At 33.2% G+C, this 61,696-nt stretch overlaps 7 protein-coding genes and 1 long non-coding RNA gene across 14 annotated transcripts; 5 read left to right on the forward strand and 3 right to left on the reverse strand.

Moving 5' to 3' along the window:
* The first annotated feature begins 1,875 nt into the window (after positions 1–1,875).
* Positions 1,876–5,448, forward strand: LOC105794949 (peroxisome biogenesis protein 22). 2 transcript variants are annotated; one of them, XM_012624358.2, is made up of 9 exons: positions 1,876–2,268; positions 2,926–3,162; positions 3,258–3,305; positions 3,956–4,012; positions 4,093–4,194; positions 4,484–4,549; positions 4,783–4,884; positions 5,067–5,182; positions 5,334–5,448. In XM_012624358.2, exons 1-8 carry the CDS (start codon positions 2,146–2,148, stop codon positions 5,169–5,171), a joined length of 840 nt encoding a protein of 279 aa, XP_012479812.1. In that variant the 5' UTR covers positions 1,876–2,145; the 3' UTR covers positions 5,172–5,182; positions 5,334–5,448. The 2 variants fall into 2 exon arrangements, with proteins under 2 accessions (XP_012479812.1, XP_012479811.1); XM_012624357.2 differs by having other exon boundaries at positions 5,067–5,448.
* Positions 5,449–9,558: 4,110 nt separating this feature from the next.
* On the reverse strand, positions 9,559–14,921 carry LOC105794958 (inactive protein RESTRICTED TEV MOVEMENT 2). 3 transcript variants are annotated; one of them, XM_052628592.1, is made up of 4 exons: positions 14,438–14,921; positions 12,200–13,939; positions 10,402–10,790; positions 9,559–10,315 (listed from the first exon to the last, which is right to left on the reverse strand). In XM_052628592.1, exons 1-2 carry the CDS (start codon positions 14,547–14,549, stop codon positions 12,807–12,809), a joined length of 1,245 nt encoding a protein of 414 aa, XP_052484552.1. In that variant the 5' UTR covers positions 14,550–14,921; the 3' UTR covers positions 9,559–10,315; positions 10,402–10,790; positions 12,200–12,806. The 3 variants fall into 3 exon arrangements, with proteins under 3 accessions (XP_052484552.1, XP_012479824.1, XP_052484553.1); XM_012624370.2 differs by having other exon boundaries at positions 10,402–10,805; XM_052628593.1 differs by having other exon boundaries at positions 10,402–10,860.
* Positions 9,707–10,740, reverse strand: LOC105794960 (L10-interacting MYB domain-containing protein). The gene is made up of 3 exons (XM_052628951.1): positions 10,402–10,740; positions 10,166–10,315; positions 9,707–10,054 (listed from the first exon to the last, which is right to left on the reverse strand). Exons 1-3 carry the CDS (start codon positions 10,738–10,740, stop codon positions 9,707–9,709), a joined length of 837 nt encoding a protein of 278 aa, XP_052484911.1.
* Positions 14,922–15,238: 317 nt separating the features above from the next.
* LOC105794956 (zinc finger CCCH domain-containing protein 40) lies at positions 15,239–21,661 on the reverse strand. Of its 2 annotated transcripts, none has more exons than XM_052628591.1 (12): positions 21,494–21,661; positions 21,077–21,353; positions 19,242–19,352; positions 18,913–18,946; positions 18,302–18,437; positions 18,144–18,200; positions 17,659–17,756; positions 17,485–17,556; positions 17,125–17,336; positions 15,970–16,160; positions 15,679–15,840; positions 15,239–15,536 (listed from the first exon to the last, which is right to left on the reverse strand). In XM_052628591.1, exons 2-12 carry the CDS (start codon positions 21,201–21,203, stop codon positions 15,486–15,488), a joined length of 1,251 nt encoding a protein of 416 aa, XP_052484551.1. In that variant the 5' UTR covers positions 21,204–21,353; positions 21,494–21,661; the 3' UTR covers positions 15,239–15,485. The 2 variants fall into 2 exon arrangements, with proteins under 2 accessions (XP_052484551.1, XP_012479822.2); XM_012624368.2 differs by having other exon boundaries at positions 17,119–17,336.
* A 1,018-nt stretch (positions 21,662–22,679) lies between these two features.
* On the forward strand, positions 22,680–26,138 carry LOC105794953 (uncharacterized). 2 transcript variants are annotated; one of them, XM_052628590.1, is made up of 5 exons: positions 22,680–23,603; positions 24,411–24,557; positions 24,648–24,935; positions 25,078–25,290; positions 25,790–26,138. In XM_052628590.1, the coding sequence occupies exons 1-4, from the start codon at positions 22,791–22,793 to the stop codon at positions 25,186–25,188; spliced, it is 1,359 nt and encodes a 452-aa protein (XP_052484550.1). In that variant the 5' UTR covers positions 22,680–22,790; the 3' UTR covers positions 25,189–25,290; positions 25,790–26,138. The 2 variants fall into 2 exon arrangements, with proteins under 2 accessions (XP_052484550.1, XP_012479817.1); XM_012624363.2 differs by having other exon boundaries at positions 22,681–23,603; positions 24,411–24,935.
* Positions 26,139–26,252: 114 nt separating this feature from the next.
* LOC105794955 (uncharacterized) lies at positions 26,253–28,810 on the forward strand. 2 transcript variants are annotated; one of them, XM_012624365.2, is made up of 3 exons: positions 26,253–27,838; positions 27,947–28,480; positions 28,557–28,810. In XM_012624365.2, the coding sequence occupies exons 1-3, from the start codon at positions 27,056–27,058 to the stop codon at positions 28,668–28,670; spliced, it is 1,431 nt and encodes a 476-aa protein (XP_012479819.1). In that variant the 5' UTR covers positions 26,253–27,055; the 3' UTR covers positions 28,671–28,810. The 2 variants fall into 2 exon arrangements, with proteins under 2 accessions (XP_012479819.1, XP_012479820.1); XM_012624366.2 differs by having other exon boundaries at positions 28,563–28,810.
* Positions 28,811–29,794: 984 nt separating this feature from the next.
* On the forward strand, positions 29,795–41,106 carry LOC105794951 (alanine--tRNA ligase). The gene is made up of 23 exons (XM_012624361.2): positions 29,795–30,131; positions 30,404–30,642; positions 30,857–30,997; positions 31,411–31,557; positions 31,838–31,990; positions 32,537–32,666; positions 33,406–33,502; positions 34,363–34,483; positions 34,795–34,854; positions 35,314–35,364; positions 35,441–35,536; positions 35,794–35,895; positions 36,663–36,785; positions 37,482–37,625; positions 37,734–37,805; positions 37,912–37,987; positions 38,576–38,730; positions 38,822–38,930; positions 39,013–39,200; positions 39,836–39,925; positions 40,167–40,349; positions 40,451–40,630; positions 40,759–41,106. Exons 1-23 carry the CDS (start codon positions 29,813–29,815, stop codon positions 40,828–40,830), a joined length of 3,048 nt encoding a protein of 1,015 aa, XP_012479815.1. The 5' UTR covers positions 29,795–29,812; the 3' UTR covers positions 40,831–41,106.
* An 11,043-nt stretch (positions 41,107–52,149) lies between these two features.
* Positions 52,150–53,017, forward strand: LOC105794965 (uncharacterized). The gene is made up of 2 exons (XR_001134164.2): positions 52,150–52,372; positions 52,699–53,017. It is a non-coding gene; the product is annotated as an uncharacterized LOC105794965 (long non-coding RNA).
* The last annotated feature ends 8,679 nt before the right edge of the window (positions 53,018–61,696 follow it).

A 61,696-nucleotide genomic window follows, 5' to 3' on the forward strand; every position in this document is an offset into this window, starting at 1 on the left:
TCTCTTGTTTTGGTTAAAAGGCATGTACCTAAGCATTAGTTGTTTAAAGTTTACATATGTTCATTCTAAGTCATAATGTTGTAAATTTAATGAAAAGGTTAATGTTTATGCATAAAAAAGTTGTTAATGGTTTAGAATCTTTATGTTGAATATGTTCGTATGTGTAAATGGCTGAATTGGGGTCTTATGACCAACAATTTTTGTACAGGTTGTATGCTTGGGATGTTTGAATAGGTACCAACTGGACATTGTTGGAATTCAGGGGTCATGTTGTGACGATATACTCCCAACGTCGCAACGATGAACAACTCAGGGCTTATGTTGCAACGACGTAGCCTTAAGGTCACGACAACCCAAGTCAGTGAGTTGCGCTGCGACAAGGAAACCCTGAAGTTGCGACATCAACCCATAACTTTGTAACATTTACAATTTGACCATATTTCGACCTCAAGTTAGCAAAAGAACTTTTGTAAGCTTGTAGAAGACCTGGAAATGAGTATATATTGTATTATGGATTGTAATAAATTATCTATATGTTTAAATGATTACATTATGTATTTAATTGATCGTAGTTGCTCTGACAATAGATGTGACATCTCGTATCTCGGACCCGACGATTGAATCGAGTATGAGGTGTTACAAATTATGTTAAAAATTAAAGTATAGAGATTAAATCTTAAATCAAACTAGGCTTAGGCTATAAATCAAACTTATGGTTATATAAAAAAAAGTTATTTGAATATTTGCTACTTCTCTTTTGTTTTGCAGAGCAGCAGTACCAACCTCCCTGTCGGCTACCGCTTGCCTTTATGTGCCTTCTTTCTTTTTAGTTTATAGATCTATTTTGTGGGTATCTTTACCACCTTCACATGCTGTGATGGACAAATGACAGTGCATTTGCAAGTGATTTTAGGAATAGTTTTGTTGTCATTCTCTCCAAATTGGTGGATGCTCAACTTTTTTATTAATTTTTGCTCGTCATTTTGGACCATCCGGGTTGATTTCCTTATGATATTAAATGCTTGCAATCATTCTAAATATACTGTGTTTGAGTTGTAATAAAATTAATTGTCAATATTTCATAATGTTCATTTGATTCTAAGACTAAAACTTTTGTTGTGTTAAAAAATTTATCCTTCAACACTTGTTATGGACGAGTGCTTATTATTATTTTTATAATAATTCAATTTTTTAACACGTTAACATCGTTGAAAGAAGAAAGAAGTAATCTACGGTAGATTGAGCCAGTAATCTACATTTGAAAGACTAAAAGGTGGATGCAAATGTTTCCAATGCAACCCCATCCATTAGTGGTTATAATTAGTCAAAATACACTGCCCACCTAATCTTCTGGTAAATACTTTCTTTTATTTTCTAAACGAAAATTATTTTCCTGAAAATGATAAAATATGTTTCAAGCCCTGAGTTCTTTATTTATTTAAAATTTAATCAATACATTTTTTATTTTAAAATTCAGGTTCAATTCTTAAAAATATTATATTTTTCTACCAAATTGATTAGTGTGATATCTTAAAATAAAAAATTATTTACTCAGTAATCATACAACAAAAGAATAATGTTATAATAAATTTAATTTTAATAAAATAATTTTAACAGTATGTACACTTAAACTTGCATTTCTAAATCCAAAGAGTAAAAGAGATTAAAGTAATGTTATTATTATTTTATTACACATCATCAACCATGTTTAAAAAATATTAAATAATTAAAAATATTAATTGTTAGTTTGATTTTTTTTTCAAAATACAGGGGCTTGAAGATTTTTAACTTCAAAAAGAAAACGCAGCGTTTCGTCCTGAAATAATCCTATAGAATTTTCACTTCAATAGAAAATGGGGAAAACGAACAAAAGGAAAAGGGGAAAAAATAGAATCCCTCCAGTACTAACCTTACCTTTTTACCTTACCAGATATCCATAGTTGACGCCAAAAGAAAAGAAGAAAAAGAGAGAAGAAGGCTTTATTAACAGCGCGAAAGTATGTATTTCCCTTTTTCATTTTGAGTGATTTAATTAAACGGTTGAGGAGCCGAGAATCTGCAAAAGCTTCCTCTCATACGCAACAACAAGGACGCCTTTTTCCACTTGGATCGAACGGCCGTGTCGTTTATTTTAATTGAGTGCTTATGTCGGAGCCATCTTCGTCTTTATCGTCTTCCAAGGACGAGCTGTTTCAGCTCATCAAGCGTCTTGGAACTTATCTCGCCCTCAAGATGTCAAATCTTTTCTCGATCTCTCTCCAAAAACTGGTTCTTTTTTTTTTCCCTTTCTCTCTTGATTTTCTTCTCTCGTCTTTTTTTTGCAGATCCGATGCGGCTTTTTTTTTGTTTAAAAACGGGAATTTATTGTTTTTTTTGTAATTTAGTTGTATGATTTAGGTATTTGTTGTTGATTGTGGTGGAATTTTGATCTGGTGATTGTTTTAGGTAGGAATTTTATATAGTGGAGAAAATTGTGGTATTAGAGAAATTAATCTTATTGCAGCTTTAAATTTTTCGTATTTAAGATAAATTATTAGATTCTTGTGCTGGTTTACTATGTGATGAATTGTTACGGACAAGAAATGGTTTGATTCGTCATTAATGCGACCTTCTTTTTGACGTGATTGATTTTTGAGCTATACTGAGGTGAAAATCATATGAAATCCGTAGAATTGACAGGGCTAATTTCATTTGCGTAGAAGTTCCTTGAAAATGATGGTTGTAAGAAGTAATGCCCCGTTGTCCGTTATTGAATCAAAAAATGAAAGTTTTTTCTTCTTTGGCTAGAGGCATCTTGGCATGTAGAATAACCGCTCATAGTTTTATCTTTCGGTTCCTTTTCAACGAGTATGAAGATGTTATGTTCTTTTGGGCAATGTGTTCGGTGGTGGTGTGTATGTTCTTACCTGTGCTTATTGCCATTAGGATCCGCGATCTGTTGGGGCTATTGCAGGGCTTGCTGTTGCAATTATCTTTACCTATAGGTTGATGAGATCACCTGCAGCACCCCCAAGAAGGCAACCAAAACGTCAAGCTCCAACAACTAGTGGCTCTTCTATCAGTGCCCAATCAAATGCAACATTGATGCCTTCTGGAGCCTGTTCACCTTCAGAGGATTTAAGAGCACAAAATGTTGTTGATGAGTTCTTCCAGCCAGTAAAGGTATGAATTGATCTCTTTCTCCTACGTTTTGATGTGTTTTTTATTCTCTATTGGCTCGTTTGTTTGTAAATTGCATCTCTTTTTCCTTTTTGCAGCCAACATTGGGGCAAATAGTTAGGCAGAAACTGAGTGAAGGTAGAAAGGTAATCTACATATACTCCTTAATACAATAAGCAAACGTTTGGTGCTTATTTTATTTGTGTCCATTGTTTTCTAGAAGAAGGATTCTTTTATATGTTATTAGATTTGGAAGGACAAAGATAGAAATGGGATTCATTCTTTTGCTCATTCAAACTTATTGATTTGCTTTTTTTAGGATATTTTGCTCTGGTAACCATGCTCCTTTGTAATGATTAATAACTGATGCTCGGGGGGGAAAAGAGAAAAAAGGGTGAAAATTCAACTTCTAGAAGTCTTCCTACACCCTGAATGTGCAATCAAGACTTATATGACATGCCTTGGTTAACTGACAGGCATTACATGTTATAGCCATAACAAGCTGCTATATTACTACTGAGGGAGAATCTGTTTAATTGGTTCTGCACAATTACTTTAGTCTTTACATAGGATACATGAGCCATTAAACACTGCTAATTAACTTCTCATATAAGTATTGATAACTTCGACTGAACTTTTCCGGGAGTAGCATAATTTTCTAGTTTAATCCCGAGGTCTTCATGCCTAAGTTGGGGATATGTTGGTATTAATTCTTATGCTGTTTTATCTAGCCACTGGCCGGAGCCTTTCTTAAGTTCTTCCTCTGATTTAATGCTTTGATGATTTATTGGAGTAGGTAACATGCCGTTTGCTTGGAGTAATCCTTGAGGAAAGCAGTCCAGAGGAGCTGCAGGTGGTGATGTTTTTCTGTAAGCTTTATATTTTTAATTTTTATCCGCAAATAATTAATTTGGTTTGTTTAATTCTGGTCAGAAACAAGCAACAGTGAAGTCCTCAGTGTTGGATGTGCTATTGGAGATTACCAAATATTGCGATCTTTATCTCATGGAGAGAGTTATTGATGATGAAAGCGAAGTCAGTACTTCAAACCTTTTTCGGTAGTATTAAGTTATGCTTATTTGTCAATGCATAAACTTCCTTAAATGTATTTCATAACATATTACGTGTTTCAAGATTCTCATGGGCATATTCTTCTGATTACAAGTGAAATTCTCTTCTTTTCCTATTTCTTTTGGCATTGAATGTGTAGTATTTGTATATGTTGCTAAGTATTTTATCACTGTTGTGCTTGTATTAGTCTACTAGCAGATTCTATATCATATGTTTTACCTTGTGACTAACACTGTGAAGTGTTTGTGTGCAGAAAATTGTTCTTCTGGCCTTGGAAAATGCTGGAATTTTCACCTCCGGTGGTTTGGTAAAGGACAAGGTATTTAATTGTGGTTGAATAGTAATTTTGCATATATATAGATATCTCAAATTCATATGATCCTCCAGTCAGGGGCATTATTTCTGGACTGTGAAATCTGGTGCCTTCTATAAAATATTAGAATGTAATCTGGTTGATTATCCTCGCTTTGCTTATTTCAGAAATTTAGTGTTCTATCCTCTTGGTTGTTCAGATATTTAATAATTGTACTTTGCCTGGAAATGAATTTGCAGGTTCTCTTTTGCAGCACAGAAAATGGGCGTACATCTTTTGTTCGGCAACTAGAACCAGATTGGCATATTGACACAAATCCTGAAATAGTTTCTCAGTTAGCTGTATAATTTTCATTACTTGCTACAACCCTTGAGATAATTATTCAAGCAACACCTAGAATATTCTGATATTTGATTCTGAATCATATTCTCAGCCGAGTGCTTATGTTCTGATATTAGATTCTGGAGCCATTTTCACGTCACAATGCTAATGATGATTTTTATTGGGGTGTGTGTGTGTGCAGAGGTTCATCAAATATCAACTTCACGTTTCTCCTACCAGGCCTGAAAGGACTGCGCCTAATGTCTTCAGTTGTCCATCCTTGGAACACTTCTTTGGATGCGTTTGACGCGTGATCCGGTAAAAAGATGCAAATATGTTTAAAAGTTGTTCTTTACTACCCTTTGGTCATTATGTGCGACCCTTTACATTTTCTTTCTTTAGGCACCTTTGTGCTGATATGTCAGTTTTTTAGGATAATGGAGAAGTTATTTGTTTGAAATCTGTGTAGGGTTCACATTTGAACTTTTTTGGAACCGGAGAAACTCCATGCAGCAATTAATGTTTGTAATCTTGATAGTGGAAGGATATGCAATGCAATCATAAAGAATTATTTTGATGCTTCACTTTTTAGTACTGAGTTTGTTGTTGGTTGCTTGCTTTATACTTCAGAAGCTCTCGGTTGGTCTTGATACTTATAAAACCATGTAAATACTAAATTAAACCAGTTAATGCATGAAGTAGCGAACTCGGATGGTTTCATGTTCATGACCAACCACAAAAAATGACCAAGCTTCTGTAACCCTCTTCCGAAAGCAGGTCAGTTTTTATGAGATGGTATGTTGATTTCACTGAAGAAATAACTGCCCCCCTGCCGAAAACAAAAAAAACTGTCCAAATTGGTCTCATCTGTCTCACAAGGTATTAAATGAGTAAAAGTAAAAAAATCCCGGCGATGGATACAATTGAGCTGTAGGATCCGGTCAAGTTAGTGATAATGGTAAGGATGGCAGGTGCCAGTGGATTTAAATACGAAAGTAGAAGCTAGGAAGATACAAGTACTTGATGTTACAGACAACATAGAACCAAGGTGGTCAATGCCTGGCAAATTCAAGGGCACTCACTCGGTTGCAAGCTACAATAGACAGGCCCACGAAAATCTTGGATGAGATACTTCTCATAGCATATTCCGCCAGACCTATCTTTTCGTTGCAGTAAAATCGTTTGTGATGAGTTATGCTCTGGAATCACTTCTGTTTCTATCTCCTCCTTTCGTTGCATGGTGGAGCGAAACGAGATCTCTATTCTAACAACACCCACATTTTTAATTATCGGTTCGGTGGAGTAGGATAACATCTTGGCTCCAATAATCAACTTTTTTTTTCTTCCTTTTTTTATTAGGTTAGTCTTGCTGTCTGTTGTTGAAAAGTATATCTGTTATAAGAATTTGATTTGATGAAATTAATTCTTTTACCATTAAATGAATTAATTAAGCTCATGTACTATTAAAATTTAAAAAATATCAAATTAGAATAGAGTTATCATTTGTTGTTTAATGGAGTTATAATTTTGATGTTTTTATGGCTGTGTAAATAAAATATTTTGTTTGGAATTACACTTCAATTGAAAAGAGAAATTCAAGATATTTTTAAACAGAAAATGTTAATTTTGTTACCATTTAAATTTATTTAATTTTTTAACAATATAAAGACTAAATTAATCTATTTAACAATAGAGAAAATAATTTCATTGATCTCTATAATACATGCTTTTGGTTTAAATAAAAAGTTGATAAGTTTTGATAAATCCTAAGAAGATATTTTTATTTATTATTATTATTATTAAATTTCAGAACCGTACATTTTGTTGAATAAGGATGAAAAGCTATCAGCTGCTGCGTATATACAGAGACTTTAGCAGCCTAACTAATACGTAACAGACTAAGGGCTAGTTCTTCATTGCTTTTGAAAAGTGTTTCAAAAGTGTTGTGGAAAAGTACTTTTCAGAAGTGCTTTTGAGAAGTACTTTTGAAAATTTTGAGTGTTTGGCATTGCTGTTAAAAAGTACTTTTGAAGAATAAAATGTCCATTTTAGACATGATATTATAAAGTAACAAATATGCATTTAAATAATGTTTAAATTAGTTAATATTATGATATTTTAGCAAAAATATCAAAAAATTTATTATAACTTATTGTTAATATTTTAATATATAATATTAATTTTAAATATTTCTAAGTAATTAAAATTATTTATTTATTAAATTTAATTAGAATATATAAACTATATTTAAATATTTAAATATAATAATTAAAAATTTGTAATTAGATATTGACACAATTGTATTATTATAAAATTATTTTTATTTTTAATTAATACTTTTAACACATTTGTATTATTTTATTTTAAAATGTATTTGAATATATAACTCATATTATATGTAAACATAACATAGAAAACATAAACCTAACAAATTAAAATATTACATATATTTGGATTGAAGTTTTAAAAAGGGATAATATTTATATATCAAATATAAATACTAAAAATTTTACAATAGCATTTACAATTTAAAGTGAATTAATTAAACTAGAAGCTATAGCATCTCTTGTTAATTCCATTTCAAAACCACTAAAATTGTTTGATTCACCGTCATCATCACTATCATCGTCGTCGTCGTCGTCATCATCATCACTTTCTCGACCATGCGCATTTTCTGAATCAATATTATTCTCATATGCCGAGTTAATATCTTCGTATTCCATAAAATCTGCATCATTTCGACCGACATGTTTTCGGATAAAATTGTGTATCGTCATTGTAGCAACAACTAGGGGTGTGCATAATTCGGGTAAAACCGAAAAAATTCGGTTAACCGACCGAATTCGGTTAATCGGTCGGTTAACCGAATTTTTTCGGTCGGGGGTCGGTTAATTTTTTTATGATTTTTCGGTTAACGGTTAATTCAGTTCGAAACCGGTCGGTCCGAAAAAATTAATAAATAAAATTATCCAACCCAGCCCAAACTCAATTACCCAACCCAATTACCCAACCCAATAAAACTAAAACTAAAGTTTACCCAATTACCCAATCCAATAAAACTAAAATTAAAAGACAACCCAATTTACTAAAGTCTAAAACCCAATTTACTTTAATAATTTATAAATTTTTTAAATTTTAAAAATAAAAAATAAAAAAAATTCGGGTAATTCGGGTATTTTTCGGTAATTCGGTTAATTCGGGTAATTTTTAATCAAAAATAAAAAATACATAATTTTCGGTTCGGTTAATTTTTTTTAAAAAAAATCGGTTCGGTTAACGGTTAAAATTTTTGGAAGGTCGATTAATTCGGTTATAGTAATTTCGGGTCGGTTAACCGAATGAACACACCTAGCAACAACGATCATCGTTTGCTTTTCAAAACTATAACTTGGCATATCCCTTAAAATGGCCCATTTTTTTTTTCAAAACACCAAAAGTTCGTTCAATCACACTACGTAATGATGAATGTGAATGATTGAATACCTCTTCTTTACCAGATACCGATCTACCTCTACGGAAGTCAGGTAAATGATATCGCTGACCTCTATATGGTCCAAGATAACCTTTCATTTGAGGATACCCAGAATCAGCAAGATAATATTTTCCTACAAGTCATAATATAACAAACAATTAATTCAAGATTTTTTTAATAAAAATTAACAATTAAAGAACTTATACTTTATTATTTAAAAAATCACATATAAGTAAAATATCTAACCATTTGGAGGGTGCGGAAATTTGTATTTTGGATCTCGAATTGCATCAAAAAATATTCTAGTGTCATGTGCCGATCCTTCCCATCCAGCCATGACAAATGTGAAACACATATTAAAATCACATACTGCCATAACATTTTGAGTCGAGATACCTTTTCTTCCAATATAGGGAATTTGTTCATTTGGTGGAAGAATAGCCGCAATGTGAGTACCATCAATTGCACCTATGCAATCCTGAACAAATAATAATATTAATCTCGTGCATATTTTTAGTCGACCAAATATATTAAAATATAATAATATAAAATTAAATTTTAACCTTAAAATGCGGCATATATCTAGAATCATTACGTATTTGTTCGGGTATTGAGTTAAAAAAAGGATCTTCGGGTGCAATTAGATCAGTGGCCATCCTTGAAACTTTCTCAACCACAACTGCAAAGTGTTGACTTATTGTTGATCCAGACCTTTGAAATCTTTCTCGACATTGGGAAACTTTTGCACCGGTGCCCAAGATGTATAAAAAAATTCCCAACATTTCAGTAGAAGATATGTTTCTTGAAGTTTGCAAGTTGTATCTTGTCTCCAAAACTCTCAGCAAACTTGTGAATACCATTTTAGACATCCTAAAAGTAATCATACAAACGTGATTCGTGACCGTCAAGGATCTCTCGGATCCATATCTCACCTGATTGTTTTGAATCCATGCATGGTTGCCTCAATATATACTTCCCGTAATATAATTGCACGGAAGAAGATGCAACAACAAATAATCGGTTAAAACATTCCATGCGTTGTAAAATCTCTTTCTTTTCCCTTTCATCGTCACTTTCATCACCGCTATAATCATCGACTGTACTCATCACCTGTGAAAAAATTTTATATCCAAAATCACATATAAACAACTATTGATAAAACTAATTTAGTAAAAGATAAGTAGAATATAAATTCAATATCTAAAGACCAAACATAAACAACTTTTAATAAAACTAGATTTCACATAAATAAGTAGAACATAAATTCAATATCCAAAAACCAAACATAAATAACTATTGATAAAACTAGTTTAGCATTGTTGTTTAGTCACATAATAGATAGCTTTAAACCCTAAAAGATCAGAAAATTTTCAACTATCCTCCATTTCCGTCTTAAGCCACAAAGCTCTAATCTTGGGATTAATTGATAAAAACATAATTCGCTTGTCCTTATTGAGCAATAATCTAAGTGCGAAAAAGTATAGCGGACTAGCTTCTGGAATTTCTTCCGACATGCTGTCAAGCATTTTGACTGCTTGTGGAATACCAAATGGATCCATAACAGGAGTCAAACTAGATGTGGCTTGACTCATACTGTCAGCTGCATTGCATAATTTTTCTATTTGATTGGACAATCTTGCAGCCCCTCCAATTTGCTTTGAGGATTTCTTTCTTCCAGTTTTAAAATGTGAACTTGACATCTCAGGGTTTTTTCTTTTCTGCCTGTTTCCATCAATTTGAACATCATTTGAAATGTGAACATCATTTAAAATGTGAACATCATTTCTCATATTTTCTTCTTCATTCTCTTTAGGTATTTCGTTGTTAACATCCTCCAAAAAATCAGTAGGGAGTGTACCAGAAGAAGGTGCACATGCTTTATCACCTGTTGCAACTATCCCCATGAACATTTGGTCCAACTTCCCTTCGAATTCAGGATCAATGCCCGATGTTTTAAATTTTTTAGCTTCAGGCACAACCTACATATAAAATGATAGTTTAATAACAGTAATTATCAATAACATCATAAATAAGGAAAAAAAAATATTTAGAATTATTAATGTACCTGGAGCCTACTCTCCCACCATTCATCCGATGCATCAACGGTTCTTTTTATAGGATTCCACCCTAAACCAGTATCTTCGCCTTTAAGTTTTTTCCAAGCTTTCCTTTTTTTTTTTAGGGCATCCCACCTATTTTTAAATTGTCTTTGTGAAAAACCCTTGCCCGTTTCTTTCTCAAAGTTTGTCATTATTTTCAACCATCCATCTCTTGTGAAATGAGTACCAGGCCTATTACCTTTCAATATCTCTTTAATACAAATATCACAAAATATTTCTGTCAATCTCTTATCCCACATTACTTTTCCTTTTCCATCACTAACTTCAACAGCCGAAGTACTCATCTATTGTGTATACGAACAAAATCGTTTCAGCTCTTCTTTTTCTTTCCTTCCTGTAGGATCCAACCCTATATTCATGTTAGTTGAGCTTTTTGATGTACAGACTCTAGAAGCTGGGCCAAACTAGAAAATGTTCTTCTCACATTAGTATCATGTAATCATTTTAAGATCATATGATATGACACAAGAAGGAAAGAGTTGAGAATATAGACTGAAATAATGTTGCTTTCTCTCTTTATTTTTCTTTAAGTATTCGTGTCCAATGCATATGCGGACATAAGTATAGAGATATGAACATAATATCTGTCCTCTATTATATACTTGGATAGTTTTAGCAATCTCTCCCATTTTATGGAAGACCAGTAATCAACTGGAAAAAAATTATGTAATCAATGTCATGAACATAATATCTGTCCTCTATTATATATTACTTATGCTAAAATGTTATTTGAAACTGTTTTAAACTATTCAACTATAAAAATGTTGCATTTTAACTTGTTAGCATGAGCATGTAAATTAATCTGTGCATTGTAAAGATCCTTCACTTGAATTATTAGATTATACGAACCAATCAGTTTTGAAGTATTTTGACGATATGTTTCTTATATTCGGCTTATCAATGGGGTTAAGAATGTCATAAACTCTTAATCTATTACTGAAAATTGCAATAACTGTGATATTGTAAAGTCCTGTTTGGTTGATGAGAAATGTTTGGAAACTGGAAAATTAATTTCCAGTATTATATTCAAAAGTTTTAACTATTTGAAAACTGACCAATTTCAACTATATGTTTCTTCTCTTTGGCTTGTTAGTGGAATTAGAATGCAATAACCTATTGTTGAAAACAAAATCTGTTAAATATAGCTATTATGCTTTTTAAGTGTTTTTTGTGTCACATTGATTTGGACTTTGGTATATTAGAATGACTGAAGTCTAGGCTCTAATTAATTCGTTGACTGGTTTTTGCCTTTTTAGCTTGAACTTTACATTCATTTAAGAAAGGTTTGCTTCCTTAAGTTAGATTAGGAGGATTGAACTTGAAACTGTTTCCTTTGTGAAGGTTTGTGCTTTACCACCTTGATTGGTCTGTTGTTATACATGAACTTAAAGATTGCATCAAGGGATTGCTGTATTTGGTGGGAGTGGTAGAACATCGAATCTGGGTTTTCAGAACAGTTGGATACGGATAGAGAGAGACACAGAGCCAGAGAAATAGGTTTTCTATTTTAACTCAATATTTTTAGTTTTTGTTAGGATGAATGCATGGATTACAACCCCCAAATAAATAAAGCATGCCAAAACAAAGAAAGGGTTAAATTTCGGTTTGGGTTTTGATTCCAGAAACCCTATGCTAACATCACTTGTTTTGTCCATTATCTTAGCAGCCAATATTATCTGTTTCATCATGCATAAAAGTTCAGGCAACAAAACTCATCTTATGAAAAAAAAAAGATAAACTCACTGGTGGTGGAGAAGAGGAACAAAGCACCAGCAGAGGAACAAAAAACTAGCACTAGCACCAGTAGAAGAACAAAGAACCAGCACCAGCAGAGGATCAAAGAAGCAGCAGAGGAACAAAGAACCAGCGAGAGAAGAGATGAGAGCAAAGAAGTAAAAGACCAGCTAAGAAGCAGCAGTAGTTTGTGTGTGGGGCTAAAAAAGTAAAGGACCAGTTAAGAAGCACTTTTTGGCCGGAAAAGCGGAAATTTTCTGCTTTTTCATCTGCCCAAAAGTACTTCAGAAAAGCTAGTGTACTGGCCCCAAATGAAATATGTTCTCTGTTACTTTTCACCCAAAAGCACTTTTGGGTGTAAAAGTGCTTTTCAACCGGATTAAAGAACGGGCCTTAACTCAACAACAGTAGGCTAATAGCTACCAACATTGGCAATTCCATGCAAGAGCGAGCAAGTGCCATTGAAGGAGCTTTGGATTCCATATAAATAAACTTTGAATTGGTATTTAAAAGATTATATTGAAAACATATCTCAAACACATGGATAGTAAAATATAAATCATCATAACACCTTTCAGCCATTATTTAAGCTTTGCCCTTTAAAGTTTAAACACCACTAGTGTTTAGCTTTCCCAGATGATCGATAACTGTATGTAATGTAAGCTCCAATTGCCACTATCACCAAAACCGACACCCCTATATTTATCAGCAACTGCCGATCCTCGTCCTCGTCACTGGTCAGTCTTTTCACACTCTTCATTATTCTGTCCATACCCCTCATCTCCTTGGCTTTCTCCAGCAACCCACCGCCGCCCGCTTGCGGTTTCTTTTCGACGCCAGCCTTCTCCGCAGCCTTCGGAACACTGGCTTCCGACATGGAATCTTTAGTCTTTTGTTCTTTCACTAAATCCTTTAACCCATCTTTAGTTTTGGTTTCACCCTTTTTATCAACAATTCCAGGCGTAGTCGACGTCGTAGGACCACTACCACCAGTACTCTTTTCTTCGGCTTGCTTTGTGCTATTATCTCCGATGGAATAAACTTTCTTTTGAGTTTTTTCTTGTTGCTTTAACGGCGGCAATGCGTCAACTTTCTTCTTCTCTTTAGCCTGTTTTTGCGGAGAAGCTGCAACAGTTTGAGATTGAGGAGCCGCCGTCGTCATTGGTGGTTTAGGCTCAGTTACAGCCTTTGGAGATGACGGTACTTTCTCGTCTCTTTGTTTTTCAATACTGGAGGCTGAAGCTACAGCAGTTTGAGCCTGAGGAACCGCCGTCGCCATTTGTGGTTTAGGCTCAGTTACATCCTTTGGTGGAGGTGACGGTACTTTCTGGTCTCTCTGTTTTTCAACACTGGAGGTTGAAGCGACAGCAGTTTGAGCCTGAGGAGCCGTCGTCGCCATTGGTGGTTTAGGCTCAGATACAGCCTTTGGTGGAGGTGACGGTACTTTTTGGCCTCTTTGTTTTTCAATACCGGAGGCTGAAGCAGCAGCAGTTTGAGCCTGAGCCGTTGGCAATGGTGGAGAAGGGAGGGGCTGCGGCTGCAGCTGAGTAATGGTTCGTTTGGGCATGGTGATGGTGAGAACACCATTTCTGAAAGAACCCTGAATTTTTTGAGTGATACAATTTTCAGGGACAGGGAAAGCTTCACTGAATCGACTGCGTGTGTTCTTCTCCACTGCTCGTTCTGCTTCAACTTTAATGGTGCGTGTGGAATCCACATAGGTTACGTTAATTTGCTCCTTTGGAAAACCTGTTCAAACAAAAATTTAAGGTAAAGAATCCATCACTAAACTTGTTTCTCTGTAATATTTTTTAACAAAATAGCATGCAAAATCATTAAAAAAAAAAAAAGAAAACCTTGAGAACCTTGTCATCTTTTTCCAGAATCTAAATAAGCTATGTACTTTTATTACATTGAACGTGAAAATATTGGAAAATATATTATACTAACAATAATTTGAAAAGAAGTTATCCAAGCATGGATAGTTAACAAATTAATAAAGTGTTCTTTTCTAGTTTAAATATAATTTTCTAGAAATACCGATTAATAAGTCATAATTTAAGTATAACAACTCAATCAAACTCTTAAATAATAGAATAGATAAATATTCTTTTCATCCACTTTTCTTTTTTATATATAATTTCACTTTTTAAGTTAATATTAGATAAATATATCATTAATATTATGGACAAATAGGGTTATAAAGATTTATTTAAGAGAAATTATGTAGTTCAACAAAAAACAAACCTGGAAGATTAATAACAATGACATAAGCTCCTTGTTCATCCTTTCGCTGGATTAGAGGTTGGAAATCCTTGTAGATTGTAGCAGGTACGTTGGTTCTTGATCTTCCTGCCATTGCTTGCTTACTCTTAAGTAATTGGGATGTTTTGAATCGAATGGATGGGTTTGGGCATATGATGTTGAGATATATTTATATGGGAAGGAATTCATAGGATTCCGCCATTTTTGATATTTCTTAGTAGCGACACTATTCTTTAGAAACCGACTTGGTTTAGAGATTGGGGACTTCAATTTGCTTCCATTCCGTGTTTCACAAATAAAGCAGAATGTTCTTTGTTTGCCCTTAAATTAAATGCTACGAATCATGCTCTGCTTTTCCTGCAGGTTTGGTTTTGCTCTCAAAGTTATGTTCTATATTGTAAAATTAAAATAAAATATGGCTGTGAATTCAAATATACATAATAAAATAGATTTCATTTCCAAAGAAAACTGTTTCAACCTGCAAAACCTAGCTTCTTAATTTGGACTTTCAACAATGATACACCCAAAAATAATATAATTATTGATTGAAATGATAAAATCAAATTTTAAAATTTATTATCGTAAATTTAAATTTCATTATAATTCAAATTTTATTGATTTTACATAAGAAAAATAAAAATTTCCGATATTATAGACTTCTCTTATGATATTTTAATAACTTACTAAATTATAAATGACAAAATGACCCACTTCAACCCATGTAAAAAGGTTATATACATTTTGTAAGATGGATGTTATAAATGGAGATAATGTGCATCAAACTTTAAATAAATTAATGATATTTTATTATTTTTAATGCGATTGTAGGACGTACTCAGGACTTACAGAAAATGATAAAAATAACAGCAACCAGCAGCTTTAACATAACCCAAATATATGACTATGGATATAATATTTATAATTTATATACATGAAACTCCAAAATAACTGGTTCCACCAACAATGGACTGAAAACCATGTTCCACAGACCCTACCTACCAAAATAGTATACACTTATCAATTCATACATTCAAATCACGTCCACTCTGTCAACATCTACATTCCGATCATTACCCTCATACTGCACGTCAATGCCACGCCATATCCCGGAAAATAAATAAATAGATCAATGTTCTTGATGAAATTGATAATGAGTATAACTCAGCAAGTCAAATAATCTATAGGGGCAATGTAGGCAAACGCTCAACGAAAGTATAACTAACCTGTGAGTAACCATTTTGGCGGATTGGAGGAGGCGGAGGAAGTAAAAATGGCAAGGCTGAGGCCTCAACCTTCTCTTCAACTTCCAGTATTTCGACATCATCAACTGCATGAGCTGCCATGCTTGTTAATGGCAATGAAAGAGAAGAACGTGCACCCTTTAGCTGCAAAATTGCATTGCAAACAATTGAAATTGTATACAAACATAGGAGGATTAGAGTCAGAGCAAGTGCACCCTTTATTAAAAAACCTTCCATTCACTAATTGTCGGGAAATGGAAAATAAAAGAGTACCTTGTCTGTAGTAGATGTCCTAACTGAAACTTTCTTTCCTTTCCTCGGCTTCTCATTACTTGCCAAGGGCACAGCACCGCTGTTTCCATTTTTCAGTGAACCATTTTCCTTGTCTATATTTGATTGACTAGGGCGTTCACTCCAACGAGACCGCTTTCCCAATCGGACAGTTTCTGCTTGAAGTGCTTTACCTTAGATTAAAACAGCAAAATATACAATAAATCAATCAGCACCATAAACAATAACACAAACATAATATGCCACGAAATTAATTGGAAAGCAAATTGACTTTGAAAAAGCAAGGACTCTATAGCAAAAGATAGAGCAAAACCATCAAGTTCTACATTAGTTTCTAAAATATCCCAGTAGTTTGATCTAGAAAAATAGGAAAGTTTCACTAAGAAAAGTGAAGCAAAGGCATAACTAAGGCTCCTTCCGTAGGTCCAAATAAAATAAAACCCCCTATAAACTAGATTAAAAATTTGGAAAAGGGTCAGCAGGTACAAGGCTGGACCAGCTGGTAATTTGGACTAACCAATTCCATGATCCAATGATACCACAGAATGATAGATAGACTTAAACTATTAAGAGTTAATCAATGCTTTTCTTTGCAGCAGTAAACAAATCAATAGAATTGCACATTCATGCTATATTACTGTATATAGTACCTGTAAACAATGTTATACAGTGTACTATATACAGTACTGTATAATCAGAGGGCAAGACAGGCAAGCAGTATTCTGTAACTCTATTGAGAAAACACTTCAAATTTATTGCTCAAAACAAGTCAAATAATTTCAGCTTTAGAGCAAAATAGTAGTACCAGTGGACTTTTCCTACGATTTATAGGTCACCGCATCATGTCATTTAAAGTTTTACATGCATGCCTTCAAATCTCAAATTTTCCATGAAAAAAATCTTGGTGTCAGTAGTCAGTTCAGAGTAATTTTCAGATAATAATCCTACTTATTTCAAGTAGGACTGAGGGATACAGCCTACAATAGAAGTTACATAACTTGGCATAAATGGAATGATGGAAAAGGTTAATATCAAACAGCATTATATGCAAGGATTAAGAAGCACTCAAATAATTTTGTAGATACTATGTGTTCCACACAACATTATATGAAGAAATATCAAACAAAATACCCTCACAAATGGGCCCTTCAGTGGTGTCCTTATTGGTCCACAGCCTTTTCTTGCTTGGAGAAGAATTACCCCTTGACACTTTGTGTGGATAGGATGTATGTAAGTGATTAGTCTCACCATCACTTACAATGTTGACATTGGAGTTCTCTTCATCACCACTGGTCCCAGAAATATGCAAGACAAGCTGTTCTCCTGACTTCTGCAATCGAGCTTGAGATCTACAAATTTACGTAAATATTAACTAATCAATAAAACCTACCAAAACCTAACAAGCACTAAATTAGATTTCAGAATCAGAAATGAGATAAGATGTATCAAATCCAATTGAGCTAACAAATAAGAAAATAGTATATCATAAAAGTTTACCTCCTCAGTTCATCTTCTATCTGTGAGCACCGGTTGTGTGCTTTGACAAACTTCTTGATTCTTGAAGTGATCCTGAACATTTTAGAAGTCCTGAGAAAATGTCTAACAGATGGACCATCCATCCACAAGGAACCGTTAGGCATATCATGTCTGTATCAGTACAGTTTTGCTTACTTTTTACATTGTTCTTTCTCTCGTTCTAATTGAGTATCAAGCTCCTCAATTTGAGAGGTAAGAGTCTCCGCTTCCTGAACTTTCTCTTCCACAAATGTCTACAAAAAGCAAGCATAGTATACAACTAAAAATCCATTTCAAAAAAGGCAAAGATAAAAGATGATCAATTAGAGGGATGGAATAAAGTCATTAATATCATATCAATAAAAGAAAACATGATTGATCATCCTATGACTTCGTTACAAGGCTAAGCTGTTCGGCTGAAATAATTAACAATCAAGAAGATAAAATACATTGTAGTTGGCTTTTCTTGCTCATGATTCACATGTTTATGAAACACATTGAAAATTAACTTCGATACCAAGAGCGAATATGTATGTGCTCATGTTGATATGTTGAGCTTTATTAAATAGACTTGCTATACAAACATCAGCAGCCATAACTGCAACCAACAAGCAAAAGCAATTAGGTAGATATTAACTGACCTCTAATTCATGTTTGCGGTTAATAAGCAAGTCAATATCCACGCGTACTTCCTTCAACTGAAAAGTCAAACATATGTTTATATATTACTTAAAGGGGAAAAAGGCGAGGGGGTAAAAAGATTAGATGTTATGATAGGAATAAACCAAAATCTTTAAACCTGATCCTCAAGAATGCTTTTGGAAGTAGAAGATGTGTTTCTCCCCTCTATAACTAGATCTTCCATCACATTTGGAATGTTCAAAGTTTCAGGAAAATCACTTTGTCCATCCAAACATTCTTTCTTCTTTCGATTTCTGTAAAAGGAAAATACAGCATTTTTAACTGAATCCATAAAAAAAGAAATAGAGACGTATATGATTTCAAATGACCACATAGTGCTTAGCTTCAGGGACCTTATTTGTAAATTCTTTAATCTGAAAACATCAAACTTCCCTTCCTCTAAACAAGGAGGGGAAAAAAACTATAAATAGGCTTATACCCATCCCCAAATTTAAGATAACATGCATAAAAGGATGTGCAGTAGGCCCTATCTAGTATCTACAGGTACAGTTTGCTGATAGTAATGACCCAACTCTTGATCCAGAAATATATCAGTCCCACCCTCAATATCCCACCTGGCTTCTGGATCAGTTTCCAACAAATTTGCCATGATATAGAAGCAAGGTAAGCAACGCTAATCCTATAAACCAACCAAACATAACAAAAGAAAATTTTCCAAAAAGAGAACTACTAAGGTAGTTTTACCATACAGGGTATGTTCTAAATTACCTCTTTTTGTCAATGGACCTCAAAGGGCTATATCCTGCAATTTTAAATTCCATTAGAGAATGTAAAACTCAACCAGATGGGAAAGTGAAGAATAAAGCAAAAATTGGAAACAGTGATACAGAGAATCAGCAAACCAAACATGATGAGTTAATAGCTACCCTTGAGTAATTTTTCAGAACTAATCAAGCCAATAGTAGGATTTATCACATTCATCTCAACCTCGTAATTTGTAAGCCAACAAATAATAAGTAATTGTGGAGAAGAAAGGGAAAGCAGGGGAGCGACATAGCAATATAGAAATAATAGGTTTTGAGGATAGAATTTCTAACTTTGAGATGTCTGTTGGTCCCTCACATATCTTGCAGGAGAATATCTTCGCTTAGGAGATAGCCTTCTGTCAAGCTTATCCCTCAGGTCACCATCTCGAAAGTTTCTTTTACCTGGAAATGACAAATAAATTAGCATTGGGAACACAAACTACTCAAGATAATTAAACTACTTCAGTTAAAACAACCACAGGCCAAACACAATCAATTTTAAGCTTACCATCAAAAGGAACAATATGAGAAACATTACATAGAACAATAATACTGCCTTCTTGCCAGTTTCAAAGGGAGGGAAAATTAGTGTCCTCAGATTTGAATAGAAAAGGAAAACCTGTATTGTAGCCTATATCATTGAGATTACTGTCGAATAATAGGACTGGAAAAAAGATAGTCACGTCCCATCCCATCTGATTGTTGAGCAATAAGAAATATATGAATTCTGAATCGAATGCTAGGATAGATTTCTCTCCAAACCCATATATAAGACATATAGTAATTTGCCTTATACGCAATATTAATAGGTTTATTCTGAATGTGTCCCAAGAAATTTGCATTCTTTCCCCATGCAAGAAATCCGTTCACAATGTCATTGAAGCGGAAGCAAAGTATTATGTTTTACATCACATACTCCAGCAATATGCAACCTGAGGAAGTTATGACAGATTACAGTTGAGAGTTGCACATCAAATCTGCTTCTCATCTCAATACTTTGTACAAACACATGTTCCGAGAAAACCTAGTACAGAACCTTCCTCAATGCCTGCTTGTTTCATGGATGCATAATGAAAAACCAAGATATAGCTGAGCAGGAAAAAATACCAAAACCAGCTCTAAGATTTACCAACCAGCACAATCCTATCTGAAGAAAGACAATACTAACCCTGTCAGTGGATACTTTATTTAAGCAGAAATAGCCAGGTTGCTGACATAATGGAAAATAAGTCCCCAGAAGATGTGTAATTATAAGTTAAAAAACTGTCAACAACTGGGATTACACTTATGTTTATACGGCAAGTTGATCTGATTTGAAAAAAATCAACTATTTGTTACAGAGAATAGGCACCCAAGCCCATGAGAATTTTAGATGAGAGAGAAACAATGGGCATTAAACATAAGACCAATTAAAAATAATATGACAAACATATATGTCAAGTGTCAACATAGAAAAAAGAAGACAAAAGGAACACAATTTAAGTAGTTCTGCCTTTCCAATATAATAACTTCGAACCTATTATCAACAAAAAATGAGGGTTGCAACAATAACAGTTTCAGTGCACAAGCAAGGAAACACAAACAACATTTTTTTTAGTTCAGAAATAGACAGTAGACACATGATGAATTTGATTTTCATAGAGCTAAAGATAATTGTTCCTATAGAATTTAGAGTATTAACCACAAGGCATTAGCATTCACAAGCAAGCACAAAACTTAAAGTTTAAACATCTCAATCTGTGTAACTACATGCACTCACTGATGGAAAGTGCCTCTACCGCAGAGAGAACAAACTTTTTTAAGTCAGCAGGAAAAACATTACAAAGGTATTTCCTAAAATAAACTAAAATCCAGCAAACACTTGAAACATATTTATTAACATCTAGCTTTGCTATCAACTCTCACTTTCCATTCACATGCTCTCTAAAAAGTCTAAAATCACGTCTATAAACTTGCATAAATTTTGAAGGCATAAAAGAAACTCAGAAAGGCATATGAAGCAAGAACACAAAATCCAAATTCAAAAGCAAATTAAACAATCATCCCAATGAGCATAGTAAAATCAACAACTAAAAGTGATGGAGAGATCAAATTACGGCTCAAAAGTGAGAAAAAAAAACTATTACCGCCATAAGAACCGGAAAACCCCCGGAGGTCAGCATCTCCATGTGCAAAGGAGCAACTCTGGCGCGAACAGTGTCCCCTCTGATACAATACGCACAGCTTCGTTTTGAAAAGCTTCCTTTCCACCATTTTGAATTTGCACCAGATAACCAATGAACAAAAAGCATAAACAGAAGTTCCAATATATTTGAAAAAACCGTGAATCTTTTCAAAAAAAAAAGGGGGGGCGAAAATGCAAACGGTGTGATAAATAAACGCGAACGTCGTGAATCCTTAATCCTGCATATGAAATAAACAATCGTAAGTTGAATTAAAAGGCGTTGCAAAAAAAAATGGAATTAATTCAGTAACAATAGAAACAAACACCGATACTACTACTATTTCTACAACTAACAAAATGAAGAAAAAAATATTCTTACTGTCGTTTCTAGGGCTTTAACATGTAATTGAGAGGCCAAAAATACGATCGATGTGAGGCCGATAGCGAAGCTGTGAGTGAAGAAGAAGATTGAACCCTAGCACGGAGAGAGAGAAGAAAGACTGTGGAGTTGGATGAGTTTTTCGTGGGTAAAACCACAAAGGCTGAATTCAATCATTTATGGGCTAAAGGCCCATTTTCTCGAAACTACAAAAGGATTAGAATGATTCTAGTTCTAGATATGCTATTTCAAAACTGCCCGGCCATGAAATGAATAGCCTCACGAGCTAATTGGAAACCTTTTGAAAGTTTGAGAGCCACACCAGTAAATATATTTTTAGGTTAAAAGCGTATTTGGTCCCTCTATTAAGCAAATTGGTTTCTCCTAAAAAAAATTCAAAGTAATTTAATTCATGTTAATTTTGAAAATGAATAAATTTAGCAATCAAAGTTTATAAATTCTGTTAATTTATTCATTTGACAATTTTAGAAAACTAAATTTGTGATTATTCCAATTAAAATCATGTAATATTGAAGAAAGTGAAGTGTTAATGTCGAGATTAATTTTCCTAAATGGCCACTTTTGAAATTGATATGAATTAAATTACTCTAATTTTCCTAACAAAAATATTCAATATAAAAATTGAGAACGAGGAAAGATGGTTTTACCTATGCTTGGAAACCTGAAATCTAAGTTTTTGTTTTTCTCCAGTTAAATTATGCTATTAATCTCTATACTTTTTAAAATTTATGGATTTAATCTTTATACTTTAATTTAGTCATTTTTAATCTTTGTAGTTTTCAATTTTAAATTCCAGTCATCATTAAATAATAACTGTTAAATTTATTAAGTTAAGTTCTACCATTTCCAAAATCTAATGTGACAAAGATATTAACATATATGTAATTCCATATTAATTTGTTATTTCCACATATCACTCATTAAAATTATAGTTAATGCATTAACGATAGTCATTTGCATTAATACAGAAATTTCAAAATTTAAAAGGTACAACAAAACTAAAATTTTTAAAATTCGAAAAGTGCAGGGATTAAGATTGACCAATTTGAAATGTACAGGGATTGAAATTGATCAAATTCAGGAACATGGACTAAATCACAACTTTCGTAAAGGACATTGACTAATAACAAAATTTAACCTTTTCCTCCCCTTAAACAATCGGCTCTTCGAGGAAAAAGAAAGCATTTCAAAGAAAACTCGCGATCCATATACTGGTACTTTGCAGAAATCAGATCGCCGAGTTCATCCCATTTCTACTAATCTTACAATCCTTTAAATGTTCTTCAAGCGTAGTAAGAAACCCTTAATCAACTCGTCTTCCACTTCCAATCCTTTGCTTTTTTACTTAAACAAAATGCTTAAATTTATCAAGTTAAGTCCCTCTCGGATCAAAGATCTTCTTTTGATAGTTTCCCTTTCCATTTCCCTTTTCCTCGTCTTCCTCCACCCCCAAACCCCTCTCCCACTCGCCGTAACCGCCCCATCCCGTTCCCCCACGCGCCGCCACCACCTCCTGTTCTCCATTGCTTCCTCAGCCGGCTCTTTCCCCCGCCGGAGCTCCTACATTCGCCTTTGGTACACTCCACGCGACACCCGCGCCATTGCTTTCCTCGATCAACGGTTATCTTCTTCAGTCGGCCCTAATCTCCCTCCTGTTGTCGTGTCTGGCGATACTAGGTCGTTCCCTTACACCTTCAAGAGCGGTCTCCGTTCAGCTATACGCGTGGCACGTGTGGTCAAAGAAGCGGTTGACCGTAACGAAAAGGGGATCAGGTGGTTCGTGTTCGGGGACGATGACACCGTTTTCGTGGTCGACAATTTGGTCAAAGTGCTGTCGAAGTACGATCACGACAAGTGGTACTACGTCGGGAGCAATTCGGAGAGTTACGAGCAAAATTTGAAGTACTCTTTCGACATGGCGTTTGGTGGGGGAGGGTTCGCTATCAGTTACTCACTGGGGAAGGTTTTAGCTAGGGTCTTGGACTCTTGCTTGATGAGGTACGCTCACTTGTACGGAAGCGATTCTAGGATTTGGTCTTGTTTGGTTGAGCTTGGCGTAGGTTTGACTCATGAACCTGGCTTCCATCAGGTAAATTTAAAGATTTTAAAGATGCTGATCTTAGGATTTAGGGCTTAGTATATGGAGTTTTATGATTGGATTGTAACATTAGTTGGTGTATTAATTGAAAGTTTTAGCGTACGTGATCAAAGAGAGTGACTGTTGGATAGATAGAAGAGTTTTTTTTTTTTTTTGAGGGTATTATAGAAGAGTTTTGTTTGCTTGAAAAAGGGTGTGTTTTCTTTCCCTTTTTTTAGAAGTTATAAAATTTTCTTTTGCAATTACCGCAGGATAATCTCTGTTGTTCATTGCAAAATTGCTATCTGAATTTCTCTGAGAAAATAGCCAGTATTTATGGTGGGGTTTTAATGGTTTTTCTATATAGTATAGATGAGCTATCACTGAATTTCAGAACAATTTTTTAAAGACAGAATGCAAGTGCCGGATAGTGATTGAACCATGGCTCAAAGCCACGACCTGATCTCTTTTGATTTTAGCTCCTAAATTCCCCACTAGCCTTATAGATTCAAGTTCTATTCCGAGGCATTTTTATTGCTTGAGCTGCTACTGGATTCCCCTTCAATTCTAACAGGATACATACTTGGCCCCATATAACAGATCATGTAAGAAAATATGGTTTGGATATTTCGAAAGAGGCTTAAAGCTGCGTGGTATATTGATTTTGAGTTTTCACTGATATTATGCTGTTTGGGACCTGTACGCAGATTTAACTAGAGGCCACTGCTTGATTGATTTCAGCTTAGATGCTGTGACAATTATATTTTTAGTTTGGTTGAAATGAAACTATCAGCTTATTTGTTGAATTATTTTCTCCAGGTTGATGTGCGGGGTAGTTTTTTTGGGATGCTTACAGCACACCCATTATCACCTCTTGTGTCTCTTCATCACTTGGATGCTATGGATCCAATCTTCCCAAATATGGACAGGACTCGAGCTCTGGAGCACTTGTTTAAAGCTGTGAAGGTTGATTCTTCAAGGATTTTGCAGCAAACTGTCTGCTATGATCATTTTAACTCATTGACCGTTTCCGTTGCATGGGGTTATGCAGTTCAGATTTATGAGGGCAACCAACTCCTCCCTGATCTCCTTTCAGTGCAGAAAACTTTTTCTCCGTGGAAGAGAGGTGCAAGAGTTGAGGATCACTTTATGTTCAATACAAGAGAATATCCTAGAAATTCATGTCAAAGACCACTAGTATTTTTCCTAAAAAGTGTTGCATCGAACAAAAATGTTGTCTGGAGCAATTATACCAGGCATTCTGATGGGAAGTGCTTAAGACCAGATGCTATAAAGAACCTCAAAGAAGTCAAAGTGGTCTCTCCAGAGCTTGATATTGAGCAGGTATGAGTGAACTGATGTTTGGCCTTTGAAATTTTCAACTTTAAGCCATGTTATTATATTGTCAACATTCTTGTACCTTTCCTGTTTTTTATGTTCTTGTCACTGAAATTATTGTCGCCGCAAATTTGCCCCTCTATTCCAGATGATGGCTCCTCGTCGGCAGTGTTGTGAGATTTCATCTTCACATGACGAATCAATGATTATCAACATAAAAAATTGTGGAGTTGATGAATTGATTTCTATGGATGTCTAACCCATCTGTCAGGATAACTGCTGTCGTGGAAAAACTGAAGCACAAGAAAAAGCATGCGGAACTTCAGTGAGCTTTTTCTCAATTCATGCTGTTAACTATGAGGTAGTTTTTGTTGTTTTATATGTACGTTTGTTGAAATGAATGGCTTTAATCTAACCTCTTTGCTCTGAAAATTCAAAATTTTTTGCAATGTTTCCCATATAGTTGCTAAAGGTGTAGTTGTTGTTAGTGGATGTGAAAACTGCCCATTTCCATTTTAAGTGTAATCATCACATGCAAGTTTTCTGAATGATGGCTTGTTGGGAAGGTTGAGGCCTAGGTTCTCTCCTAGATTATTCTAGGTTTAAGTCCCACCATGTGTGGGCACTGTCCGGATTTATTCTGGCCTAGGTCTGGATACATTCCAGTTTTTAGTCCGTTATGCTTTGTAGTGAGTTGATTCTGGTTCTAGTCGATTGAACATGTATTATTTGTGATTTGTACTTGTAAACTCCCTCAAAAATAAAGTTTCTGAATGATTGACATATCTAAGCCTTGTGAGAAAATGTATTTTATGTATAACACAGTTGCATTTTCTAATGGCTTCCATTCATTATCTCAGGAGAGGAAAATGGAAATTCGTGACTAAAAGCTGACCTTTGACATTTTGTTTTAGCATTGAGTGACCACGACCTCGAATATTGAGTAGCGGAATGTCCCTTTGATGAAACGGAAACAGATACCATCTTACCATCAAAGAGTTTAGTAAAACAGTGACTAACAATGTGACTACTACTTGTTAAAGTGATACCTTCAGAATTGATCAAAGGAGCTATCAGGTATGTAAACAAAGATGAAAAAACCAATGATTTTTTTTACACATCATGGAAAAATTCCATACTGATTACCATCCCTGTATGTTATCTTGTGAAACAAATGAAGTTTTCATGAAATGTGAACAATTTTTATTATATGCTTAATGACCAGATCATGTTTTTTTTTTTTTTTTTTTTCTGTGGAGAGAATTCCATATTGTTTAAAGTCTCTTTCAGGATTTTTAGTTCAACCATATCCTTCACGTTCTATGTTCTTTCATTAAAATTTCCAATTGCCTTTTTGTAAATCGACTGGTATATTTGCAAATGGCTTTTGCACCAAATTTTTTGTTTTGATTGTAGTTTTTATTTTCTCGCATGGCACCCTTGTTTTATGCTTTTGGAATGCCTAGATTTGTGCTGATAAGATGGAATAAAGAAAGATTGTCATCAGTTTTCACTACTTTTAAGCTAATATTAGTACTCGATTAAGTGTATCGAAAAAAAGGAAAACCGTGGTACGTGAAATGAGCTAATGATCTTTTTCATTATTGATTTTTAAATTGTAAATAGATTATTTATTTGTTAATATAAATATCAATGGGTGTTTGCATTTTCAAGGGAAACGAATGTTGAAAATATCAAAAAAGGTTCAAAATTATAATGACTTTTAATTTTTAATAAAATTTATAAACGAGAAGTGTGTGAATTTCATTTACAAATATTTTTAAAAAAATTATAAATACAATCATAAATAATATATTCAAATAACTATAAAATTATTTGTGGTTTCACATTGGTTAATAAAATTTGGTGGCTAATATCAACCAACACTTGAACTACTATTATCAAACAAAGACTAACGTTAAACAAACAAAAGAAGCCATGCCTTCTATTCGGGTTGGATTGAACTTTTTTGTCTTTGGCGGCCTACCCCCCATGCTTTTATTGCTTCTTCCTCCACATATCACCATGTAACTTTAACTGTACCCCGTTGATTAAGTTACAAAACCAGCTTTATAAAATAAAATCTTTGTGCTTTAAACACAACATTCATCATCATTAGTGCGAAAATGCAGCTTTTTGTGTTCATCTCCAAAACCCAATCTTCTTCTCATCTCATGAACTTCATTTTGATCTCATCTTCTGTTTGTGTCACCTATCTTGTTGTATCGGTTTTGTTACTCAACGGCTCGAAGCCGCTGTCTCTGCGTGCGTATTCTTCTTACCAAGATGTTAATACACCGACGACAGTGGAGCATATTGTTTTTGGGATAGCTTCGAATCAGAAATCGTGGACGAAACGGAAGGAGTATGTTAAGTTATGGTGGAAGCCTAGTCAAATGCGAGGATGTTTGTTCCTTGAAAGCATGCCTTCTAATGCAACTTTAATGGATGTTGATGATGTTACTCTGCCTCCTATATGCATTTCGGAGGATACTTCGAGGTTTCGTTACACTTACAGGGGTGGTCTTAGATCGGCGATCCGTGTAGCACGTGTGGTTTCGGAGACAGTTGCTCTTAACTATCCTAATGTAAGGTGGTATGTTTTTGGGGATGATGACACAGTTTTCTTTCCGGAGAACTTGGCAAAGACACTTTCTAAATACGATCATCGGCTTTGGTACTACATCGGGGCTGGCTCGGAGATTTATGAACAGAACAGGATTTTCGGGTTCGGAATGGCATTCGGGGGAGCAGGCTTTGCTATAAGTTACCCACTGGCTAAAGTTTTGGCTAAAGTTTTCGATTCATGTATAGAACGCTATCCTCATCTCTACGGAAGTGATTCCAGGGTCTACTCTTGCTTGACGGAGCTCGGTGTAGGCTTGACACGTGAACCCGGCTTTCATCAGGTAACAATCAAGTTCCAATACCTGCAATGTTACATTCATCTTATTAGCTGTAAGAATTCGGTTCAAACTTTGTTTAAACCATTATATTTATGTTTGAATTCCAACCAGTTTGATGTTCGGGGTAATGCATTCGGTCTATTGGCTGCTCATCCATTGACACCATTGGTATCACTCCATCACATAGATCATATAGACCCAATATTCCCTAATATGACAACATCCAAGGCAATGCAACATTTACTCCATGCAGCAAACGTTGATCCTCAGCGGATTTTGCAACAAACGGTCTGCTACGATCGTTGGTCTTCATGGACTGTTTCGGTTTCGTGGGGCTATGCCATTCAAGCATACAGCAAACCTGTTTCTTTACCAGATGTTCTCCCTGTGCCAGAAACATTCAGGCAATGGAAACGGGGAAATGTGTTGGCAGGAGTGTACACATTTAACACCAAAAAATTCCACCCACACCCTTGCCAGAGACCCACAATCTTCTATTTAAACAGTGTATCTTCTACCAAGCACGGAATAATCGAGACTGTTTACAATAAATCTCACGAAGATTGCACGGTTTTCATGGATCCAACGCGGAAACTCGAAGAAATCCGAGTTTTCACTAAGAAACTAGACCTTAACCACAAGCAGGTACCATGCTAATATCTCTTTTGAATGCTGTTTATAATTGCAAGTAAGGCTTATGTCATGTTTTCTTGGTACTTAGATGCAGGCACCGAGAAGGCATTGTTGTGACGTGTTACCGTCTAAATCCGGCAAAGTTTTGGATGTTGCGATACGGGAATGCGGTGAAGATGAACTGATTTACATGCATGCATAGATGTTTAATTTCAGACGGTGTTAATGGGTATATTCTTAAATGTCATATGTTGCTGGCATGCGGTGAAAGTTCAAAGTATTGTAGTATTTTTGAACTTGGCCTTAATTCATCATTGAATTCGAGCAGCTTGTGACTACGAATATTTCGTTTCGTTTTTCAGTTAAAAAGTAGAAATTGTTGCAATTATTATTTGTACAAAAACAATTTTAGTAGATAGTTCATAGTTGAGATGGGGCCAAACCTCCTGACCATCAACATGTAAATGATGTAATATCTCGTTCGAGGTAACTGGGATTATTGGCGTAAAACGTGAATGTGTACTGTAGTGAAGCCCATGCAAAACATGAGGTCCAGGCCACGAGTTTCGTCAGCGTCGACCCTTTCTGTTGGCATACATGGTTTGTGAAACCTGGTAAAAAACAACAGCTACAAGTTCCTCCTAAAAATTCTGGATTTAATTTAGTTGGTTAATACAATTATTTAAAAAGGTAACATTTAATAAATTTAAACTTTGTTATAGGAATTTTGACCTTTGAAATCGTCGATCCTTGAACAAGTTTGTATTGTATATGGAGTGTTTATGTACAGTTTTATCTTCGAGTTTTGTATCCCTACTTTATTAAGACCTCAAGCAAGTTCATAGGATAACTTCGCGGAGAGTTCGAGATGGTGATAGTCTCTTAACTCTATTGAGAGCCCGAACAAGCTTATATAGTAACTCTACTATGAGCTCAGAGAGATGATGAGTTCACAAAGTATCAGTGATTAGATTTCGTGGTACTAAATTATTTATCAATATCATATAAGGGCATAAAGTCAAATTTCAATAAAAGCAAAATTTAATTTTTCTTTTATGCATGAAGACGCGCTCTTATTTTATAAACTTATGATTTTTTCGATGTTAAATTTAAGAAATAAATAGATTTGATTGTTCATCTTTTTAATTATCCTATAAATTCACTCGAATTCTTTAGAAAAAAGTAAAATGTAATGCAATATCCAATTAAAATAATATTCACTCGAGCAAAAAGATTTCGTTTCCTTTTACTGTTAAAACAATTTAATCCAATATCCAATTAAAAAAATTAAAATATCAGAAGCTTGCGCGTGTGGATAAAATATTAGTTAGCTTTAGAATATGAATGAAGGGCAAGGCCAGTCTCCTCTGTGACAATATTCTAGGTCTTGCTTATCCTTGTCCAGTGGCGGCGCCAAGACTTAGGGTATCCAGGCTATTCAGCTATCTATCTGCCTTCACCAGCAATCCTTCGCCACCTCGTTCATTTTCGTCACTCCCCAAATCCGCGACGATGCCGGGTGTTGACCCGCCGGCGGTAGAGTGGCCTGCGAAGAAGGTGCGAGACACCTTCATCAAGTTCTTCGAAGGCAAAAATCACGTTTATTGGAATTCTAGTCCCGTTGTTCCTCACAATGATCCTACTCTCTTGTTCGCTAATGCCGGTACGCTTTATTTTTTCGATTTTCAATTTGGTTGTAGTTACGACTTTAAACAGACGAATCGACGCTGCTTAATTGTTTTTAATTTCTTTTTTTTTGTTATATTTGTTTTGTTGATTTGCGTGCAAAGAATTATCATTTCCCTATTCCCAACTCCGTGATACTGAGCTTCTTGTTCATAATTTACTTTCTTTTTATAATACTATAGAATCCACTAAATTTATGTTAAAAATATTTTGATTTGACTATATATGTATTTTGTTGTGACTGGACAGGTATGAACCAGTATAAACCAATCTTTTTGGGGACTGTGGATCCGAACACTGCTATGAGCAAGCTCACCAGGGCGTGCAACACTCAAAAATGCATTCGAGCTGGCGGGAAGCATAACGATCTCGATGATGTAGGAAAAGACACTTATCACCATACCTTCTTTGAGATGTTGGGAAATTGGTCTTTTGGGGATTATTTCAAGAAGGAAGCAATTGAGTGGGCTTGGGAACTCCTCACTAAGGTATACATTTTATGCGTTTTTTGTTATCGATATTGCAAAATGTAAGTAGTTTCTAAATGTGTGTATCATATCTTGATGATATTCTGTTTATGTAGCTAATTTGCTAGGGATTTGATCAGTTTGGGTTTGGAATGCTGAGTGTTTGTATGGTTGATATGCTGAGCTGCTTTTTAATATCTTTTCACAAATTTCCAACTTGTTTATTGAACTGCAGGTTTATGGCCTGCCTACAGATCGGATTTATGCCACTTACTTTGGTGGTGATGCAAGCTCTGGTCTTCCACCTGATAATGAAGCTAGAGATATATGGCTGAAGTTTCTACCCCCTGGACGTGTACTGCCATTTGGTTGCAAAGTACGTTTTTCCTTGGTTCTTTTCTAACCTTTGTGTTTGTGTACATGTAACATGATGTATTTCTCTTCTTTCTACATATTGGGCATGAGAAGTCTAAAATTTTCTGCTATCTTGAGGGTATATAGGAAATCTTCCTTTACATGATTACTATTTACTCTTCTTTGCTGATAAACCAAGTTTTTCATGGTGCTACTTGTATATTTTAAGACTTATCCTGAATTTTAATTTGGATTTCATATACCCTTATATGTGTTCATGCGAGCATTTGCATTTTGTTGTGTTGAATCATATGATTGAGATTTTAATCTGTTTAATGCTTAGTTGAAGAAAGGAAATAACTTATCTTAATTTGGGGATAACATGTGAATAATAGGTACTATGGTCTATCTAATTGGTTTTACCTTTTTCTGTAGGACAATTTCTGGGAGATGGGTGATACAGGTCCTTGTGGGCCTTGCACTGAAATTCACTATGATCGAGTAGGCAACCGCGATGCTGCTTCATTGGTGAATAATGATGATCCAACATGTATTGAGATATGGAACCTTGTTTTTATTCAGGTACACTTTTTTGTATTAATGGTTATCCTTTCACCATTTTTGTTAATTAACCTATCTCAGATGCATCCAGTCAATTGCTTTTAAATTTTCATAGTTATCCAAGAATTTAGCCTGCTTTCATACGTGGGTGCTTCTGTGGTTAGTATGGTGTTTGTTTGGGGCAATACAGAGAGTTCTTGAACTGCAGTAACTTTTATGCTAGCATGTCATGCCAGCCTTTATTACCAACATGGTAGTCTCCAGAACGTTTTCTGCTGATTTTTGCATTACTCTTATACAGTTTAATAGGGAAAGCGATGGCTCTCTAAAACCTCTTCCAGCAAAGCATGTTGACACTGGGTTGGGGTTTGAGAGATTGACTTCAGTACTTCAGAACAAAATGAGCAATTATGATACTGATGTGTTCTTGCCGATTTTTGATGTTATCCAACAGGTTAGATGATGACGCCAGTGTATTTTTTGGTTTATATTTTATACGTGTTTCTTTTTTAATTGATATCATGATTAATCATATGTTTAAGTTTCTGAATGTGTATATAATACAAATGTGCCCGTTGACGCTAGTTCATGTGCCGTGTGTTAGAGATGGTCTGACCTTGATACAATTCTTTCCTTTCCCTAAGTTTTATATTTTTCTTGAAACTGTAATTCTTGTAAATGTTCCATAGAAAGGAAAAATAATGATTCTTCTCTTTATCTTCACCAGCGCTTTAATGGCTTATATACCTCTGTTTTCCATCTATGCTAGAGAATATATTCCTTAGTTACTAGTCTGATAAACTATTATAACACTTGATGATTTCTTAACTTTTTATCGAGTTATTATGTTAAATACAGAATTTGCAAACTCTAAAGCTATTGAGAATTATTTTTTTCCAGTTTATCTGAGTTGGCTCAAAATGGCTTGTTTGTTTAAAGGTTTTGTAACTGATGCTAGAATGAGGAGAATTGAATGCATAATTGTTGATTTTTCCAACAGGTCACTGGGGCACGCTCATATTCTGGAAAAGTTGGGCCTGATGATATTGACAAAGTTGACATGGCATATAGGGTTGTTGCTGATCATATTAGAACTTTGTCTTTTGCCATTGCTGATGGTGCTTCTCCAGGTAGATACTGACTTGAGGTTTCTTGTTGAATGTTTGTTTAAATTTTTTGGTTAGTTTCAATGGTATTCTTTTGTATGTTGATCGTCCATTTTAGAAATAAAGTTTTGTCCTCATGTTTGTTGCGTAGGCTTTTTGGATGACTGTCTTTGATTGCATGTTTGTGAATGTATGTGTTTATACTGTAATTAAGGGAGACCCGTAATTGACTTTTTTTTTTAAATTTCCATTCGCATCTGCTATTACAGTATATTACAGTGTGGAGGAGATTGTGGGCTCCTTTTTGCTTTCAGTTTTAGGCGCTGTCAGATTGTGTTATCTTATCTTGTTAAGAGCAGCTCTGGGCGTGCCTGTTGGGCTATGGTGTTTGTAATAATTAAACATATTAATTTTCAGGGTCGACTGACAATGATAAATTCTCTCTCAAGTTTATACTGTATGATAGCGTATTTTTCTTTCTTCCTTTTGATGATGTTCATTTTCCCTCCAGAATTTGTTGAATTTGAGCGCTTGATAGTTGTTTTACTTTAGAAGTCTATTTAAGTGCTGAGCACCTTATTCTGAAGACCTTATCATTTACATCTGGTCCATGTATTTTAATGTAACTAGGGATGTGAAGTGTAGGTTTGTTTACATGGGAATGGTTTGTAATTGTTTCATGTATTACCCACCTGATATTTCTGTGTAGAGACTATGTATAGTATTCTAAAGCTGATTCATGATGTTTGTGTTTGATGGATAGGCAATGAGGGACGTGAATATGTCTTAAGACGTATTCTTCGCCGTGCTGTTCGCTATGGCACTGAGGTCTTGAAAGCTCCTGAGGGTTTTTTCAGCAGGTAGGAACAACTGATATTTTTCTGTTTTTCTTTTGTTAATAATTGAAGTGTATAATGCACTTTATATCTCCTTGAGCTATTAAAGCAGTTTTTCAGAGTAAAACCCTATGAAAAAAATACTATGGGGACTAGGCACAAATATTATTTTAAAGACGTTATTTAATTTTTTATAATTGAATGAATTATTCATTTTATTGATAAGTTAATATTTATTAACTTATGAATAAATTTATGTTTTCTGCCCTTGTACATGTATATTATTATTTTCTTACTAAGATAAATGAATGACATATAAATGAAAAACACCGGATATAGATTATAGTAATGGGATCACCTGTAGATGAAAAAAAAGTATTCAAAGGGTCATGAATATTCCTACTAATGATTATCAAGATCCAGATGACAATCGAGCTTAACTAACACACTCTCCAAACGAGGCATTTCAAGTAATGTGGTATGTGCATTTTAAAGATTAAGGAGTAGGTGCAGTTTGGTTTAGGTACATAGAGAAAAAACTAATTCTACATGCATATTTTGAGAAAGAGCTTAAATGAGAAGGTAAAAGTTAGGTGAAAATTTTCTTATAGTATTATGTGAACTTTTTTTTTTTTCTTCTTAGGAACCATAATTTATATATTTGTTAGGCCCTAGAGAATTATAAATTTTTTTTTTTGTATTTAGTGAGGTTATTATCTTAATAAACTGGCTCAAGTCTGGACTATGAGATTCAAGTAATTAGTTAAGATTATTAACTTTATCAAACATTCATTTGTCAAGGTTTTGTAGCATTAGCTTAACACTCTTGTCATTAACCTATAATTGGTCTTTAATAGTTATTAGTGATTATTGTTTGAATCCAGGCTTGTAAGGATTGTGGTGGAAGCCATGGGTGATGTTTTCCCAGAGCTAAAGCAGCATGAGGCACGAATTGGGGACATAATTGCTGCAGAAGAAGCGAGCTTTGGCAAGACTTTGGTGAAGGTGAGTGTGTGAGCTCAGGGCGTATCATGAATTTCATTCATCCCAATATATCTTTTTGTTTTCCATTTTTTACATATTTCTACAATGTCAAATGCCCTTCCAACTATGAAAAACATGGTTTGGGATAGGTTGCTTTCGATAATAAGTCATAATTTTGATTTTCAAAATCTTGGTATCAATCAAGTGCTTTTCTTGATTCCTTCTATCTAGCCATGTTGCTTAATTGTTTTTAGATATGATCTTCCTGTAATGATTGATGTATTGCCAGCATGTTCAATGATAATCATGAATAATTATTGACCTATGTTCAGGGAATTGAGAAATTTAAGAAGGCAGCCCAGGATGTTCAAGGGAGGATATTAAGTGGGCAGGTAAGTGTATTTCAGTTTATCTTTTTCTATCATTGAGGGCAACATGCACTATCAATGCATTATGCAGTCTATAATTTTCTAAATTATGCAATTTTGTCTTATATTTTTCACTTAAAGTGATTTATGAGAGAAGCTTTAATCTACCTTTCCAAGCTGGTTGTTGAGCTATTTTTACTTCTACAATCTCTCAGAAGATTTCTGTTGAATTTCAATGATACTGATTGCTCTGAGGAATAGTGTTTAAGAAATTTTATAAACTTGCTTGCAGAAGCAGATGATATATGCATATGCATTTGTATACGTGTGTATAATCCATCTGAAGTTTGAACTTTTTTATTTTATTTTTTATTCTAGTCTAGTGAAACCTGAAAGGAATGGATTTGGTAAGTCTTCACTTCCTTTACATGGACCAGTGGCTGTCTTACAATATGTTGGGTCTTTTTTCTTTTCTCTTTCCAGGATGCATTTATCTTGTGGGACACATATGGGTTTCCATTAGATTTAACTCAGGTAGACAGGTGAACTTGGTTCTCTTTTCTATATATAAATCTATTTGCCTCTCCATCCTGATTTTCTTTTGCTGCAGTTGATGGCAGAGGAAAGAGGTTTGATAGTAGATGTTGATGGTTTCAATAATGCTATGGATGAGGCTAGAGAAAAGTCAAGGAGTGCCAGAAATAAGGTAATAGGAATTTGATTTGTGTATTCCATGGACATTTTTGTCTATAAATAGCTAGATTGTTTTCTCTTTGCTCTTTTTAGTGATTAAGTAAAAGATGCTAGGCTTTATTAGAAAGCTGACGCTGTATTGTAACCTAAAAGAAAATTTGATGCGTCAAAAAGCTGAGAACAGTCAAAAGGGAATGCATCTTAGAAAGGAGTGCTCACATAATTGAGTTTTTTCTCCATATTTTATGCTAATAGAAGCTTTCTTTCCAGCAAGCTGGTGGTGCTATCGTCATGGATGCTGATGCTACCTCTGCGCTGCACAAGAAGGGAGTGTCTACAACAGATGATTCCTTCAAATTCGTATGGTTCCAGGTCTGCATACATCTTTAGATGGCACTTAAGTTAGATGTCATTTAATCTGGTAAATGATTTTGGCTGGTGAAGGTATTGAAAGTTTAATCAGTTGTTGGCTGTTGAGAGAAATTGTATTTCAGCTACATCATGTTGGGAAAAGATTTGTCTCTATCTGATAAGATCTATTAGATAATAGTGAAAATTCTAGTGAAGTGTTGGAAGGATGTTGACAATTTTATATTTGTTATTTAAAAAAAGAAACTTTGTTTATTGGTTTTTTAACTTTCATTTCAGTCTTGAAACATTTACTTGTCCTGTTTGATGACTGATAATATTAGAGTGAAATAATCATCTATTGCTTTTGGTGTCAGAAAGGCTATGTTCCTTAAGTTACTCTTTTTCTCTAGAATCTAGAATTGAAAAATAAAAAGTTTAGTCTGTAAGATTATCTCCTTTTTCATCTTATTTGACGGCATTATTGGAATGCTTAGGAGTTTTCTTTGTTGTAAAAGTTCTTTCTTTCTATTGATGTGTAGTAATGTATCTCTTTTTAAGTAATTAGATTACCATCTTCTTTATGTTAAGGAGGAGTCATGTACCTTTTGCCTGCATAACCTGAATTTAAAAGTTCTCTGCCGGAGGGGTTGCTATTTAGTGGGCTATGAGCCTTTGAGGCTTGAAGGCTTTTCTATTCTAGCTTTTTACTGTTTGGTTTCTTGGCTGCATCCTTTTGATGATGGAGTATTCCATCCATGACTTGATATTTCCCATGTTTTTATTTCCAGCCCCATGAAAGTGTAATAAAGGCCATATACAATGGCTCTGAGTTTATGGAAAATGCAACTGCTGGCGATGATGTTGGCATAGTTTTGGAATCTACGAGTTTCTATGCTGAGCAAGGTGGTCAGGTATTTAACTTAAGTGAAGTTTTTTTATCCTAGTGATGTTATCAATTTACTTTTTTGGGTCTTTATGAACCGGTGTGTTGGTTGCTGTGGGTTTGAAATATATTGGTTACAATTTGAACGATAAGTTTTATGATTTTGGGCCTGTATTGGTTCGGAAATGTTTTGTGATTGATTCAAGAAGGAAAATGTTGAATGTTGTAGGTTAAAGGTTAAAGGCAAAAGATAAATAAAAAACCAGCCTGCTAGCCTAGGGTTATGGGCAAGTAAATTAGGCTTAGGATTGAAATTTGGTGGTTGCTTACATGCTTTGATCTGGGAGTCAAGGTTTTGTAGGTGGCTATGGTGGGTTTTACAGGGAATTAACTTCATGCTGGTTATAACTTTATAAGTTTGAGAAGTTTCTTAAAAATAGAAAAAGAAGAAAGGCAATTACGATTTGGGCATCTCTTCTAGATTTCCTTTGGTAATATATACGTATATTGTATTTATTTCCTTAGGTAATATATATGCAATATGCATGTATATATTTTTTATATGATTCTATGCTTAGAAATGTGCATATGTTCATTGATACCGAAGTACATTAACATCTATATCTAAGGAAGTAATGCCAGAAGGAATGGGATGCTAGTCAAGTGATTGCTTTCCTTTGTTGTGATTTATTTATTCATCTGACATATTTGCTTGTGGACATAGATTTTTGATACTGGATATCTTGATGGTTCCTTTGGCTCCTTCCAAGTATGTAATGTTCAAATTTTTGGAGGTTTTGTACTTCATATTGGTTCTCTTTCTGGAGTTTCTGGCAAATTCTCTGTTGGTGATAAAGTAACTTGTAAGGTAAAAACATAAACTTCAAATTACCTCTTATTGCTTCTTATCTGTAAAATGATTTGTTTCTTTTTACTGGCAACTTTTTCATTATCCATAAACTTTAAACTACTACAGGTTGACTATGATAGGCGGAGGTTGATTGCTCCTAACCATACTTGCACGCATATGTTGAACTTCGCTCTTAGGGTACAACTCAAACTTAATATACTGATATTCATGATTCTTTAGTAGTTTTTGTTCTTGTATTTCTTAGTAGTTTTCCATGATTCACATTCGTATGATTTTAATGTAGGAAGTGCTTGGTAATCATGTTGACCAGAAGGGGTCCATTGTTCTTCCTGAAAAATTGAGATTTGATTTTTCCCATGGTAAGTTCAATACAGGTTGTGTTTGGTAAACTGTTGCAAATTTTTAAACCATTGAAAAATAAAATCTGCAATGATTCTATAATTTCTAAAAACCACTTAATTAAGAATTTTCAAGTTAAATCAATTTAAGGAAAAATAAGTTTTTTTAGTTGCATTTATCTCACATATTTTCCTTTTAAGAATTTTCAAGTTAAATCAATTTAAGGAAAGATATATTTTGTAGTTACATTTATCTCAAATATTTTCCTTTTAAATTTTACCAATGCAAAATACTTGTAAAATCACATAATTTTCAGTACCATACCAACCAATTTTTATATCAGTACTTCATTTTTATTTTGGAGTTCAATTTTTCTAAACTATTACAAAAGATTCAAATAAGCAATATACTTGGCATTTAATTTTCAGTACCATACCAACGAATTTTTATATCATAGATACTGTACCTTGAATTTTCTGAACTAAAAGTTGAACAGTAATTCTTTTGTTGAATTTTTTCAATTTATCCAATAGCACCTCAATTGTTATGCGATTTAGTTTGTGGTATGCTTTATAACAGTACGCTAAAATTTGATCCAATATTATCAGATCCAAACAGAGACGGAGCCATCAATGCTGATCATTTGAGAAAAATTGAAGCTATTGTGAATGAGCAAATAAAATCTGAGTTAGATGTATATTCAAAGGAGGTAACCCTTGCTGAAGCCAAGCGTATCAACGGTTTGCGAGCTGTCTTTGGAGAAGTAAGCTTAAGCATTCTTGTTCTTATGGTTTTCTAATTTGGTTTTGCTCTTTCCTTTGAGAAGTTATGTTTGTGTTATATTTCCAATGCAGGTTTATCCTGATCCAGTTAGAGTAGTGGCAGTTGGTAAAAAAGTGGAGGACCTTCTTGCTGATCCAGAAAACAAAGAATGGTCATCAATTTCATCGGAATTATGTGGAGGTTAATGTCTTTATTTAAATAAGTTCACTAGAAGCCTTGCTATGAATTTTGTGTTGAAGCTGACTTCTGAGGATTTTTGTAGGTACACACATAACAAATACACGGGAAGCAAAGGCATTTGCTCTTTTATCTGAGGAGGGAATTGCTAAAGGAGTTCGAAGGATAACTGCTGTCACCACTGAGAGTGCTTTGAAGGCAATGGAATTGGGTGGCCTGCTTTTGAAGGAAGTAGATGATGCATCCAATATGGAAGTAAGGTTGCTGGAAAAGGTGTGTTTATCTGACTTGGTCTATAAGACTTCAATTCTTGAAAGTTTTTCTTATCAATTCCTTTCACCATTTTTGTTTTAAGTTGCTATTTTACTCTAATTTTCTGCTTGAAGGTGACTCCTATGGTTTTTGTTTCCAGTTCAGTTTATGCCATTTTCATGAACTTGTTTTAGGACTTGTCATGTTTCTTATATATTTAGTTTCCAAATTTTGTTATAATACTATTCTCTCAGTGCTCTTGCTTCCTTCTGAACCGGTAAAAAGACCATAGAAATTTGCCTTTAGTTTGTCATGGTTGGATCATGGGTATTTTCAGATATTAAACCTCCTTATCTCATACTGAAACTAAATAAGTTGTTCATGTAACAGCTTAGTGGATATATATCTCGTATTGTGTGTTCTTATGCATAATATGCAATTTTTAAGTTCATGTTTTTTTACTTAAACCATGATAGAGGGTAAAATGCCTGGTTTCTTTTTTTTTCCTATCATACATAGGGTGATATTGTACTCTATTTAAGAGCCCATTATCTATGTTAAACAAAAACATTGTACAATATATACCATATTTTGCCGCCTTTTTTTTAATTTTTAATTTCTTTTGCCTTTTCAAACTTCATTTTGCATCTTTACAGAAAGTGGCTTCTCTAAAAACTACTGTGGATTCTGCATCAATTCCTGCTGCCCAGAAAGCTGATATTAGGTCCAAAATTGCTCAACTTCAGGTATCACCTATTTGCAGTCAATTAATAATTATCACCTATTTTCTTTGACTCGACATTTTCCCTAATTTGCATTTTAGATCCGTTGGATGCTAATTTATGATGTGGATATGAGGACATGACGCTGAGTTTCAGCAACAATAGTCCAAATATAGTCTCGTTTAGTTGCTACAACAGTAAAGCATTTTTTTGGTCAATTATATGATGGTCTTAGAATGCCTTCTAAATTGATTTGTTTTATCAGAATCAACTGAAAAAAGCACAAAAGAAGATTGCTGAACAAAATATGCAGAGAGCTGTCACGACAGCAACCGAATTGGCTGAAGTTGCTGCCAAAGAGGGAAAGACTTTCTGTGTCACTCGTATTGATGTTGGTTTAGATGCAGCTGCTCTCCGCGAAGCGGTTTCAAAAGTTATTCAACAAAAGGTTTCAAGCAAATTCTGACCTTTCTTCTTTTTCAATTAATCGTATCTTTTATCAAAGTTTGCTTCACACATCTATGCTAAATGTTGCCATATAATGAACAGGGTATGCCGGTTATGGTTTTCAGTATCGACGAAACCACAAACAAGGCTGTCGTTTATGCTGGTGTACCGGAGAAATCTGAACAGAGCAAGCTATTGGAAGTATCAGAGTGGTTGACAAATGCCCTAGGGCCTCTAAAGGGGAGGTGTGGCAAAGGCAAGGGCGGTCTTGCTACAGGACAGGTTAGTATTAGTAACTCGATGCTCGGAAGTTGGTTGCTGCGAGAAATGCTCGCATTTTTCTCATAAATTTGAGTTTGTTCGCATGCTTCATTGTTTTTAATTTACGGAATATACTTTTTCCATTTCAGGGAACGGATGGTTCACATGTTAAGGAGGCCATGGACTTGGCAACTTCATTTGCTTCAATGAAGTTAAAATGAAAAAAATTTCTGCAACTTTCGTCTCTGACATGGAAGAAGCATTGATGCTACTAAATTTCATCGATACATTAAAGTGAAATAGAAAACATTTAGTTTGTGTGGAAATGCTGCAATTGCCGAAGAAAAATCTATCACTGTAATATACTATATTTTTCACTTACGAACGTGTTTCGGCATATAGAAGAAAAATTATGCTATTGATACCCTTCGAACATCTCCACGCTTCTTTATTTAGCAGTGAAAATGGATTATAAGAATTAACTACTTTGTTTTTTATTTGATTATTGGCGTGTTTAATTATTTTAATCAATTATTAACTATTTTTATTTTATGTAATATGAAATAATCAACATATTTTGTAGATCTTAGTTACATCAATTTTCTCATTTCTAACAAAAGGTGTATTATATTATTTGTCGTAATTTAGTAACAATAAGATAATCTCATGATTTATTTTAGTCACTTATGTTTGAAATGTTACGTTTAATCATTTATATTAATGTATTGTAACATTTTAATCATTGAGTCGTTAATTGTAGTTAATGGTGTAATGATAAATTAATGCGGTATGTTAAATTATTAATTCAAACAAAAATTTTAAGTTAAATTATATAATTGGTATTCATATTTTCTTGAGCAATTTATTTCTTCTTTTGTATGTTCTTTTAACTTTTTTTCTTCTTTATTTTCCATTCTCTTTGCTTCTTCCTCTCTTTGATTGATTTTCTCAATTTAAATTGTTCCAAAAGTAAAAGTATAGGAACTAGTTTTAACAAATAGAAAGCATAGAAAAACTACTTAAAAAACATAGAGAATGAAGGAAAACAGAGGAGAATGAAAAGATAATGGAAAATAAAGAAGAAGAAGAAAAAAGAAAGTCCAAAGAACATAAAAGAAAAAAAATAGTTCAAACTGAAAAAAATATAGGGACTAATTGTATAATTGAACCTAAAATTTTCATTTGAAATAATGATCTAACGTGCCACATCAGTTTATCGTTACACCTTCAACGACAATTAACGCTCAGTGACTAAAATATTGCAATACGATAACATAAGTGACTAAAACGTAACATTTCAAACATAAATGACTAAAATGTAACCTGAGACAAATAAAAGTGACTTTTTTGTAGTTAGCCCATAAAATAATAGTATAAATTATAACAAGTGGATATAATAAAATATTAAAAAAATAATATTTCGCTGTGAAGATAAAATTACGTAAGTGTTAAAAAGATGGGTGAAGATAGTTGTATCATATCCAAGTGTTTAGTTGTAGAAAATTGTAAAATCTATTTTGTGTTTGCTAAAGATTAAAAATAAGCGTAATTTATAGTTTCATATTTATTTCATTGTTTTCAAGACGATTAACAACAGTAATATATTTATAAACTTTAAAAATAGTTTAGTATAATATAATTAATGTTAATAATTTTTTACACAATAAAATCACAATTAAAAATATATATATAATTCAAAATAGTTCTAACCTGATTCTTCTTTTGCAGAAAGATAAACAAGAAAAGAAAAGGATCATTCTACTTAATATTATGAACTAATGTTTGTGGGGAAAATTAAGTTTACATTAAAAACCATATCATTAATTAAAATAAAATCATTATCCAATTTACTTTTCAAACTGGTAATAGCATCACATAAATATCTAAAATCAACATAAACTCATATATACTGATCCAACAAATAGACTACTTAATATACTAATATTTAACTTATGCAGCATATCTAATGCTAGTTTCCTAGCGAAATTTCTTAGCAAAACCGCATTACACATCAACCACCTACGGAAAAACAACTTTTTAAAAGATAACACAAATGTTAGTTCATTTACTTGAAATTTTAGGTACTTAACTTCCCTTCAATAATAATCCTCTCACCCACATCTCTTTTTGTTAAGAACACGAGCATATTAATTGGATTACTAGGGATCTTCCTTGTAGCAACAATTTTTTCTTGCTTAGGACAATCCTGTAATTTTCATCAATTCATCCCAAAGTTGCATAGACCTCTGAGTGATCAAATGCTCCGGCCCTGAGCTCTTTGTTAATTCTTTTGTAGCCTCAACCACTGTAACACCCCTAACCCAAATCTGTCGCCGGAACAGGGTTACGGAGCATTACCAGAGTTTTCAAATTAATTATTAGACATTTTATTCCATTTAGCATTCATATTTGAAACCAATCAAAATCAAAACATTAATGAGCCAACGCTTGGCCAAATTAGCTTATACATGCCATTATAACCAGAACCAAAGCATCCAAAATTACCGATAGAACCAATGGATAGTGTGATAAAACTCCGACAAGCTTCCAACGCAATCGAGCTTCCGATAATCTGAAAAGTAAAAAAAAACAAGTACGTAAGCAATAAATGCCTAGTAAGCTCGTATAAACTTTAATGATGTCCATTCATTTCAAATATGAAATTTATAAATATTAAGAATAATTTAATATTGATACCACAATGCTGATGTGGCTATATTCATCAACTCACAAGGTATATAAATCCACAGTATCACTTATACACATTATCCCTAGCAATATAAGATTTTAAACAACTTTATACTCTTCCGAATTTCTTTATTTTCATTTGCATTTCTTTACTTTCCACTCTTATTCCATATGCATGACACACAAATCATAAACATATCATTCAACCATGGTCACAAGCTAATGCATTTAACCAAAGCCTTTTTCGAATTGATCACATGATAAGTCATTTCATAAAAATTGCATAATTTAAACCTTACCACTTTTTCATGAGCACTAGCATATTTTCACTTAAATACTTACCAATTCAATGCATTATATAAATAATCATATTACCATTCAACCAATAGCTTGGCACTTGCTTAAGCATCAAGCAACAACACTGGTTAGCGTACTTGCACATTTTACATATAAATTCAACATTGATAAACTTATTTTCTCATCATGTCACACTTGAGTTTATTTCTCGTCTCAACATACATAATTTCTTTGTCAAATACAATATAATCAATAAACATACTTCCTTCATATCAATATCAATAATAATCTATAAATCTTTCAATTCAATCGCATAAGTCTCTTACCATTTCTTATTGAATCGAAGGACGGCTTACGGATATGAGTACATCGTTCTTTTTGTGCCATAGTCCAACTATGGTCTTACACATGCATTGCCATGGCCCTGCCATGGTCTTACATTTGTAGTGCCATAACCCAGTTATGGTCTTATCCGTCAATTCATCATTTGCCACAGAACGATTGTACTCAATCTCGCGTTCAATCCAAATTGAGTATTAAATTCGATACATTTAGTTTATGCTTTCTATTCACATTTTCATATTCAATTCACATTTTCAAATTATATTTCACAATCACGTTTCTTTTCAATGGCTCAATTGATTCATTTCGTTCGGTTTAACTTTTCAATTAATTACCCCTATTAATAGACTCGGACTTTGGCGGATACACGGATCCAACCAAACACACCAGATTGGCACCCAGTGCCTCATCGGATAGTTCGAAGCAAAGTTGACACCCAGTGTCTCATCAGCCTAGCCGAAGTAAAGTGATACCTAGTATCTCATCGAATCTATCTGAAGTAAAATAGTGACACCCAGTGTCTCATCGACTCGAGGTCGAAGTATCCCTGAACTCTTCCACTCCTATGGCATGCCAACTATATCCGACTCAGCCTGACTAGTTAATAGGGTTTCTAATTCTCAATTCAAATTCACTTTCATTTCAAAATTTACTTCCAATATCAAATTCACTTTTTCATTCACTAATCAAAATCCAATTCCAACAATAGAACACATATATACATAATATCCATCACCAAATAACATTCAATTTAATCAAAATTATATAGAATACAGTTCATACGAACTTACCAGGCTAAATTGCAGAAATACCAAAATATAGGGGCATTTTGGTAATTTTCTATTTCCCTCGATTTTCCACTCGATCTTGATCTAAATTAATATTTCATTCAATTTATTAATTTATATAATAAAACAATTTATTTCATGCAATTTGGTCATTTTTAACATTTTTATAAAATTACCCTAAAATTTTACTTTTATTCAATTTAGTCCCCGAGCCCAAATCATGCAAATTAACCATTTTAATGCAAACCAATGCTAGAAAAATATTCATATATTTTTCTCCTCATCCTCTTCATTCCACATCCTTAATGTATATATCATGCTTATATGTAATATTATCTATAATTCTACTATTTACTTTGTTCATATCAAAGTCATCCACTTGAGTCATAGTCAATAAATTATTTATATCTCGAGCTACAGAATTCTAAATTAATATTCGCTTGATGTTTTTGAAACTAGACTCAAATATATTTCTACCATAAAATTTTCAAAATTTATAATTTAGCCAATAAGTACAGTAACATCTTCAACTTTATCCATGTTCTGCTGTTTGACAGCTTTGACCTTTGCTTACTAAAAATTAATTATCTCTTAGTACAGAGTTTGGATGATGTTTCTGTTTGTTTTTATTTAAAATAGGCTCATCAATAATTTAAAAATATAAATTTAAACCCCTAATTATTTTTTTACAATTTTTGATGATTTTCCAAAGTCAGAACAGGGGAACCCGAAATTATTCTGACCTTGTCTTACAAAATTTATTATATCTCATAATTTATAATTCCATTACTTACAACGTTTCTTCTATGAAAAACTAGACTCAATAAAATTTAATTTCATATTTTATTCAACCTCTAATTCAATTTCTACGATTTTTTGTGAATTTTCAAAGTTAGACTACTGCTGCTGTCCAAAACTGTTTTAGTGTAAAATGTTGATAACCAAATTTACAACACCCTCATTTCCTTTCTCTACAATATTTCTCGTCTCTTCCTCTTATTTCCCTTCACTAACATATCAAGAAAATAGAACCTTATATAATAAAACTCTACTTTAACATCAATTTCATACTTTTTCAATAATATCAAACTCAAAAATATATTGAAATCTTGAAGTTCTTACCTTATCCTATTGATTTCAATCTTTAACTTGATTTTGTAACTAATTCACTAACACTTAACATTCCATTTAAACTTCCTAACACAATACTTTATTTCACACATAAACTTTTGTACACTTTACAATTTATTCTCTTTTCTACTACTTCAATATACCATTTTAATTTTCATACATAATATCAGCACATCCACAATTAATTCAACTAATTAAGCATTCTCTATACTTGATTAAAATTAAATAAAGTAAATTTCTTGAAGTACTTACCTTGTCTCTTTAATTTCCTCACTTTTTCTACCATTTTCTCCACTTTCACTTCCAATTTCTCTCCTCCAAGATGATATTTTAACTCTCTAATGTCTCTACTTCACTTCTTCTTTTGGGTGGTTATGAAAATTTCTAATGAATTTGAGAGAAAAGGTGAGATTTCATAGTAAAGGACCAAATTGTAAAGAATTTTTTTTCTTTCTTTCTATTCTTCTCACGTTGTAGCATGGAAAGATGAAGAGAATTCTTCATCTTTCTTTGCTCATATACTAAATATAATAATAAAATAATAATATCTCATTAAAATATTAATAAAATAATATTTATCTAATTAAATAATCATAAAATATTAAAATATCTCTAATATCATCATTGCCTTCTAGAATTCTCTCTCTTTCTAATTGACCATTTTCCCTTTATGATCTTTTAAAATTCCATCCATTTTCCCTAGTTTCTAGATCATTCCACCCTTAAAATATTTGCACTATTGGTCCTTCAAAATTTTCGTATTTACATTTTAACCCCTCAAATTTTGAGTATTTACTCTTGGGCAACAAAACTTTTCTCACTTTTGTGATTTAATCCTTTCTTGCATCAATATGTCATAATATACTTCCCAATGTTGCAATAACTCAAAATTTCTCTTTTTGTCACTTTATTTCCTTATTTTATTATATCAAATATACTATCTTACTTTTTTACTATAGTAAATTTCGAGGTATTACAACCACTTTGTATCCCAAAATCTCAGCAATTCCATAAAACTGAGCCTTATCACTAGTATTCATACTTGTCTTGGTCTTTCCAACTCCATCGACCCTTTTAATCTTGGCTCTACTAGTAGATAGGTCCCTTGAATGGTTATTATCCTCAAAATTCATTGACAAGCCAACATTTTCAATTCTAGTAAAGCCATCTTTTTCCACACCTATACCATCTTTAATGTTCTCAGTTCCACCATTGTCATTCTCCTCTCTTTCCAAATCTTCAATAATGTCAGCTACTGTTTGGGCATCCTTTCCATTCGTACGATCTTTACCGTATATCATACTCAGATCTTCTAAATATGATAGTGTCTTAGTCTTGAATGGGTGTTCATTCTTATGACTCTATATACATTCCAAGTTATTAGCAGACATGATCAAATATAAATATAAAATTTATGTAAAATCATAATTTTTATAATTACCTTAAAGAATTTATCTCACATCGCTTGCCAACTGTCACCACTTTCCTTGTGGCATCCATCCAAAGCCGCTAGTATGCTTGCCATATATCATGCCATATACAATTTACCACTCCTTCCTATGTGTTCTTAGCCTATTGTCAATGTGAGGTTTAACTTTGAAACCAAAGAGGGGGAGTTTTGATTGTAATATTTTTTTCAACATAGGTAGATATCCTTGTCTAAATCCACAATGAGCATTGTGGTTGCCTAAGTGGTATAACTCAACAAGGCATTGCATCAACATTCTATCATCTTCATCTGTCCAATATCTCCTATTGGACTTGCTACTTGAACTATTACCTTTGAAATTCACCTCTTCACTTGTCATTCTACTAATATATGCCAAAGTGGAATGATATAATATAACATCATTATTACCAAATCAAATATAACTAATAAAGACAAATAGTCAAATACGAGTAAGCTTAAATAAATATCACAAATAAACACATTTTGATAAGTGTCAAAAGTAATATATTTCAATCTCATTCTTGTGCATTTTGGGTGATTATGTGACATTAATTGTAAATTATATACTCTTAATCCTTTATATTCATGTTTTGATGGTTAATACAACACTTGTGAGCAATAGGAGTGAAAAACAGTGGAAATTAGAATATTGGAGCATTTCGAAAGCTGTACAGCAGAGTTTCACACAGGCAATCCACATGGCCATGTGATCCACATAGTTGTGTGTCCAGGGAGTGTCAATTTCAAGAACTATGTGTGTAACACCCCTAACCCGTATCTATTTCCAAAATAGGGTTACCGAGCATTACCAGAATTTACAGATAAATTATTTAGACATTTCATATAATATAGCATTCATATCAGAAATCAATCGAAATCAAACATATTGTCCCTTATATGATCACTCGAGACCCAAAATACACGTTAGAAACAAGTCGGGACTAGATCGAGTACTCAAAAATTTTTTTGGAAAACATTGAAAATTTTCAAAGTTGCAGGGGACACACGGCCGTGTGGCCTGGCCGTGTGAATAAGACACACACCCATGTCTCAGGCCGTGTAAGCATTCAAAAAAGGGACACACAGCTGTATCCCAGCCCGTGTCCATGCCCATGTAACTCTTTGACTTGGGTTACACGGCCAAGTCACACGCCCGTGTGCTAGGACATGTTGAGTATACTGACTTGCGCAATTTTAAAGATATAGGGGACACACGACCGTGTCACACACGGCTAAGACACAAGCTCGTGTCTCTGCCCGTATGGACAAAAATAGGCCATTTCTAAGCCACATTTCTCACCCAATTTGGTACCAACCTAAACACAACAATTTGCATATCAACAAGCCATGACAAGACATTCAAATCAAGCTAAAATCAAGTCTTAAACATGTATTATCACAACATACAACCAATATGCCCTTAGGCACCACCTCAAATGACAAATTAATAACATGTCAACCAAATATCCATATTTACTTAGATAACCAATTGCATATATGCCTAATTGTACCAATTATACTATTTTGAACCAATTAACAATATACCTATAAGTTTTCCATCATTCAACCATACTAAACACACATTAAATATGTTAAGGCTACATATATAAACACATCAAAATGTATCAAACACAAGCCATTCAAATGACTTGTCTCAACAAAACATTTATATATCAACATTGGCCAAAATATCCTATACATGCCATTATAACCGGAATTAATTTACTGGATACCAAAAGAGCCGATGGATAGTGTGAAATAACTCCGACTAGCTTTCAACCCAAATGAGCTTCCGAATTACTATAAAACATGGAAAATAACATACAGTAAGCATTTAAGCTTAGTAAGTTCGTATAATACAGAATTTAACTTACCATATGTCCACAAAATAGGTAAGTAAACATAACATATCTCAATCAATTTGGCCAAAAGCCTAAATACATTATCACCAATATATTAGCCATGAAAATCACCTATAAAATCCAACACACATGGTTGAATTCATCAAATATTCATATTTTATGTATATACTGGTAATAGTTCATATCAAACTCATATGATTTCATAACAGAATTGTGCCCGTTGAACCATTTAGAATATCGTTGGATACACGGGTAGTACACACGAGGTGTACTGAACTGTAATCTGTCAATTCATATTCATGTATGCTCATATGAGTTATAAACGGGAAGCTCCTCCGAGCTGAATAATGGGAAGCTCATGCGAGCTAAATAACGGGAAGCTCATACGAGCTGCATTACAGAAAGCTCATGCGAGCTATATAACAGAAGCTCATACGAGTTGTGGTGTGTCCGCAACACATGTAGGACCCCAACCAAATCGGTAACCCTAATGACATGTCATTTGTATCCTACAAATTTCATAAGGTTCAAACGGGGCTCGGTAATCGTCGGATATGCAATCGGTATTTATACATGAAAATTATAAAATTCACATACATGTGATTCAATTAATATATACAAATACTCAATTTAATTACACGAACTTACCTCGACGAGTGTATGTAGATACAAAGGCGACTAATCCGATATTTTTCCTTTGCCTTGATCTAACTCCATACTAGGTCTAACCGGATCTATACGAATGAAGTTAACTCAATTCAATATAATTCATATTCAATTTAGTCCAACACACATTTTTGGCAAAATTATTATTTTGCCCCTATAATTTTAATTTATTACAATTTAGTCTCTAGGCTCGGAAGATAACTTTCATGCAATTTAATCCGTACTCAAGCCTAGTCAATTTTTATATATATTAATAGCAGCCCATATAATTCACAATTTCACAATTTTACCATAAATTTATCATCTTTTTCAATTTAATCCCTAATTGATAATTTCATCAAAATTCTCTTTACAAAAGTTGTTTATCTAACAACAACCTTTCATTTTCTATCATAAAAATTCAAAATTCAAGCATACTTATCAATGGAAAAACCCTAATACTTTAACAGTTTTGCAAATTAATCCCTGAGTTAGCTAAGTTAAGCTATTACGATATCGGAAACATAGAAGTCATTAAAAACGAGACAAGAATACATACCTAATTAAGCAAAACAAGCTTGCTAATACCTCAAGCTTCCATGGCTAGGTTTTCTCTCTTTTTTTTGATGGTAGATGATGATAATAGATTATTTTATTTTATTTATTATAACTTTAATTGATAATTTCCAAAATTAACCTTAATGTTTCATGACTTTTTCAATGATGACTATTCATGCTTAACCACTAAGCATTTTAATGGTCTATTTACTATATAAGGGACTCCAATTTGAAATTTTATAGCTATTTAATACCTTTAGCTATTAGAATTTAACTTTTGCACTTAATGCAATTTAGGCGTTTACATCAAATTAGGTATGTAAATGGTAAGTTTTCTAAACAAAATCTTTATAATGTATTTCTATCATATAGTATGTCGAAACCATTTTTTTGAAAACAAAAAATTTAGTTGTCGACTTTAAAAAACAAGAAATGGAGTCGCCACCGATCCTTTATTGAGGTGTGATCAGCTCACCTTAAAAACGATTCTGGTCTACGAAATTTGAGAAAACGGGTTCGGGAGTCAGTTACGCACGAGGAAAGGTTAGCACCCTCGTAACGCCCAAAAATCGGTACCAAATTGATTATTTGATGTCTTAATGTCGAGGGTTAAAAAGATTTTTAAAATTCAAATGATGAAACTTGAAAAGGATAATCAATTGTTCAAGTTAAATAAAGAAATCGGGACCCAATACGTTAGGGCACAATTTCTCAAAACCCTCGAACTTTGAATATCGCTTTTTAGTTTTTTAAAGAAAATCTTCATTTTGAGAAAGCAATATTGCATGCCCAATACGTTAGGACACCACAAATTAAGTTCCCGAAAATGATTTTTAAACTTATGCATTTTGAATAACGAATATTCTCAGTTATTTGGAATTAACGAAGAAAATCAGAACCCAATACGTTAGGGCTCAATTTCTCGAAAATCCCTAACTTTGAATATCGTTTATATTTTAAAAGTCTTTGAATAAAAATAAAAACAAAAAAAATGATTTTAATATTTTGACAAAACCAAAATATACATTTTAAAAAATATGTTAAAAAGTTAATGTACAATATGAAACAAACCTTAATTTAAATTATGCATGTGTATGTATTTACAAAATATAAATATATATAAATGATATGTAAGTAAATTTTGAAAATGTGCATGGATATAAAATATAAAAGATGCATATGTATTATAAAATATTAATGCGTATATATATGAATAGAAAAGTCATGAGAATAAAACAATAAGAAAATATCTATAAAATATGGATGCATTTACGAAAGAATGTAAGTATAATATATTTGTAAATTATATAAATAAAAATATATATATGTACATATACAAGGAAAAAAATGTGGAAGATATACTTATAATAATTTGAATAATGTGAGAATATACATATATAACAAAGGATATATAAACATATATATATATATATAGATTATAAAATATGGAAAATGTATAAATATTATAAAATATAAACATATATACATATATATAAAACTATGAAAATAAAATAATAATAAAATATATAATATATGTATATATTTAAAAACGTTTAAGATATGCACATGTATGTATTATCATGCATATGCGCATATACATATAATAATAATAATAATAATAAACTAAAAAACCTAAAATGAAGGATTAAGGATTAAATTAAAAATAATTGAAGTTTCAGGGGCAAATCTGAAATAAATAAAACACCAATGGATCAAATAAAACACTCAGTTAACAGTGAATGACCAAAAGTGAAATTAATCCAAACCTCCCGAAACCTTGCGCAGCAATGGATTAAAATAAAACACATTAGTGCTTAAAAACGTAAATAACCCATTAGTGCTTAAAACCCTTTTCAATCTCAAATTAAAGCCTTATTCTGCAGCAGCAACAGCTGCAAGAATTATTTCATCTTCTCCCCAGTTCTTCACGCCAAAACCCCCTCCCCTCTAACTTCGATTTGGACAAAATGAAGCAAACGATGTCGACGGCGCGCCTCTGCTGGTAAGAAACTCTTCCCTTTCTTTTACTTTTCGGTTTTTTTTTATTTTTAAAATGAAGTAAAATACAAAAGGAAGATGAGACAAACAAGAAAAAAATAGAAACAATAAAGAAAAACTTGGAAAGAACAAATCACCTTCAAAACTTTGTTTTTTTCTGATTCTCTTTATTTTCGTATTTTCTTTAACTTTTTCATACAATATCTTTGCTCTCCCCCTTCACATATTTTACTCGGCTTTATATAGCTGAAAAAAAACAACTCTCCAAAAAACCCCCTCTACCATTTTGCCGTATATTCTGCTATTATTGACATTCATGGTTCGTTGCAGGTGCGTGGAGGACGTGCGTAGCGTTCGTGCGGGGCTACCATGCGTGCGAGCAAGGACGTGGGGGCAATGGGCAGTTGCTACGGCATTGAGAAAGGGAAAACAAAAACTGCTGCTAGGGTCTTAGGGTTTTTCTCTTGGGCTATACTGTAGTTGGGCTTGGGTTTAAGTTAATGGGATTGTAGTTTGGGTTATTTGGGTTAAATGTATTTAGTTTTAGTATTTGATTTGGGCTGTGTAAATGGTTTTGGGCCCCGGGCAATAATTGGGTATTAGACAGTAGAACATAAAATAAAAATAAAAATAATTTTTTCTGACTTCAGATTTGTGGTCCCGAAATCACTGTTTCGATTTCACTGAAAACGGGCTGTTACAATGTGCGCTAACAGATAGAAGCCATGATTTTAGGTTTTTTTTTGGCCCTTTAAGAAAGTATAAATAAGGAAATAAAAGAGAAAAGAGCAACCACCAAAGGGATAGCACGAGAATCACTTAAAGAACACCATTGAAGTCGATTTCTAAGCAATTCTCCATCAAGATTCAAGAGTCCAAGCTGATTTTCAAGGGAGTTATTATGGATTTATTTTATTTTAGTGGTTATATTGTATTTTTGGTGTTTATTCTTGCATGTATGAACTAATTCTCTTAATACCTAGAGGAGATGAACTCTTGGATGAATTTTATTGTTTGTTTCTATTTTTATGCAATAAAACCTTAGTTTCTTTATTTAATTATGAATGCTTAATTGTTCTTGGGTTGATAATTTTAGAGTGTTGATCCATGTTTGATGTGCATAAGTTTGAGGTTGAATAGACCTTTCTTGTGATTGGATCTTGCATAATTGAATAGAGTTGCATGCAATCTTAAAAATAGGACGACATAAATCTATTAGATTAGAGCCAAATCTAATAGGGGATTCATAAAGCGAGTTAATGCAATAATTGGGGTTTTAATTAAAAAAATTAATTAATCAACTTAGAGTTAGTTGTTCTTATACTCGAAAGAGATATTAGCATAAATTAGGGATTTCTACCGATCAAAGAGCTAAAAACATAAATTGCATAAATTAGATTGAGAACTATAAATGAAATCTAGGTGGATTCTTACTTAGGTATTGCTTTGTTACTTGGTTAATACTTGATTGTTTTTGTGTTTCATTCTATGATGCATTCATTAGTTAATTTAGCTAGTCTGATTTAATTTTAATCAATCTTTTGCATTATTAGGTTAAATAATAGAAAAGTGATAATTACTAGTAATTGTAGTTCTCTATGAAATGATATATGTGCTCACTATAGCTATACTATTAATTGATAGGTGCATTTGTCATAATCAATTTCTTAGTTAGTTTAGTGAACATCACATTTCATGCAACTACAAATAAAATGTTTATGGAAAATAGTTTGCACTTCAACAACTAAAATCAATTCAACATTTATTTAAAGATTCATACAACTTAATTCAATTTAATTTGTTCCATTATTTCACCTCCCTGACCGAGAAGCCCTCCACTCGCTAAACATCTCAGTAGCAAGTTGTTGTCTAAACATGCTCCACTCATTTGTAGGTTCAATTCCAGAAACTACTGCTTTATGGGTATAAACATCCTCGACTTCTTCACTACTTGAAGCTTCATCATCACATTCCAAAGGGTTATAAAACATTTCCTTTGTGAATATAATTGTGTAGCAAGTAACATGCAAATATAATTCGATTTTATATTCAAATGAGATAAAAAGGAATCTTTAAGTATACTCCATCTCATCTTTAAAAGACCAAAACACCTTTCAATTATATTTCTTGTAGAAACATGCTTCATGTTGAAAAACTCTTCAGGGGTGGTGGGTTGATAACCCCATCTCCACTCATTAAGTGATATCATTGCCCTCTAAAAGGTGCTAAAACCCCCTCTAAATGTTTGTAACTCGCATCAATAAGGTAATATAAACATAGTAAAATTTATAATAAATATTCTAAAAGTTACTTTGTAAACAAAAATTTGAATTTAACAGTTTAAAGTGCCTAGTAGGAAGTATAATTATTATTGTAACCTAAAGAAGCATACCGGTAGGCACTTTCAAGCCATTCTTCCTATTTAAAGCATATTGAAGAACTCTCCCATCCGCTATCGACCCTTTTCAACCAGGTAATACGTATGTAAATTGCATGTCAAGGGCACATGCCTCTAAAACATTAGTAAAATGTATATCAAATTAATAATGCCAAATATAATTATAATAACACATAATCACAAAGGTTGCTTAAATTAACTTAACTAATATTAGTAAAATGTATATCAAATTAATAATATTACTTACAATTAATTACCTTGAACCATTTCCACTTGTCATTGGTTGAATCATTGCGAATAGGTTCAATATTTCTAAATAGCAAGTGTTGGACTTTAACAACACTAATAAGGACTTTATTGAAATGTCTACTCACTATTTCACTTGCCCTTTGAAATGTATAACTACAAGTTCTATTCTTAATATGATGAGCAAGTATGAAAACCTCCTCATCAATTAACGACTTTTTTGTGTCCTTCAACCCTCCTTTTTTTGTAGTAATTCACACAACTTAAAAAATACAGTTTTAAACATTCTTAATTCATCAATACATGTTTGTTCATCACCATGGACAAAAACTCTAATCCAAAGTGTATGACATCATTTTAGGCCTATAAGAAGTTAAACTTTTCTCGATGATTAGGTGAACAAAGAACCATGTTACTAGTGCCATCATCTTAATCCAATGACTTACTACACCCAGTGCCATCATCTACTTACACTTCTTCGAATATTAATACCAAAATGAGTCATTTTTTACGAAATACTTGCAATTGTTTAATGATATACAACTCTATTTTTAATATCAATAACACAAGTTTATCAAAAGTTTATCTTTTATTCAAAGCTTACACCAAAATTTCTTAAATTTATTAAAATTTCTAAGGCTTTTGTGAGAAATTTTAGTAATAGTATTAATTAGAAATTTGGTTTAATTTGAGAGATTTTGGTAAATTTAAGAAATTTTAGAGTAAGGATGAGAGTTGTGGTTTATTTAGTTATATGAAGGTATAATTGGAAAAGAATTACAGTCAGATCAAAAACTTCTGTATTAAATAAATATCACTCAATTAACATTTACCAAATACATGGTTAGTTGGAAGTTAAGTAATACTGATGTATATGTGGGTATAATCCAAAAGATATATATCAATTTTTTAAAATTATTTATAAAATAAAATACACTCGTGTAATTCAAGATATTATTTATTGAAATTTTATATTTAATTGTGATACAACAATAAAAATAGTTTTCGTTAAATATACAATATTTAATTCAAATAAATTTTCAAAATTTGGCATGGGTGGGTGGTGTATCGTCATGATCACCTGATCATCTCGGGGGAAGAAGAAGAGAAGAGATGGGAAAGCGGTGGGCTCTCCACTCATCCATCACTAACCAACGAAATACCCACCAGCAGCGAGCAGAGCAGTCGTTGAAGTAAGAGTTAGCCGGCCCCCACCAGCAGGCCACCACCAAGTGTCGCAGCCGTCCACTCCACCCCATCTCGGGCCATCGTCCCTCTCCTTCATGCACTTGCCCTTTTTACCCTACACGTATCGACAAACCAGTCGTCACCCGCACGTGTTGTATAAAGGGAATCGCTTTCAGTTTGATACTCACAGTCCCTTTTTTTTATTTTTTATCTTTTCTCTTGTTTGTACTTCAACTACACCATAAAACAAATCCATTGTTATTATTATGCAAGAAATGCTTCCACTCTTCTTCACATTGTGAATTTGCATTAATGGAGGTTCGTTTGCATGCTTTTCCACGGCTTTCTTGAACTTCTTTTTCTCTCTTTGTGTTAGTAAATGAATTAAAGAGGATGAAGGTCAAGAAAGCCGTGGGAAAACATGAACGGATTTTGTTTTGTTTTGTGCTTCCTTTGATTGTAAAGGTAATTTATCTCTCATCCTTTCATGCTTCAAATTTATTTCTATATGCCATTTTTTATTCTAAATTCTTGCATGAAACCCAAATTTTACTTGCTCCAAAAATTATTAAATTTCATTTTTAAGATACACAAAATTTCTTTGCAAATGGGTATGGGTTTTCCTTCATGATACAAAAACAAAACAAGACTTTAGTGTTATTTTGTCTATCTATAAAATTTAAACCAAAATTTCCTCTAAATTTATGTGATTAGAGCTATTGTTAGTGATTTGAATGATCCCATTAATGATGGGATGTGAAGAACTTTTCTAGAGCAGCAGAAACAACTAATTTGTGATAGATTTAGGGTAGGTGATTGAACATTTAGAAAAATCTGGGATACGTTACGTAATAACTTACGTCGTTTCTCACAGTTTCGGTCGGCAATAAAAGGCGACAAAGCAGGTGAACTGTCCATGACGCAAGGCAATCGGTTTCTGCTTTGTTTTCTTTTCCCTTTCAAAAAGATGACGATGAACGGCGGCTGAGTCAGGTCGCAGTTCTGGTGAGGGTGGGATCCCAAAATGAAAGATGATGATGAGAGCTATTAGAATTCGATTCCAACTATACACAATTTCATAGGATTTATTATTTCAACCATCCCACCACTTATTTCTAACATTTCTACTCTCAACAGAGATGACTAATTTAATGAAGGATCAAAATTTTATGTTTTCTTTTTTCTACTTCAGTAACAAATTAAATATTTAAAACTTCATTTTATTGATATTAATGTATTTTATAACAATTTCAATAAAATATTAATTTCATTTTTCAAATAATAATTTGGATTTCGCATAATTATTTTGTTTAATCCTTTGATTAAATTAAGTTTTGTGAAAGTTGAAATTTTATATAAAATTAATTTTTAAATATTATATTTTCAAGTGAAGTAATTAGTGTAAAATAATATTTTTAATTTGAATTATCAAATATTAATTCAAATATTATAATAAAATTTAAATAATAATTAAAGCATTTTTACATATTTAACATACAATATGATTTTACTTTACATAATTAATGCAAAGTAACATAATTCAAAATAATAACTAATTAAATCAAATATTAATTAAGTGATAATTAGCACAACATTTTTAATTAATAATTGTAATTTTAATTTTAATTATTTTTAAATGTGTAATTATCACAATTTCTATTAATTTATAATTATATTTAAATGTATAATTATGACAACTTATATTGTATTTCAACTTTTTAACTAAGATTTCTAAATTAAATATTATAATTATTCTTAAATGTGAATTTAGCAATATGACAGAAAGTAAGAGGTGTTCAATCAATTCAAAAGTTTTTCTAAACTCGTGTTTTGTATATATTATAGATAGGTTATTAATTATAGATATAGAGAAATAACAAAAAATTTATTTAAAATATACGAGTATAAAATATTGTTGTGGAAAAGTGATTTATGAAATTAAAATGTAATTTATGAATGTGTTTAAAAGTAATAAAGAATTATATGTTTCATAGATTCACATTATTGTAGCTTCAAGATTTGGGATCACACCCTTTCTTTGATATTCAATATATATATATAAAGAAAAAAAACATTATGCTTTAAAATCATTATTGAACAATGCATGCTCTCAAGGATTAAGGTTGCGAACTAACACCACCAACCATCTCAATACAGAATTGGGTAGGATAACAAAGAAAGTGTGTCGACGAGAAGAAGATTCGCCGAATGGGAGTGATGCAGCCACGGATTAGGAGGTTGCTCGAGTCTCCTTCAAAGATAATGTGCAGGGTCAAGGTGTCGGATTTGAGAATAAAAAGTTAGATACTAAAGATGATGGTTTTGTTTTACTGGAAGGAGATGTCCAAACCGAAGTTGTTGATGGAATCTCCTCGATTAGTTTTTCTGGCAAAGTTCATGCGATGAGGGAGAAGAGTATGAATAGAACAATGGTGATTAAATTACTGGGTAGAAAGATTGGTTACAATGCATTGATTAATAAAATCTATGCCTTAAAGAAATCGATCATGAATATAAAGAATGAATCCTATTTTGCCAAGTTCCAACATGTTAATGGCTTCATGAAAGCTCTAGCAAAAGGTCCACAGGTAGTGTTTGGGTAGTATTTGATGGTTCAACCATGGACTTCTTTTTTTTTTTTTTTTGTCTCAAGAAAATTCTCATAAGGTGATTATATGGATTCAATTAAGAGTCTAAAACACATGTGGGTCTTAAAATGACCCAACAAAAGTCAAAGTAGGTCAGCACATACAAGAGGGGCCCTTGCCGCCTAAGCAAGCAAGGTGGGCGGCATGGGAAGACCTTGCAGCACTATGCTTGCCGCCCATTATGGTTATACTTATCCTAGAACTTTTTATTTTATTAGTAATTCCCAAATTATTAAAATTTTAATTAGTTCTCTATATTATCTTTTATTGGTTGAAGAGAAAATATTGATAAATGGTGAAAATAAATGATTTGATGAGAACTAAAAATTCTTGTCATTTCACTCCGTTAACTAGAAGAGAGAGTTTGTTCGGAATCGTTTTTCTTTAGATAGTGTTGATTCAATACTTGTATTTGCTTTTGGAATGATGGCACAAATAATGAGATTTGTGGGTTAAAGAATAGTGGAGAAGATCCAATCAATTGAAAGCAAATATTGAAATTACGTGAGAATTCGAAATCAATCTCGCATGATACTGTAGAGTCAACTTTCATTGGAATTTTCAAGATGCTCCGACTGCCTTTTTGGGTGATTCTTGTACCTAAATCATGGATCTTCAAGCCCTTTTCAAAACTGTTTTTGAATCACTTGATTTCTAGGTCCATGATGCGAGATATGATCGATTTTGTAAAGCAACATAATTGTAGATTTTTTTGACAATTCTTGTACCTAAATCGTAGATCTTCGGTTCCTTTTCGAAACGGTTTTTGGATCACCTGATTTCAGGGTTTGTAACCTAAGATATGGTCTTTTCTGTAAAAGAGTGCAGTTTCCCACGGGAAGTTCAGGTTCAATTGCAAATCAAATTCTCCAACTTGTCAAAGTGGATCAAAACACAATCAGGGACTAGATTATCGATGCTCGACTATTCTTAACTATCCAAGTTAATCTTAGACGCATGAAAAATTTTAAAATTCCGCCCAATTACTACAGCGTTTTAACTATGATTTGCACGGCAATAATGTTGCCCGGGAACCTAAGTATTGTAATATAATCAAGTTAGCTATGTATCGATACCTAACACAATTACTGTAACTTTTTAACTATTGATTTGCTTTGTTCCGATACCTATAGTAAGGATACCGAAACTTAGGCCCTTGAAGCAGAAAATTAGTCCAAAAACATTTAAAAACATACCCAAATACATTAATATTATTTTCATAAGTTGCAAGACATTATAAAACAAATTTATGTCCCTTTTCAAGCTTAAAACACACATCACAAACATATTTAAACTAAATAACAAATTAAAGTTGGATTAATATTACAGAAAGGAATTCAAAATATAAATTAAATTTACATTTTACAAATACATATTCAAATCTTTATGCACGTGCCATAATTTTAAAATCAAAGACAATTAAATAACTAAATTACAACCTTAAAACCTTAACCAGTGATACAATGTTCCCAAGCTAAAACCCAAACTTCTCCGCTAGTCCTTAACCTACGCACATGCTTATTGTTTACCCTCAGCCTATGCTACGAATGGTACTTGGAATGGGGTCGCACTATCTAACCGACTTCCCCATAATGTTCTACGAATTGCAGGGATTCGACCATCATCTAACGAGGCAAGGATAGTAGAATAGCATGTCGATGGTACCCTAATGGAGCTTTTTCAATAGCTAAAACCCATGAGCACCTGGCTAGTGCCAACTGGAAGCCTAAAAATAATAATTGGGATTTGGTTGGCCTCAACGTGTGAAGCATTTCCTTTAGTTGTTACTCAACGAACGCTTACTAACTAATGGAGAAAGGTGCAGGCGAGGGATGTCAGATGATACAAATTGTGGATATGAAATTGAATCAAACATACACAACATACGTGATTGCCGTTTTGCGAAATCACTTTGGAAAAATTCCATTCTAGATACGGTTGAGGTACAGTTCTCTCTCTTCCTTTGGAAGATTGGATAATTTCCAACTTGCTAAATGTCGCTGTAACTCTAGTTGAAGGTGGCGAGTGGACCATCCTTTTTGCTGTCACATTGTTGGAGATTGTGGAAGATGAGAGATGGTCGTCTTTAATAACGATAATATTGGCACTAGAGACTTTATGACTGAGAGCAAAGAACATTGCTGAAGCTAGGAGAGGGTTAGATTCAGTTATGCTGAGATTGGCGTGGCATTTCAGTTAAGGAGGATCATGGCAGAGCAGTGCGGGTGGTGTGCTTCGTGGTGATAAGGGCGGATGAATTATAGGCTATGGCAGAAGCCGTAGTTACTGCTTAGTTTTACAAGTTTGAGGCATGTGGTATGTTAGACAGCCTAAAAGAGCATGGGACCTGGGATTTAGAAAAGACAGAAGCTGAGGGTGATGACTTGATGCCTATGAGAGTGAGAGTTAGAGTGCGAGGATGCTTTAATATGGCACATTATTGGAATGCTGAAAACAATGGCTGATTAAAATGTGACATATTAAAAATATAAATATTAGTTTAGTTGAAATGGTAAAATTAGAAGAAGATTTGATTCTGCTTTGAAATCCCATTATGTGCATGTATTTTTTTAAATTGTATATAAAAAATAAATGTATCCTCAAAATTACATTTGTTGCTTTTATGAAAATATTAAGTTTTTGGTAATTTCACAACTGAATTGAGACTTAATTAAAAGTAACACCAATGAAGCTAAAATTTAATAATATAGATTTCAAATTTATGTAACAATTAATTAAAATATAACTCTCAAAAAAAGTTGTAAAACAATATGGTACCCTAATCGTGATTATAATACGAAAATGATCAAAATACATAAACGATAAATGCGTATTTGAGACCCAGCAT

This window comes from Gossypium raimondii, chromosome 3 (genome assembly GCF_025698545.1).
Source record: "Gossypium raimondii isolate GPD5lz chromosome 3, ASM2569854v1, whole genome shotgun sequence".
In the NCBI taxonomy this organism is placed as follows: Eukaryota; Viridiplantae; Streptophyta; class Magnoliopsida; order Malvales; family Malvaceae; genus Gossypium; species Gossypium raimondii.

Coding starts and splice junctions, on each gene's coding strand:
- LOC105794949 (XM_012624357.2), top strand. CDS start 2,146: ATGTCGGAGCCATCTTCGTCTTTATCGTCTTCCAAGGACGAGCTGTTT. Junction 2,269..2,925: donor CGATCTCTCTCCAAAAACTG/GTTCTTTTTTTT, acceptor TATTGCCATTAG/GATCCGCGATCTGTTGGGGC. Junction 4,550..4,782: donor GTGGTTTGGTAAAGGACAAG/GTATTTAATTGT, acceptor ATGAATTTGCAG/GTTCTCTTTTGCAGCACAGA.
- LOC105794953 (XM_012624363.2), top strand. CDS start 22,791: ATGTTCTTCAAGCGTAGTAAGAAACCCTTAATCAACTCGTCTTCCACT. Junction 23,604..24,410: donor ATGAACCTGGCTTCCATCAG/GTAAATTTAAAG, acceptor TATTTTCTCCAG/GTTGATGTGCGGGGTAGTTT. Junction 24,936..25,077: donor CAGAGCTTGATATTGAGCAG/GTATGAGTGAAC, acceptor CCTCTATTCCAG/ATGATGGCTCCTCGTCGGCA.
- LOC105794951 (XM_012624361.2), top strand. CDS start 29,813: ATGAAGGGCAAGGCCAGTCTCCTCTGTGACAATATTCTAGGTCTTGCT. Junction 30,643..30,856: donor CTTGGGAACTCCTCACTAAG/GTATACATTTTA, acceptor ATTGAACTGCAG/GTTTATGGCCTGCCTACAGA. Junction 34,855..35,313: donor GGAGGATATTAAGTGGGCAG/GTAAGTGTATTT, acceptor TTCTCTTTCCAG/GATGCATTTATCTTGTGGGA.
- LOC105794956 (XM_012624368.2), bottom strand. CDS start 21,203: ATGGTGGAAAGGAAGCTTTTCAAAACGAAGCTGTGCGTATTGTATCAG. Junction 18,201..18,301: donor AAAGCATTCTTGAGGATCAG/GTTTAAAGATTT, acceptor TTGACTTTTCAG/TTGAAGGAAGTACGCGTGGA. Junction 17,757..18,143: donor ACCGCAAACATGAATTAGAG/GTCAGTTAATAT, acceptor TGCTTTTTGTAG/ACATTTGTGGAAGAGAAAGT.
- LOC105794955 (XM_012624365.2), top strand. CDS start 27,056: ATGCAGCTTTTTGTGTTCATCTCCAAAACCCAATCTTCTTCTCATCTC. Junction 27,839..27,946: donor GTGAACCCGGCTTTCATCAG/GTAACAATCAAG, acceptor AATTCCAACCAG/TTTGATGTTCGGGGTAATGC. Junction 28,481..28,556: donor TAGACCTTAACCACAAGCAG/GTACCATGCTAA, acceptor CTTGGTACTTAG/ATGCAGGCACCGAGAAGGCA.
- LOC105794958 (XM_052628592.1), bottom strand. CDS start 14,549: ATGGCAGGAAGATCAAGAACCAACGTACCTGCTACAATCTACAAGGAT. Junction 13,940..14,437: donor CATTGTTATTAATCTTCCAG/GTTTGTTTTTTG, acceptor TTGTTTGAACAG/GTTTTCCAAAGGAGCAAATT.
- LOC105794960 (XM_052628951.1), bottom strand. CDS start 10,740: ATGAGTACTTCGGCTGTTGAAGTTAGTGATGGAAAAGGAAAAGTAATG. Junction 10,316..10,401: donor GGTGGGAGAGTAGGCTCCAG/GTACATTAATAA, acceptor TTTTATATGTAG/GTTGTGCCTGAAGCTAAAAA. Junction 10,055..10,165: donor CTACTGATTTTTTGGAGGAT/GTTAACAACGAA, acceptor GGAAACAGGCAG/AAAAGAAAAAACCCTGAGAT.